At 44.9% G+C, this 54,849-nt stretch overlaps 2 long non-coding RNA genes across 4 annotated transcripts in view; one reads left to right on the top strand and one right to left on the bottom strand.

Moving 5' to 3' along the window:
- The window catches only part of LOC140251694 (uncharacterized), an 8,059-nt gene extending 5,670 nt beyond the window's left edge, over positions 1-2,389 (top strand). Inside the window, exon 3 of the long non-coding RNA XR_011903455.1 lies at positions 2,315-2,389. This is a non-coding gene — a long non-coding RNA (uncharacterized lncRNA). The remainder of the gene's footprint in view (positions 1-2,314) is intronic.
- An 11,647-nt stretch (positions 2,390-14,036) lies between these two features.
- On the bottom strand, positions 14,037-53,650 carry LOC140251693 (uncharacterized). Of its 3 annotated transcripts, XR_011903454.1 has the most exons (8): positions 53,560-53,650; positions 32,750-32,891; positions 31,959-32,068; positions 24,915-25,061; positions 23,730-23,877; positions 21,218-21,304; positions 20,251-20,377; positions 14,037-15,793 (listed from the first exon to the last, which is right to left on the bottom strand). It is a non-coding gene; the product is annotated as an uncharacterized lncRNA (long non-coding RNA). The 3 variants fall into 3 exon arrangements; XR_011903452.1 differs by lacking the exon at positions 32,750-32,891; XR_011903453.1 differs by lacking the exon at positions 32,750-32,891 and having other exon boundaries at positions 24,924-25,061.
- Positions 53,651-54,849: the final 1,199 nt, after the last annotated feature.

Here is a 54,849-nt window from a genome sequence, read left to right as displayed (position 1 = left end):
TTCAGGAAATACTCAATGGAAAACTTCTATTATGATCCTTTATGGGGCTGATCCCATCAGCATGGGCAGCCCTTTTTGCTCCCAGTTGTTCACAGTTCACAAACATACTGGGCATCTTGCAGGTATCTCTATAGGTTTCTTCTCCCTTTTTTTCCCCCCAGAGAACACTGTGGGTTACTGCTAGTAACAGCCAAGCCAGTTTGCAATTGCAACTTGTTTGGGCTGCAGAAAGGATACCCGCAGCTGCTATTTGTGTGTCTTGTTCTTGGCCCTGTATGAAGAGCCTACATCAGAACTCCTCCTGGATACTGCATGCTGAGTGCCCCTGGGGCAGCCTGTCCTCAGGTTAACTGCTGTCCCTTGCCAGCTCCCATTCCTCTGTGATACTCAGAGAGAAGATCAAGGGCACTGCTTTGTTCTCCATTAGGGCTCAGAGGGATTGCTGCTTTCCAGGGCAGAAAATCTGCCTTCGTGTTCTTCCATTTCACAGAATCCATCTTTGTGGGAGAGCTGCAAAACCATACAGCTGAGCCAAGGCAGTCACTCAAGTGTTACATACAGTGAGTCGATGTGCTGCTGCCTTCGGGGCCCTGTGGCCCTTGAGGTGTGTTCCATCAGCTCTGTATGCATTTCAGTATCACTCAATAGGGCGAAGGCTTATCATCATTAATTATGAAGGTTTATGTTGCCAACCACTTAGTTCCTATGGTTACATCTCTAAGAAATTGTGAAATAGGCACTTCAAGGCTCTGGGCAGAGAAACAAATTGACTGTTACAGAATTCATGAATGATAATAACTCATTTACTTATAATGCTAATAAATAATTGGTGTAAAATCATCCAGTGCAGCCTTAGAATGCGTAGGGTATTTAAAGGTCAGCACTGCTCTTAACTCTCCATTAAAACCTCCATATGGCAATAATGCATCCCAGATAGCAATTACAGTGCTTCAGAGTATTCACTTTGTGAATCTGTCATGTGGTGCATCCCATAGGGCTGCTCTGTGTGTGCCCTGCTTGGTACCACAGCACACTGTTCTGTACTGGAACAGCGTCAGCAAACCCCTTGTTTCTGGACACAGCTGTGCCATGGAAAAAATAGACAGCATCTTGTTGCCTCATGGGGCACTTTGGGTCAGGATCCTATAAGGAGTGATGCTCTGTGATCTCTGTAAGATCACTGCTGCTTCCGCCTGCTCCTTTCTTACCTTCTCCCTTGAGAGATGGCTTTTCAAAGCAAACTCCGAGTGTAGGAACATCATCCTTCTCTGTAAGTATGCTTTCATCTTTCCAGTATTACTGTTCTGGATCTGATACATCCTCACATTTGGCTCTTGTACATCATCAACGTGTACAAAGTAGAGGCTTTCCTCAGCTTCCTATGGCAATGCCATGTGGCTTCAAATAGTTTAGGCCTTCCCAGTATATGGAGGTAATGTTAAGTGGTTTCTCATTGGTTCCAGGCTGGATGTGGCTCGGGGCAGCCTGGTCTGGTGGTTGGTGACCCTGCACAAATTGGGGAGGTTGAAACTAGATGATTGTTCTGGTCCTTTTCAACCCAGGGCATTCTATGATTAACCATGCTGAATAGTGCCCCTGGAGGAAGTAATTCCTTCCATCAGCTGAACAATGAATCTGTTTCTATTTATCTCATAGTAAAGATGCCTTTTTGAATGTTTTACTTAGCTAATGTTCCCTTCCAAACCATACGGCTAAACAAAGCGGTTGGTTTGTTACGAGCTCGTAGACATGGCATGAATGTCAGCAATGGAGCTTTCAGAGCAAGCAAAAGGTGTTTGGAGAAAGAAGTCAGTTTGGAGGAAGAAGTCTGGCTCCAAACCAGGATGCATCTGAAAGCACCATCCTCTAGAAATCCAGGGACGAGATGTTGCTTCAGATGGGAAAACAGACCCCTCCCAACCCACATTTCTGAAGGTCTCTGTAGGCTCTGAAAGCAAGTCCAGGACTTGATTCTTGCTGTGTGTCTGACGGTAGGTGTTGCTGTCTATTTCTATTGGCAAGGCTGTATGCTAAATTAAAGGGGGGGTGTGGGGCTGAAATAAAGGCAAGGAACACTCAGAGATTGGTGTTCCTTAAAAAAGATATGGTGCTACCTGTAGTGATCTAAATTGCATTTGAAGGCTGAGTGCTGTATATTTAATGCATTAGCTATGATTCACCGTTTGTTTTGGGGGGGAAAATGGTTACTTCTTTCTGTCCTTGGGCCAAAACCTAGACACAGGCTCTCTTGAGATAAGGTTGCAAAGGCTGGAGATGCTCCGGGCAGCTTGTTGCTTGTTTTCTATCACTGCAGATTAGCAAGATGTGATATGGAGATACCAGTGACGTGGAGATGTCATGCTGTTGGCAGAGTGAGGTGATGGAGGAGAACCGTGGGCTAGGACAGGGAATGGGCTTGGAGCACTCAGCCCTGCATCTCCTATGTCTGCCCACACTTTCAGGTACTTAATGCAAAACACACATTTCTTTAAGCCTCGACCCATTAGGGAAATGCCCTCATCTTCTTCTAGGCATAAGGCTGAAATTCGCAGCACAAACTGGAGCCTGTGCCCTTTGTTCATTATGTCACTTCCTCTGTTAGCTAAATAAAGAAAACTCTTGCTTCACTTAAATTTAAAATGACACCAAATCATGATTCAAACCTGCACTGACATTTATCCAGTTAGCTGATGTTTGCTAGAGGTTGAAGGGACTCATAAATACAGTTGTCTTCATGTCTCAGGCACATTTCTCAGTGTTTCTTGACAGTTATTAAGTGCATTAATTCTTCTGATGCTAATTTCTGTGTAGGGCTGATGAAAAATGCATTTTTCCCAGGGAGCTGGCACTTGGCAAATATCTCAATGGCAATAAATTAAAGTACAAAGGAAGTTTCTGTTGCCATGGTTTTCCTTTTCACTGATACATACAGTAATGTAGCAAGGTACATGAGCAAACCCGCAGCCCAGATCACCTTGATGCCTGCAATGCATTCCTCTCCTGGATCTCTTTTGTGGTTTCCCCTGCCAGTGCTATTGCTCCTTGCTATCCCTATACAAATAACTTATTCCTATGTAGTGTCATTGCATACCCAGATCTGGGAGCGCTCTGGGCCACTGAGAAGGGAGAAGAAAATGGTTTTGCTGAGGAGTTGTCCATGCATTGGAACACTTTCTCGTTCCTTTCCCCTTGACACAACACTGCAAGGCAAATCTTGCCAAAACCACATCTCTTTTCTTCACCACCCCATGTGATGAGGCTGAAAACAGAGTGGTTGAACTGAAAATGTTAAAGGAGTAGAAGGTTCAGTGTTTGATGCTCTCGCATTATTTAAGCTCCCTGAGGCTTCCCAGTGGCTCTAGAAGGTGGGCAGAGAAAATGCAATGAGTTGACTGAGTCGTGCCCTGCGGCAGAGGTTTACCTAACAGGCCTGGTTGTGCAGAAACGCCTTGCTATTTCCCAAGAGGAGATGGTGGAGGGTGGCAAGAAAATGCTGCTGCTTCCAAAACCATGGAGATAGCAGTGATCAGGATACGTCCATGGGCTCTGTGTCAAAGTTAAAAGTTGGTTTAATGGGAAATTTTGTCGTGCCTGTGGTCCTTCAGCTGCAGCGCCCTGCCTGTCCCAGGTGTCATCAGAGCCCATCAGGCTGTTATGTGATGAGTATGTCTGTATGGAGGAAATGGAATTCCTTGGGAATGTTGCTGAAGGCTTCCATTGAGCACCAACGTTGCTATCAGCTAAACTTGGCTAGGATCAGGGACATCATGTGGAAGTGAATTTTCCCAGCATCCTAACCAGGTAAGTCTTGCCTTTTAAAGCAATGATGCCATCTGTCTTAATACAAGCTAAGCAAGACTCATCTGCTAACTAGTATAGCTGTGCAGGATCCTCTAATGCATGTTCTGCCCAGAGGAGCTGTGGGTTTCCCATTCCTGGAGGTGCCAAGGCCTGGCTGGATGGGGCCCTGGGCAACCTGATCTGCTGGGGGCAGCCAGACCATGGCAGGGGTTGGTAGTGGTTGATCACTGAGGTCCCATCTAATCCAACCAAATTATAACTTTATCATTTTCTTTCTCCTCTCAACTCTGTATTCTGCTGACCACAGCAGGTGGCCAGCACATATTCAGCGCTCTTTTCTTCACCAATATCTCATCTCAGAAGGAAAACAAACGTTGAAGTTACACATAGGGATTTGAGAACTCAGTATGTGAATATTTTTTACTGTTAATCTCATTATTAATGTAAAATCGTTCACCCAAGCAAAATGGAACAAATATAGCTTCACAGAAGCTTGTTGCTTTCAGAAAGAAATAATGGGAATTGATTGCATGGCTGACCAGGTCTGCGCCGAGTGTTCCCTTCTTTGATGGACTGGAAATTGCTCTCTGCTCTTCAGCTGGAGACAAAACCTTTTTCTCCCTTAAGAAAAAGACTGCGAATAAGTTGGTTTTCCTCTTTCTTTCAAATTATGAATGTGTTTTTCTTCTGTACAGCACAACTGCTCTTTCCATTTTTCCTTATTTTGTTGGTTTTATCAAGGAAGACTTCCAGCTATTTTCCTTTTAAATGCCATGGCTAGATAGGACTCGCTCTAGATAGGCATCACTTGTAGCCCAATTGAACATGGTTAAATATTGTCTTTGAAATGAACAAATGCCATTTTCTGAATCAAGTGCAAAAAAAGAAGTCCCTTCTTTGCACTGACTCAGAGATGTCCTCTCTCTAAAGCATACAGCAATGGCACACTTGCAAAGGTCCTGGTCTTAAGATGTATCTGTTTTACTAAATGCATTTCCATCAGGATTACAGCACGGCGCTGCTGTGTGATTGTCTTTATTTATACCCATAGGACTTGATTTAAGCACAACAGCTCAACAGCAAAACTACCACTGATTTATGGCACAGGCAAGAGGTCACCGTGAGGTACACCCTGTGACGTGTGGATTTGCAGCCTGAACAGAGAGAGAGTAGAGGCAAGGGAAGTGATGTGAGTGGTTGCAGGTATCTGGCAGCTATTACACGGCACCTGTTTGTCTCATTCCGTATAATAAATCTTTTACAAGTTTGATTGTGGGGACGTAATTTTTTTCAAAGACAACAGCGTCCCTTTAATAGGCAACGGAGTCCTTTCTTCTCTTGCATCAATTTGTTACTGTAAAAGTAATAAAGATATTCCAGCTCTTTCACTTTAAACAGTGGCACATCTATGCCTCATACATTATTGAACGTTCCTATTTTTTTTTCCCCTGTGAGCTTTTTTCCTTATTTTAATATCACCTGATCTTTGTACGGTTAATTCCCTTGACACCAAGCCATGTGAGTACTGACCTCCGATTTTCACAATAACCTTGGCCATAAAAATACACTGGCTTAATTTACATCCCCATAGCTGAAGGCTCTGAGTTTTTTCCATTATAAAAACCCAGTTTTAGCAGGCTGGACGATATGGATTGGTGAAGATGTGCGTGCAGTTTTCAGGAGGGAATTTATTCTTAGAAATTGGGTCAAAGAATTTGGTTTGGCAGGCCTGACTCAAAGCAGCTCTGGCTCAAAATAGAAGAATTGCAAGGCAGCTCATTAACAATTAGTTGTAAAATTGCTTTATTTTAAAAGTGGGAATAACTCTTCATCAGCTAAAGCGTCCACAAGTTGACCTCACAGGCTGAATGCACAAAGAGGATCTGGCCAGAACAAGAAAACAAAGCCAACCGAGGTATGGATTTTTTCATATACTTATCCTACCTTGCTTCCTTAATCCTTTGTAATTTCAGTACAATTGGCTCTTTCTCAATATTGTGTATCTTTTGTACAGTTAACTTAGACATTGAATAAAAGGAGCTATAAAGTCTGCTTTTGGCTGGTGGAGATGGGCTCTGAGCCTCCACCGACGCAGACCTTCATTGAGAGCTGCTCGGAAGACCTCATTATGAACACTCCACCTTAAAACTTGCTGTTCTTGCTGCTTCCTTCTTGCCCTGCCCACAGGGGTCTCCAGGGTGTCTATAGGAAACGTGAGTCATAGAATCATTAAGGTTGGAAAGCACCTAGTCTAGTCATTCACCTACCACCATGACCGCCCACGAGGCCCTGTCTCTTAGTGCCACATCTCCGTGGTTTCTGAACACCTCTGGGAATGGTGACTCCACCACCACCCCCATGAGCAACCTGTGCCGCTGCCTCCCCACTCCTTTGCAGAAGCTTTTCCTAATATTCAACCTGACAGTAGGGATGCCAGGGTGCTTCATTTTCCCCATAGCAACAAGAGTGATGTGACCACACACCTCCTTCTTTGCTTCTGTGCCTTCACTGCGTCAGAAGTTCTTAATGATCCCAAATCAGCTTGTTTGACAGTATATTAATTGTGCAATTCCTCTGAGATCTTCAAGTATGCAACATTTGTGAATGCTTGTCAATTAACTTTTTCCTGTCGAGGACTAATGAATCTAAATAACACCTTTAGCACTGCGCTGCATTTTTCCCATGCTGGGTCAGGCTTTGGAGCTGCAAATACACCTGAGAAGATTAGGTCTGCAATGCTAAGCGTCAGAGTTATCAATATTTATACAATGGGCAGAATTCATATCAAATCTGTCAGGCAGAATCTGTCACCATGGTGCTCCTGAAAGGTTACCAGCCTTGAGATGTCTGTTTCTCATTTTTAAACTGGTTTTTAAGATGAATCACTTTACAATTGGAGTCTTAGTCCACAGGTAAGCTGCCTGATTCATCACTGAACTCATTTCTGGTGTATACATGCTATGTGAGGAGGGAAGAACAGTATGTATGGAAATCATCCAAGAGATGCATTTTGGAGAGCAGACTCCCTCAGGCAGCTCGTGCCTTCCCCTTGCTGCTGCAGCTCCCTACATTGTGCAGGTGCTGTGCAAGTCATGCAGGCAATGCTGATGCTGCCCATTTTCTGTTTTTGCAAAGGTTCCTAAGCTGATTTTGCTCCAGAAGCAGAGTGAGGAAGTGTTCAGTGCCCAGAGGGCTCTGTGATGCCCAGGCACCAGATTTTCTCTGCCAGCAGTGGGTAGGAGGGGCACACACATAAGCCATGTCACTACTACTGCTGCTGCAAACATCAGGCTTGCTCTCTCCTTTGTTCTCTTCTGTTTGAGTGGAAAATGAAGAAAACATTGAAAAAAGCAAGCCTGGCATTAGCATTGATGCCTTACATAAGTGCTACCTCTCTTTTGTAATCTGTTTGCTCTGTTACATAAATATGTTCTGCTCTTTTATTCCCACTGACCTACAAAAAACAATGCTTTTCCCCCTAATGGGAAATTAGTTGTATAGTAAAAATACTAACTGAGACACGGAGATGCTGATCCATTTTCTGTTTGAGTCAATAGAAAGGCTGTTATTGATTTCAGTGGTGTTTTGAGTCAGGCTCTGTGTTTTGTCCATTTTTCAGCTGGTGAATTTGCTGCTTACGGGTGCTTTATCAGGGATAATAGTCACCACATCTGAGTCTTCTGGAGAGGAACAGTAGCACAACAGAGAGTAAAAGTGATCACTTCATAAGCTGAAAATGTGTCATTTTGATGGGATGAGAGGGAATGGCCTCAGGTTGCACCAGGGGAGGTTCAGGTTGGATGTAAGGAAAGATTTCTTTTCCAAAAGGATGGTGATACGATGGCACAGGATGCTCAGGTAGGGTCACCGTTCCTGAAGGTGTCCAAGCATTGTGTAGATGTGGCACTGAGAGGCACGGTTTAGTGAGCAATATTGGTGTTAGGGGAACGATGGGACTGGATGTTCTTAGAGGTCTTTTCCAACCTGAATGATTCTATGATTAGAATACAAAACTGTGGATTATGTTTGGAAGGTAACCTCACTTTATCTTGAAGGTCTACAGGTACGATGGCTGGGCGTCTCCTGGCATTTTTCATCCGTTGTGTAATAGCTGACAATTTCTTTAAAACCCGATACAACGTGACATTTATGTCACATCTGATCTGCTTACATTGTTTTACGTTGTGTCAACTGATGTGATGCAACCAGACATAGCCTAATAGCTAGTGATGTGCAAAACAGGCGGGTTTTTTTCCTTTCTGTGCTTGGACCAGTGTAAGACATCACAAAAGGCAAAATAATCTTTGACTGCATAAATGTGACACTGTCACGTTACTGGGGAAGAGTGACTGCAGGACTGTGTGACCCCATCATATTACCCATCTAAACAGGCAGTTCAGCTTCATCTTCAAGAATGACAACGAAGCACATGAAATCTCTTTAATGGTGTTGGTGATTCCCTGTTTTCAGAGGCAGCTTCAGTTGTCACCAAGGTGTTGTGGATGAGTTCAGTGAATGATTTATAGGTGGCGGTTTGCCTGAGTGAACAAATGTGGATAAAGGGAAAGTGTGCAAAGAGATCACATTGCTGGGCAATGGAGCTGCAGCAGAAATCTGCTGAGATAGAGGCAGGAAGTCCTGCTAATGCTTGTGACCCCAACAAGAGTCATGCACGCTTGGGCTCTTTAGAGCACAGTGCAATTTGGAGGTGCTATGCTTAAGATTCTCTGCGTGCAATCCACATCCGTGTGCTTGGGGGGATGAAATGCTCCCCACCTGCTGAGGGTCAGTGCTGAGTGTGGCCATGCCATGGAGGATACGTGGCATTAGAAGCCCTCACTAGGTGAGAATGCAAAGGTGATGTGTTCTGTTCAGTTGCTTTTTCAAAGTTGACTCACAACGTGTCTAAATGCCTGAACTCACAAGCACAGCATTTATTGCGTCCAGCTGCATTTCTGTGGGACTTTTCCTCCTTTAAGTGATGAGTTCAGAGCAGCCAGCTGACACAGGTTACCACAGAGGTGACAAATATTGTAAATATTCCTCTTTCTGCAAGATGAAATACAGTTGGTGGAGAAAAATCTTTAAGCAGGCTCTATACGTACAGCGCTGAGTGAAGTATTTATGGCTGTATGATAAATAAAGCTAGGAAAGGTGTTTGTCAGAAAGCAGTGGGCCAGATAAATTATACTTGGTTTGAAAAGGCACTTAGGAACACTTGAAGAAAATCAGCATAGGTGAAGAAGGAGGAGTGGCTGCTGCTTACCTGAGTTAACGCTCAGCCTGGCTGCAGGCAAACCTCACTGCTACATGTGGCTGGGACCAGGATTAGAGAAGCTGCCACCAGCTGCAGCATCCAAAGCCAAGCCAGGAGACTGGCACATCTGCTCCTCTGCTTAGCACTGTTATCCTAAATTGATAGCATCTAAGCACATCTGCAGCACTGTCACCAGCACTCTGCCGGACAGCTTCATCTGCTGAGCAGCTGGCTTTCCTTCGTAAGGCATGACAATATTTCATTAGACTAGCAAATGGTACTTGATAAAATGAGTCTTAGCAGTGCTTTAAGAAAACAAAATAAGCCAAAAGTATCAACTGTGCTGGGAATTTCGTGCACAGGCGATTCAGGGCAGTGTGCCCAAATGGGGCTGGCCTCACTTCTCTTGTGCCTCTGTGCATCTCGAATGTAGATTTCCTACAGTTGATGTCATCCCCCTCCCAAAAGCTGCCAAAAGCAGAGCAGGGGAAGATATTTTCTTCCTTCTGCCCTGGTCTGAGCTGCACACACATCTACAGGCTCAAAGTCAGTGAGAGGGAAATCAACTGCATTAGCAGTGCTGATCTGATTAGGCTGACAGCAGAGCACAAACAGAAGCCTTTCCCACCAGCCATTATTATGTCAGGAAAATCTCTGTGACACTGTAAAGGTCTTTTGTATTTTGGTTAGTTGCTTTCCCAGCACAAGCAATGATTAATTTTAATGTACTGCTCATTATTTATTTTATTTTTTTCTATTTTGAAAGTGACAGGAGTTGTGATAGCATTTAAATGGCAAGAGGCGGCTAAACTGCGCCAGCTGCAGTCTGTGAGCCCTGCTCAGCCCCTGGCATTTTGGCAGGACCCTCATTATCCACACTGCTCAGCTCTTCCCAACAAGATCACTTCTGTAGCTTTCTCCAAGGGACTTCTTTTCTTTTCCCTATCTTGTGCTTTCTGTAACTCCAGCAACCCTCGTATGCAGATGCGGTTTGCTCCATCCAGGCAAGGACTGTAGTGCACTATGAAACAAACTGGTTTGTTCTGATTTCTCCTCACTGAGAAAAGACTCACCGTTCTGAGGTGGCTGCTGAGCAGTGTGCGGGGCACAGCCAGCACAGGGCTTGGAAATCACAAACAAGTCATCAGATAGATAAGCTCAGTAAACTGCTTTTAACTCCATTTTGCCAACAATCAGAGAAGATTCCAACTGCTGTGGGTTTCAGCTTTCTTGGCCTTTTGCAGACATACAAATATCTCCCTCTACGTTTTCTCCTTGCAGTACTGATAGATGCTAAAGCGGGTAATGAAGCTATAAACCTGCATGTCCCCTTTGCCTGATATTTATGGCTAGTTACTTACGGGGATGAAGTCCACTCCTACAGAGAATGGTACAAAGACATCATTCCCAGCAAGATGACATATGGTGAGGCAGACAAAAGCTTTGAAAGCTCCCAAAAAAGAGCAGCAATTCGGTCAGGCCTCCCCACACTGCTGTTCACTGTTTCTTTACGTAACGTCTTTGACATGGGAACACTGGTAAGTGCTGGTTCTCCAGTTCCGCGTGTTACACACACAAGGGAGAAGATCTAAACAACACCTGCAGTGCCAAGAGAGCTTGCTGCTCAGTGACTGTGCTCAAAATATTGTGTTAAGCACAGAGAATAAATAGTGGATAGCAGTTGCCCCTTCCGATGGTTGTTGGAACGGCGCCTTTTCTGTGTTCAACACTCTGCCAAAATATTGCAAGAAAAAGAATTATGCTCTGCAGTCATCCATTCTCTGCGCTCTCAAGGCCTTGGCACAATAATTAAGTTATTCCTGTTAAATTTTGGTCCGCAGCTCCTTTGCATGGAGTGCAACAGCAATGAATCATAGAATCATTAAGGCTGGAAAAGGCCGCTGAGATCACAACCATCAACCCCTCTCCACCATGCCCATAACCATGTCGCTCAGTGCCACAAAGGAGCAGTGGCACATCAAACATGGCACTGAATGCTATAAAAACCCTGTGTATCTGTGGGGAGAGCCCACTGCCAGATCTTCCTCACCAAAAGGGTTTCTGGGACCAGTGACATCGTCATTCCCAACCTCTTCTTTAAATTTCATCCTTGGATCCATCCACTGAGCCCTGGGATTAATCCAAGGGCTGAATCCTTGAATGCATCACTGTTGAAAATGGGGCTGGGGCCTCCCAAGACTCAGAACAATTAAGACTCTTCAGATTTCACTCCAGATTTAGTGATATATTTTTATATGCTGTAAGATGCTGGGCATAATAGATGAGAACTCTTGGAGGGAGGTGAAAAGAAAAGAGCTGTTGGAAAAATCCTTTATTAACGTTTGGTGAGAGTTGAGTAAAAAGAGGCATATTCTACGTGGACTGGGAGGTGTCAAAGCCCAGTACACGGGGCACTGTTTGAAAAGAAAAACCAAGGTGGTAAATACCCCTTGTGCTGCACCAGAAGCCTGAAGAGTGAGTTCAAAGCAACCTCACATTCTTGCTCTCTGCTGGCTGTGGCTCATGGATGCGTTGTTGGAGGGAGTTTCTGCAGCCTCTGCTATCAGTGTGCAGCTCCAGTGCTGGGCACAGTCTGCCGTTTCAAATTACCTTCTTATTCTGAGCACCTAGCGAGCTATGAAACCAGAGCCACGTTTCAGACTCCTGAGCCTATAAATTCTTCCATTGTCAGTGTTTGTTTTTAGATTGAAGACAAGTGTAGTGTTTGGGGTAATGAAAAAGATATACCTCAGAATCTGCAGGTCCCTTATGTTGTTTTGAAATCCTTCTCGCATGCTACATGCACCTTCAAAATGCTCTTGTTGCATTTGTTCATTGTAATAAGTTGTGTAAAAATATTCCCCATTATTTTGCTCTGTGCTGAAGCTGGCAATATTAGCTATTCCACTTGAATGCTCTGGCTAGAAAACTGTGAATTTCTTTTCTTCTGTGATTTTCCCCTCTGTGTTTTTCATCTCATCACTGAGATGGAAATACTTTACTAGTTAAATGGAGAAAAGGACGGTAAAGGCAGATGTTGTTTCATCATCTGCTAACACAGAGGTCCTCAGCACGCAGAATGGTGGTTTACTGCAACAAATTAAGTGTACAAACTCTTCATGTGGAAGAAATGATTTCTGGATTCCCTCTGAAACCCCATTTCGTCTGCAGCAAGATGAGTTAATGAAGAAATTTACAATTTCATGTCTGTTAGTGCTACAGAGAAACTTACTTTGTCTCTCAAAAGTAGTTTTCTATTCTTTGTTGTTACTTTAAACTCCTTCAGCCATGATTTGGAAATGGTGGCTGTGTTCATTCCTGTAGCTGAAGCTACATAGAACCATAGAATATCCTGAGCTGGAAGGGACCCACGAGGATCACAGAGTCCAGGTCCTGGCTCCACACAGGACCATCCAAAATGACAGTGGGTAGTGGGACAATTGGTTCTCTATCCAGGTTAGAGGTGAGAAGCAACAAGAGGAATGGCCTCAAGTGCCAGCCCAGGTTCAGGCTGGATATTGGGAAAAACTTCTCAGGAAGAGCAGTGATGCACTGGCACAGGGAGCGGTGGGGTCACCGTCCTTGGAGGTGCTCCAGAGCTGTGGGGATGTGGCACTGAGGGACGTGGTGATGGGCACAGTGCTGTTGGGTTGGGGTTGGACTTGGGGATCTTGGGGGTCTTTTGTAGCTTTAATGATTCTATGACAAACACAGCGTACAACTTTCTCAGTCCATCCTGCACTGTGTCATGGTTTGATGGGGATCTTCCATTTCAGGGCAAATCATCCACATCCATCCCTTTCTATGCAGCTCAGCACTTGGTCTTTTGGGCTCTTTGGCAAAGCACTGCTGCTGGGGTTTGGTGTGCGAGAGACAGAGGGTGTCATCCCATATAATGATGAGGGTGCATTTATCTGGGGCTGCAACGCTTACAGCAAGCGACAGTGCTGAGTTGGTTTGATTTATCCTGAAAGGCTGTAGGTACATCTCAGAGCTGAGCTTTTGTGCTTTCAGCCACGGACACAGACAGGGATTTTATTGAAAGGATGAAGAGAGTTGTCATGAGAAAATGTAGATTTAGATTCATCTTAAAAATAGGAATTTAATTTTATTTCTAGAGTAGTGCTTTGGAAGTTTTCTTTTTCTCTTCAGGAGAGCATCCTGTACTGCATTTCTGCTATATCCTTTCCAGCTGGGAGACAATTAGATTGCAAAATAGAATACTTCTAAGATTTTTCTTGACCACAGTTTGATCTCCACTCTATATTTCAGGCCTTTCTCAGGGATCAGAAGCATCATAAATCTTGTTATGGTGACCCAGCACCACACCAACGTGTGCCTGGAATGGCTCTTTCCCTTTTCTTGGGCTTGTATGGCTCAGAAAAATGGCTTCAATTCTGGTGCAGATCAGGGAGTGCCTGCTCTCTTGGTGGTGAAACAAAGTCTTTAAAGTATACAGCTATGGTTGAGAGGAATAGTAACGTTCAAGAGGAAAAAAAAAAAAGAAATTTCACAATGTATTGCACTGTGAAACAGCTTCCTACTGTGTTTTATGGGAACTTCTGATGTTGGACTTTTTGTTAACCTACCTTTTTGTTTACAGGGTCTGAGTTAATCTGTCCGTGCTCCTCTCCAACAGCATGAGCACTTAGACAGTCAGTCCACTGCCAAGGGAGATCTGGGGATCACTGTCGTCAGCTTCGATGACAGTGCTATATTAAGGATGCTTTAGGAATAAGAAATCAATGAGACAGTGGTTTGAAATGACCCAAGGACTTTCCAGCCCAGTGATTTAATATCGCAGTGAATAAAAATATCTTAGTAAATAGTAGCGGTCTAGAACAGAATCTGCCTGAAGGAATTTTCCAATATTACTTTTATTTGCTTGTCATAATACATTTCAGCTGCATTTTCCTTCTTCTGTTCCATATATTATATTAAAGATGAAGGAAAGTTTCCTATTTGGTCTGAGATTTTCATGAGCCTTTTCTCCTTTTTAGCTAATCGGGAAGATATTAAGATACAAATATTTAATTTACTGACAGAACAATTTAAGCCAAGTCTGAAAGTGGTTCTTCCAGACATAGATGGGCTGCTGGAGAAGCAACAAGGAGCAAACCCCTCATTTTGAGCCATGTTTAAGTGTTTCTTTCTTCTTCTGTGCAGAAAGAAACCCTTTTGATCTCACCCTTTTGTAAAGTAAATCTTTGTCAGGTTAAATGCAAAGATCCCTATCAGAAGGCACTTGGCTTTGACAAGCCTGACAGAGACCTACCTACCCTTCAACACGGTAATGGCTGGCACTGAAATGAAAAGGGCTTGGATAATGAATAAAGAATATTTTTGTAGCATGACTCATAAGTAATACAAAGGCAGCTCTGGCAATGTCTGTACTAATTACAGACCGGTTGCTATGTTGTTACAATTGTGGATATTAAGTGTGTGGGATGCTGAAGTGTGTGGGCATCCTGCTAAGCCTGAGCTCAGCTCCCTGCCACTGAAATCCTGTCTGTCCCAGCTGGAAAGTGGGCAATGCGTGTAGGTGCCTAAATACGGGCTGAGGATGACTAAATGTGTCTTTAATTACACTTTTTGTTGTTTGTCCCTCTCGGTCATAAACTCCTTCAGCTGTCAGAAAGATGTGAAGAATGTCACGTGCTGTGGATTTAAGTGCTGACAGAGCTGTTGTTGTAGGGTGATGCTCCAGGTCCTCTCCTTGCACAGCACTGCAGGTTTTTGTATTTAAGATGTGCACAGTGAAGAAGTCGGTCCCTGTGATGAGAAAACTGTGCACAGAAGATACATCCACGGCTGTTAGCTATCCACAGCTACCGTGTTAGGAGGTTTTAAGTTCATCTGAAGCATGGCAGCAAGCTGAAAGCTTGCAGACTGAGTCAGGTAAGGAGAATACAAGATGCATGTGTGATTTTGAGAAGCAGGAGAAGAAGAGTGGTTTTGTTTTAGGACTAATTTCTACACTACCAGAGCACTGAGGACAGAAACTTCCTCTTGTACCATGACCACCTTCTGTAATCATGGCAACATGACTGTAATGGAAACATCTAGCCTGTCATTAATCTCCATGTGATGATCCCCTCAGTTTCCTGCTCTGTTGCTGACATTCAGGTGGAGAAACCAGGAGGATTCTGAATGAGTGTACTTATAGAATCACAGAGTGGCTGAGATTGGAAGGGACCTTAGAGATCATTGAGCTCCAGCCCCTGCCATGGGCCTGGAGTGCTCCCCACCAGGTCAGGCTTCCCAGAGCCCCATCCATGGCCTTGGGCACCTCCAGGTGTCAAACATTACTTAAATAAGGAAAAGCTGTAATCAGGTTGCAGTGTTTGAATTTAATTTCCTGGCAAAGTTTTAAAGGGTTATTAGTGAGAGTCATACCATCCACACCCCAAAGCAGCCCCCAAGAATTAAATTCTTGCCAATAGAATTGCTGTATGGATGCACTGTATGTCAGTTTTGTATGTGTTGAATAGCAACTGCTTGTTGTTCTCTGTAGTGTGCACACAGCATTTGACTTTCAACAAGAGATGAGAACAGACATTACCTTAAATATTCACAAGGAAATGTCAGCACAGATGAGGCAATACAGGGGGAGGGATGGAGGTGGGCTTGGCATAGATCATTTCTGGCCTTGAGGCATGAATAGCTATTCTGGTCACATTATTCTCAGCAATATTAGTCCAATAATGCGATGCAGATCTTGTCTTTAATGGTAGTCTGTAAATAAAAGACACGTTTATTGTTAAAAGCACATTAGCTTGGGAAACTTGGCTGGCAGCATGCAGTTTTAAGAACTGTCATGGGACCTGCATTAATTAACCACATGGGGAGAATTCTCCCCACTGCAATCCATAGTAAGCTTTGTTTTTAGAGGGTGAGCACCTTCACTGCCGGGGAGAGCGGGAGCCCAGGTGCTTCCCTCTGAGTACTTTGGCATCTCACAGTTTCACAGATGCCTACAGTTTCAAAGATCCCCTCCTGTGCTGCCTCCTGGGGTGCCCACATGGAGCCAGGCAGTTTTTGCATCTGAAGGCAGCTTAATGTACACACTATTTTTGCTACTTTGCATTGGATGATGGCAGACGCTTGCCTGAACCACTGCTCACTTAATGTGATGTATGTTCTTTCTTGTCTTGCCTGCAGGATTTGATATAATGATTTCTCTTGCCACAATCATTGCATATGACTTCACACACAAGGCTTGTCCCATTACCATTTGTTTTTGCCAATGTGCTAACAAGTCTCCATTTCCAGTTTATCACCCCTTCCATACTTCTGCAGATGTACATTATACTGACATGCTATAGGCTGGTATATTCAAGCTTGCTTTATTCTGCTTGGGAAATCACATCTTTGCCTGTTTCTCTGCATATGAGCATCAACTTTTCCTGAACATACAATACACTGCAGTAGTTGTGGTCTGGCTTCTCACACCGCCCTTCTCCCACCATTTGTAGGAAATCTGTTAATGACTGAGGGATAAAGACATCAAGGCGTCTGGTCTTATCTCAGCATGCTGAATTAATGGCATAACGCCATTCCCCGTCTCCTCTGTGGGAGAACATGACTGGAAAACCAAGAAGGAAAAGATGCTGCTGCTGTGCTCCGGCAGCTCCACACTGATCCATCTGCAGCACATCAAAAGGAAACTACAGCTGATGCTTAGGCTGGTGGTTGTGTGCAATGGGCAGCAGAGGGTACTGAAATTATTTGAAAGAAATCAAAGTGGAAAAGGCAAAGGAGATCCATCAGTGTTTTACACACTGTTAAAGGGAGCGGGTTGGTTTGTGGGATGAGAAATACCAGAACTGGAGCCAGAAAGTCAATGTGGGGGCACAACTGGGGAATGAGTTGTTTTCTCAGATGTCATTAGATGTCATTAGAAAAGCCACTTGTGCCTGTGAAACTTGCTGACATGGAGAATCATCACAAACTTCCTATTCCAGTTAACAACAAAAAATGTCTTGAACAGCCAGGCTTACGTCTCAACTAGTGAGACATCCCAGAAAGGCACATATCATTAAGAACAATGCTTTGAATCTTTGTAATGATACCCGAGATAATTTTATCAGAGAAGGTTGTAAGTGGTGATGCATTACATTAGCCCAGCGCTCTGCAAGACATATGGAAATTAGTGATGGATTAGATTTCAGAAAGCTTATAAGAAGTGTCTTGCAAGACCTTTAACCTAAAAATCGTTCACAGCTGAGCAATCCATTAAAATAAGCATTAAAATAATCCTCGGCTGGTACAGTAGTAAGAAATATGCTGGTGATTAATAGGTTCTGGTTATTTTCTTAACAGTTTAATACATAGCTGCAGGGTAAATAGCCCTGATAACGGCAAACACAAGACATTACTCTGTTGGGCAAAAAGTTGGATGTGGAGCTGAGAAACTTACATGTCTTGAAGTCTTGTGGAGGCATTTCACGCTCACACATGTCCCGCCTGAGTGAGGGCTGGGTTTTACCCGTGTAGTGGTTTCCTTGGTGTCAGAACAGATTATCCTGCCAACGCACCGATCTGACTGTCATGTCTATGCTGTTTTACGGAGCCTGGCTGCCTAATGTCACCCAGCATAATTTTCAGGGCTGGAAATAGCGGTTTAATGGTGGAAGTGCAAATCAGATTTTCCTGTCGGCCACTCGTCCCGCTGGCAGCACGCAGGGCTTGCTGACTCTGCAGGGAACAAGATCACTGTGAAAAGATTCATCACCAGTGACGAGTGCTGGAATATATATGTCTGCACAAAAAACATTGCCAACAGCCTGCATTTTGGGCTGCTGGTGCGTGGCTTACTGCTGCAGAATAGGAATTTCACTTCCAAGTTGTTCTTTGTGGCACCTTTTGCTGTTGTTTTTAACCAACAGTGCTGCATGTAGGCTGGGCAAACAAAGGTTGCTGGGGGTCCTGGGCTGTGTTTGGGCAATGTGAGTGTGCCTGGCATCATGGCACAGCCCTTGCTGCTATCCCACAGAGTAGCTGCCTGCAGGGACCGCAGTCATTCAATGGCAAAGATTTTTTCCTCTGCTAGAGGGGTTATAAGATGAGCTACAACTACTCCTCTCCAGTTTTGCTGGTAGAACCATCTTCCATTGTCAGTGCTGTTCTGTCACAGGTCTGTACTTTGAAAGACACACGTACACTTGATGCATACCTTAAGTTCTTTTTGAAATAAATCACCAGCTCATCCAACTCTTTGTGATGCACTACCTCAGCTTATCAGGAAAGTGCTGCTAACTCCAGACGCTGCCTACTCAGCAATACACATTTGTTGATGGTATTTTCCATCACTAATCACACAAGCTATTTGTTTTATCCTTGCAAGAACTGCATCAGCTCTGCTGACCAAGGAAGGCCATTAACCTTGGCTGCAGCAGCTCCTGGAATGAACAAGGAGACTTTTGATATACATCACACTGCAGCTTTGGGAGCCTGCATTGCCTCCCACCTTTCTCTTCCAGATATCAGGTGTTAGTGCAATGAGCCAGGGATTCAGACTAGCAATCACATCAATCTGAGCAGAGAGCAAGCTGTCATAATTCTCTGCACTAATGAAAATTATGATGACAACACAAGAATCTTTGCCAACCTCATCATCTTGCACCACAATGGCATGGAATTACTTAAAGACAGACTTTGGTTTTAGTCACACATACACCCCTAGGAACAACTTCTGAGTGTGAGTGAACACCACAGCAAAGAGGAGCTGTATGGAGAATTTAGGTGTTGTTTGGTTAGCACTGGCATGATTCCTGCTGTACAAGAGCAAACAAACTCGAAGAATGTGGCAAAAGGGAAGGCTGGAGAAGTGCCTTGAATTCAGTGTGGTTTGCAAGCTGAGGATCTACTCAAAGGTAGAAGCAAAGAAATGCAGGGTCTCCCAGTCTCTGGTGTTTACATGCAATAAATACATGTATTTACTACATCATCTGAGGTGAATGCGTAAAGGAAAGAATCCACAAAGGGAATAAAGAGCACGAATTCAAATTAGGTTTTGGCAGACATAAGAACTAGTTTGTGCAATTTGATCTCCCTCAAACTCTGTCCCCACTGGTGACTCATGAAGCAGAATGTCAAACCATAGTAAATTCAAGGAATGGATGCGGCATTATAAGACTGAAGGAAAGCCAAAACGAATGTGAAAGTGGGCAGTCAAAAGGAAAAAGAACAAACAGGAAGGCTGGTGGGTGGATGGAAGGGGAACAAAGGGAACCTGAGGCAAGGAGGTGAACTGGGAACATGACAACATTTTGGGCTCCACAGAATTCTTCTCCTATTTCATTATATATTCTATATTAGCTTATTTGAAAGCATTGTTTCTCAAAAGAAATCTGAAAAAGTATGTTGAAGGAGGAACGGGAGCCTCGGGCAAGCAAAGGAAGAAATGTGTTCAGATCAGTCCCTTCATGGCTTGTAGACAAGAGCAAGGGAATAAACACTTGAAAAGTGCAGTACATCACAACTTGCCCTTGTTAGTCAGCTGAACATCCAATTTCTGTGTTTCTGTGGAGTAAAGAAATAACCTGTCGCACATCAGAGTACGAGGTGGAGGTGGTGGTACCTCTTGTAGGGAACAGGTGGTCTGCAGCCTTACAAAGGGGCTCTGACAGCCCACAAACAGCCCTGCAAAACCCTGAGCTCTTCACAGTCAGCCTGTATGTGCCGGGGAGAATTCTAGACTGATTTCTGATGGAAATGAAGCATTTAAATCATAGAATCACAGAATCACCAAGGTTGGAAAAGACCTAAAAGATCATCCAGTCCAACCGTTCACCTATTACCAATAGCTCCTACTAAACCATGTCCTTCAACACAACAGTCATTTGCAGTCAGCCTAGCTTCTTCTCCCTATGCTTGTCCCTGGACATCCTTTAACAAAGTGTGACAGTATAGATTTCCATCAGCCATATTTCAGCATCCCACGGAAATACTTGGCTATACCCCAGGAAAACCTGCAAGCCCCAAAGGGGCAGTTAAAGCAGTTAAGAGCATAATTCTGCACATCTCCCAGCCCTGTAGAGATTTCTGCAGATCTCCCTCAGAGAGCCTCCAACCCTCACTTCCCAGTCACTTAGTGTTAGTTGTTCCCCTATTCCAAGCAACCTGAGTGCCTCCAGCATCATGAGAGGGAACCATGTGTTACCCAGAGGAATGGGAATGGCTGCTCCTACCTTTAAGTATGAGCCAGGTTCGTGCAGAGCTGGCACAGATCTCTGCTCTGGAGCATCTGGGATGCCCAGGTCCAAGGTGCTGATGGTGCATCTTCTCAGCATCATTCTCTGTCCAAAATATCTCACCCTGTAGCACAAACACACACAAGAGACAGCTTCAGACCTGCTCAGCTAGTCACATTTCAAGTAGCTTGTGAATAGTGAAGGGTTGGCTGCATACGTGTTAAGTGTCTGTTTATAAAGCATGAGGGCTCTTTTTATTGCACAACATGCACAGCACTACTAGGACAGGCCAAGAGAGCTCAGGCTCTTCAGCCTAGAGAAGAAAAGGCACTTGGGGGACCTTATAGCAGCCTTCCAGGACCTGAAGGGAGCCTACAGCAAAGCAGGGGAGGGACTTTGTATAAGGGTACTTAGCGACAGAACAAGGGGAAATAGCTTTAAAGTGGAAGAGGGTGGATTTAGACTAGATGTCAGGAAGGATTTCTTTATTGTGAGGGTGGTGAGACAGTGGGACAGGTTGCCCAGCGAGGCTGTGAATGCCCCTTCCTTGGCAGCACTCAAGGCCAGGCTGGCTGGATGGGGCTGTGAGGTTGTCCTTCTGGGCTAAAGGGAGATGTCCCTGGAACTGTATAAAGACCTCTTCCAACCCAAACCATTCTATGAACATATTAAGGCTCTTACTGAATATTTCTCTCTATTGATCTAGAATCACTGCATTTCCTTTCTTTGAATTTTCAGCCTTTCTTTCACTCAAAGTAAAAGGAATGTATACTTTTTTCCTGTGCAAGAAGGCATTGGATTGTCTGTAAAGTTGTATCACTCAGGCTAAAGGCTCCAAGAAATCACACGTGTGGGTCTGAAGCTGGAAAAGAAGCAGCGACAGCACAGAGCAGTGCTGCACATCCTGTGGGTGAACACATCCTACCTGTGATTTGAGTTCCATTAGCCGCAGGGGAAAGCTTACCAGCCTGCATGGAAGTTTTTGGAAGCAGCATCAGAGCATGCTCTGTAAACTCTCTTTTGAGCAGGGAATCATCTTTCCAGGAAAATCCTAGGATTTAATAAAGAAAGGGCAGAAGGAAGTGCTTTGATTTTGAAGAGGACAACAGGGAAATGCAAATTGGAGACATCTTTTAGAAGAGCGCTGAGATACATGATGGTGCTCTTCAATCTGTGTCTTGCATCTTAAACAGAGCTTGCAAGGTTAACACAACCCACAGACAACCACACTGGGAGTGCTGATTCAGTACATTTTACACAGTCCTTTGCACTAGGAAGCCTGGATGGTTCCCAAGAGCGAGCAGTCTGGAAATAAAAATGTGTCTGATCAATAAAACGAAACGACTTGAGGAAATCTGAGTTTAGTGTTCTTTAAGCCTTAATTGGCTTTGCACATAGCAGAGGTGACCTTGCCCTTTGCAGCTCAGCTGTTACAGTGACGTGCAGCGTTACTGCAAGATAACAGCACAGGGAGCTGCTGGCAGCACAGAAGACACTGACCACCGGTGAAAGAAGGGCCTAAAAGAGCACAGGATTTTGTGCCTGGGTCTTTCAGTGCAACTCTCTCTACATCAGGTGTTAGCTAACACCTCTCTGCAGCCCCACATGCCTGCTGGTCCCTTATTTTCAAAGGCATGAGATATAGACGTACAAATCGCCAACATGGGTGAGCTAATAAAAAGGCAAGCATAAGTATTCAAACAGTGTGATCTATTTAAATAGAGAAGTTAAACAAAATCCATCCCAACTGGCTTTCAACTCTCAGCCCCATGATCTAAAAATCAATTGATTTTTACTTACAGAATGCTAAATCCTCCCGAGCTGAGGCTTCTCTTCTCTCAGCAGTGTATGTGGGCAGAAGGAACTGCAGAGGTTTTATGAAGGTTAGCCAAGAGAGATGGGCCAGCAGAGCACAGGATCCCCTACAAATCCCCTCCAGATGCATTCATACCCTTCTGACAAAATCATCCCAACAGAAGTGAAATACGCAGTGACATTCAGAGCGAGTCCATTTGAATGGGATTTGCAGCAGTGCCCAGCAGAAACCCCAGAGATGAGTTTTCAGTCACTGCAAAGGTTGCCTCCCTCAACACACGCAGCCATGCCAGGCTTCTGCTGCATATTTCATCGCCTGTATTTTGTAACCTGGCTCTGAAAACTCACTTGGAGCTGAGATGCGACATTACTCCCTTGTAATGCAAAAATCACACCCTCGTCTGCTTGGAAATTCTGGTAATACAAAATCAAACTGTGCTCAGCATATTTAAGTGCTTTTAAATAAAACACTTTGATGTCAGTGAGAAGCGAGCGGCATTTTGGGAGGGGAACACACAGGAGAAGCTCACACATCCCATCTCACATCACACATTTAGAAGGAAGTTTTTCACTCAGAGGGTGGCGACGCACTGGAACAGGTTGCCCAGGGAGGCTGTGGATGCCCCATCCCTGAAGGCATTCAAGGCCAGGCTGGATGTGGCTCGGGGCAGCCTGGTCTGCTGGTTGGCGACCCTGCACATAGTAGGGAGTTGAAACTACATGATCACTGTGCTCGTTTTCAACCCAGGCCATTATATGATATGACCCCATGCTGCAGGAAAGGCCTATGGGATGGCAACCTTTGACCCGAGCCAGGGCTGCCCACTGCCCAACCCCACTGACAGGGGGACCTGAATGATTATTTCCCTTCTTGCGTGAGCTCTGCACAGCGGGGATGGGTTGATGGCTGGACTGCATGATCTCAGTGGTCCTTTCCAACCTTAATGATTCTATCTGAAGCCTCACAAAGACTAAAAATAATTTAAAAAATACAACCAATGAAGCCAAATAGCCACAAAATACAACTCTATTTCCTACAGCCTTGGCAACAAATTCTGCAGTGGCAAAAAAAAATGTGGTGACCAGCAACAAACAGCAGTGCCAGGGGTGATAGGTTTCTGTATGATGTCCTAATGGCTTGGTAAATAACTGGTGTCATTTCCTTATGATGCGCCTATTGCTTTATCAGGATAAGCACTGGAGAATACATCATGTTCCTTTATGTTTTTCACTTCTGATTAAACTCCTGGCTGCTTCAATGAGCCCTCTGTACACAGCTCGCCTGCAGCCTGGTGATCTGTAACTTTATGCAGTGCAATGAGACCATTTCTCAAGTCCTGCTCAACTCCAGCTGTAACTTTTCACGGGCAAAGATGGATGCCACGAGCAAAATGCAGGCACGGGCAAAATTTATCTCAATTTATCCTGCACAGAAAAAGTAACAGAGGATACCTTGCTGAAAGCAAAATATACTGCTTGAATGAATTTACAATATGTAATAAAATACAGCAAGGAGAGACCATTTATGGAAGGGGAAGAAGGTAATATATGATGTCAGTAACTCACTTTAAAACGATGCTATTAAGGAAGTATAAAGGTGATAATCGCCTTTTTTAGGAGCTGAAGTTATATTTATAAACCAGTTGATGTGTGACACCTACCAGTATAAAAGAGTCACTTTTAATTTCTTCCAGAAGAAGATCTCTGTGTTTTATGCCACCTCCAGGTCCTGCTGCAGCAGCGGATGGCCAAGGCAGGCCCAAGGCTGAGGTGATAGCAAAGCTTCCTGTCCTCGGGACCAGGTTATAACTGCAAAGAAGCAAAGTTTCTTATGCAATCCACAGAGGAGCTGCTGAGGCCAAACCAGGAATTAAATCAATTCTTCTGGCATCAGTCTCCAGGCTGACACAGAGATATCCCAGCGCTGCAGAAACCAAAGGAGGAACACCATCGGAAGCATTGTGAACCAATGTCACCCAGCCAGCAGCATCCTATTACAAAACCAAACTATTTTAGCATAGATGTAAAAGGGAGCTGCCATGATTTTGCCAAATCTCCCTCTAGCAGGTGCCATTTGTGGAGCTGCAGCAGGTGTGGCTGTAGCCATTCGCTTTGCCTCCCCAAAAGGCTCAGAAGAAAGCTTGGATATACACACCCTGAATACTCAAATCCTAGAAGGAAACACCTATATTACCTTCTAAATCTCATGGTATGTAAGTCACTATCATGACTGCACAGCAGGTTGGACTGGGGAATGAAACCCCTCAACATGGAGATCAGCTAGAATATTTTATATTAAGGAGGGCTGAGCAGCACAGGCCGTAGATCCAACCTACCAACATCAGAATCAACAATGTCACTGAATCAGGTTGGCTGGGGAAGGGTTTCTTTGGAAGAACCAAAGCTCCCCTGAATCCCTTGATGAAACGACCACTGGTTCAACAGTTCTTCATTCCCAGCCTCATCCAGAAGAGGTTGAGCCATGGCCATTCAGGGCAGAGAGGACCATCACTCTCCAGACAAAGCATTCCTGTTGATCACAGTTTTTGTAGTCCATTATAAATATTGCTTTACAGCTGAACTCACCCCATCGAAGCAGAAGCATCTCTATTAGGTTATTGAGAAAAGCCCTTAATTACCAGGGTTTAATTCATTGACAAGATGGGCAATTTAAAGACTATCTTCGAAGATAATGAAATTGTCCTGACTCCAGGAATGAAGAAGAAAATGTGAACGTCACAGAAACTGTCAGTGACAAAAGACACAGTGCCACAGAGAGGAGATTTTCCTGCCTGTTGAGAACACCCTGTGCATTCTATCTCTTAATATAGAAGCAGAAGCATTACTCAGACTACATGTGATGCTGATGGAGAATAAAGGGCCATTTCAGATAGAAGTGGTGATTTCCTTCAGGTTCTGTGCCAGCTGCATGCAGGGCACTTTGACGTCCCAAAGTGCTTGGGGAGAGGAGAGGCAGGACGCATTACCAGCACCTGAAAAAGGCAACAGAAGACATGAAGAAAGTCATGGTTTATGGTGACAAAAATCCTTCTGCCTTTTAGTTTGGGAGCAGAGATGCTGCCACGTAATTATTACCAATTCTAGCTAGCAGATTCGTGCAAAGTAGGCTTCATGCTATTAGATCCTTTAAGGACAAGGTCAGCGAACATTGCACTGAAGGATTTGGGATTTGTATGTTAAGTGGAGTGACATGTGTTAGCAGGACATGGGAATTAATGACATTATTTATAACCCATCTCACCATCTCATTATCACACCCAGCTTGATGCCTCAGACAGCTTCTAATTCTCTTAACCAGTTCCCTTGGCTGGAAATAAAACCGCTTTGCTTCATCCGCGATCCGTCAGAAGAACTCTCTTGTTGTTATTGTTTGTTTTTTAATGCAAAAAAGCTTCTTTCAAAGAACAGCTTTGTGACTGTGTGATGCAACTCCCCGCAGCCCAATTTTCCCATGCAAGAACATTCACATTGAGTCTGAGAAATGAACAATGAGCAAATTTCATGCCTGATTCCCCTGCTTCGCCTCACTTTTGATCTCTAATATTAGATTGCTATAATTGCTTTTCAGTTCCTCGTGTGCATATTAGCGCTGTGCATGTTGTTATAGAAATACGAAATTCAACACGTTGCCCTTTAGACTTTGAAAGAAATATGCCCCTCGCTTTGCTTCCATCCCATTCTTTGACCAAAAAAGTAAGAGAACAAATATTTGACAAATATTGAAACCTCAGATACGATTCCTACACCTCCCCGCCACCTTGTCATAGAATGGCCTGGGTTGAAAACGAGCACAGTGATCATGTAGTTTCAACTCCCTACTATGTGCAGGGTCGCCAACCAGCAGACCAGGCTGCCCAGAGCCACATCCAGCCTGGCCTTGAATGCCTCCAGGGATGGGGCATCCACAGCCTCCTTGGGCAACCTGTTGCATTTCAGTCCTTCAGCTGAAAGAGGAGACTGAAGTTTGACCATTCTTAAACTGAAAATGGGTAAAAGGACACTATTTGTTATTAAACTACATAGTTAATTGTCTATATATATGCATTTGTACAGGTTTTAAGAACTTAGAAACAGAAGGAAGAGTTACAAGGGGATGACACCATTATCCTAAACAGACTCCACAACAAAACCCACACTTTCTGCCTCGTGCTGCCAAGAGAAATCACTACTTGCAAGGTTTGATGCCCAAGGACAAAAGCTCTGACCTGATTTCAGCTCCCTCCTCCCAGACTGGTACACGATAACCTTTCAGGCAAAGAATAACGAGTGTCTGTGCATGTGCTGTGGGCTAATTAATGCTCACCTACAAACCAGGGGGGGATTTTTGTTCCTGCTAAATGAAACCCGTGCAGAGGTGGAGGATGAGCAGGGCTGAGGATAGAGAAAGCTGCTGTCCTGCGGTGAGTGATGCTTTCTTTCTGCTCTTGAGAAAATAAACATAAGGAATTAATTAACTCTGAATATAAGTGAAAGTAATGTGACTTCTCAAGCACCTAAATTGTTTTGGTAATGGGAATGGAAATGGATTCATTATGAGTGACAATAACGCTAATCAAGATCCACTTCCAGAGGTTTGGAGGAGTGGGAAGGGCCATAATCACAGCCATGCTCTCCAGCTTCTGCTTTCCTCCAGGATGAAAGCTGAACTGCTTACTCACAACGTTAAAACCAGCAGAAAAACCAGGACAGGGGGACACAGCCCCTAATTGCAGCCCACACTTCAGCTAGGCCATGTCAGCAGCCATGGGGTGAGGGCTCTGTGCTGTGCATGGAACAGAGCTCAACCTGAAGCACAGAGCAGGAGAGAGCTCCCAACTCCTACCTGGTGGGTGGAGAAGCCTCTTTTGGAAGATGGGTTTTTTTCTGAGGCTACTTCCCAGCAGCCTCTACGTGCAGGTGCTATGTTTAATTATATCCTCCATCAGCTGGCAGATCTCCTGCCTGGCAGCTAATCCTCCATCCCTGCTGCTGCACTGGGAATCATCTCAGCACAAAGCCCTGCCTTGAAACCAGCACTGCTCACCCACACTGTGGAAACATCATTTCCTCAACGCACACCTCTGCTGAGTTTTCGCAGGGGCTGCTCAGGAATAATCATATAACACATTGGGAGGGGGTAGGAGTTGATTCCTTCTCTTCTCTTGCCATGAGACTACCAGAAGGGAGCATGGAGGAGGAGTGTGTCATAACGTCCTTAAGCTAAAATGTCAAGGACTAAGAAGACCCCACTCATAGTTGGGCAAAGGACAGCCTTAACAGGACGTAGAGAGAGGTTAGCTCCAAGCCAGCTGCTCCAGTCAGCTTCCCCTGAGATGATCCATTGCTGTGAGCTAATCTGTCATGTTAATTCAATGCAGCAAAACATGAGTAGATTGTACTTCACCCTAGCTAAATAACAACTGATTGCTGGTGACTGCATGGATGGAAGCTTCTGTGTGCAATTATGCCCACCCACCCAGCCCAGCCAGGTGATTTCCTTGCAGATGGCTCTGTGTGCAGCTGTGCCTGTCTCCAGGTGATAAGGGATGGGATGGTACCATGGGTCTCGCTGCCTCTGATTGCAGCAGAGCCATTTTGTGCTTTACCTCAGGTCCTTATGAGGCACAGCCTAATACTGTTCATGGGGTAGGAACTAGGAGAGAAAGGGGTTCACAGCTTTAAGGGCACATAACAGCACTATGAAGCACCCTCTGCAAAGAGCTGCAATGCTATTTTTGAATTATTAATCTTCTTGAACAATCTGAGTCACTGCCTCTTTCATTCAGATGCTGCACATCTCATGGCTGCTACTGTGAAAGCTTCTTATTTCCATCTCCACTAAACCCTCCCCCAGCTTTAGGGCTGCACTCGTTGGGTTCTCCCCATGGCACAGTTTCCTGGTAACACCCACTGCAGAGATCAGATCTCTCTGTCCACTTTGAAGCCCTCCCAGTGACAGACTTCTCGGCCTTTCTAAAGCAGCAATTACCAGCAGACACTAATTAGCATGCTGCTATCTCCAGGAGAGCAGAGCAACTCCACGAGAGAGGTAATTTTACAAGACATAAAGGGCAGGTTTGTTAACAATAATTAAAACACAAGCGAGTACATAACAATAGACTTAAAGGTCTGATTTAAGAGTATTCTGTCAAGAAAGCAAAGTTATTCCTGAAGGCAAAAACTGACCCATTTCTTCTGAAATCATGACTGTCCATCCTGGCTGCCAGGCCAGCTCCCATTACACAGCAAAACCCCAATTGCTGAACTCAGGCAGTCAGTATGTGACTTTAAATGCAAAAGAAGAAGCAGAGGTCCCCCAGTCACCACTTACTGCTTCTGCTCACTGGAGCTGGCGTTTTTAAAGCAACACTTGTGTTCCGATCTGGGACCTGATTTCTTTGCACACAGCAGGTAGTCTGTCCTGAATTATTTGTACCCATGCAAACTGCTGATTTTTGGTTCTTAGAAACGTCGCTCTTTCCCCACCAGAAGGTCAAGCACAGAATTCCTTGCCAAATCCAACACTTCTTGAGTTAGGAGATCGCTATCTATAATCACAAAGTATTTCAAGGGCGTTTTAGTACTAGCAGCCTGAGCTCCCTGGATGTCAGTCAGATTGAAGTCTCTCCCGATAGCTCAGCTTTCATCCCCTCAGCTCATGGGATGAGTGAGAAGTCCATCACCCCACTCTTCCATGGGACACAGTGGCCCACAGCAGCAGTCAGTGTTTGGTTTCTGGGCAGTCTCTCAGCACACACGTCCCCAGAGCAGTCACGGTCATTTACTTCTGCACTGCCAGATGATATCTTGCCATTGCTGGCGAGACCTGCCTGCTCATCCTTGCTGTTCTCGAGATAAATAGATTATAGTAATAATAGATTATAAGAGCTTAATCACAGGCAGAAGTGACATCTTTACCTTGCTATGTGCTGTCTCAGCTTTATACACTTGCAACAGTGAGGACACCTTCAGCTAGAGTTTGGAAATATATTCAGGGTTAATTATAGCAGAAAAATTATCAGTGGAAACTATTTCTGCAGCATTATGACATGAATAAAAAGTTGTTTGCAAGACATTGGTTGTCCAGAAAGGTGGTGGTGCCCCATCCCTGCAGACACCCAGGGTCAGGCTGGATGGGATCTGAGCACTGATGGAGCTGTGGGTGTCCCTGTTCAGTGCAGGGAGTTGGACCAGATGGCCTTGATTATCAGTGAGATAATCAGTGTTTAGTTTCCACTGATAGTATCTGCTTTCTGGTAAATAAAAAATGTGCTGGAATTAGAGTAAGAGGGGTATTTGTAATGCCCTTAACACAGCATTGGCTGCTCTCTTACCCCTGCCCTGCTGCCAACCCAGCATGGGGGAACCATTACTGAAACATCAGCTGGAATAACTGCACCTGAATAGTGCTACTTATGGAGGAAAGCCAATAAACAGTGCTCAGTCTCTCCTTTCATGCCACCTAAAGATTTTCTTGCACACATATGAGGTTGATGGTGCAGCCAAGCAGACAATGACCTCTATTTCCTACTCTTCCTCTGCACTATGAGCTTATTTAAAGGGCACTTAGTGAAAGTAGTCCCAACCTAAATTAAAATGTAACGTGAAAAAATAACATGAGGTGGGCTATATGGGCACACAGTACAGTGGCATTACCCAGCAGTGAATGTGTCCTTTCCTTCCCCTGGGCTTTGGCATTTGCTTGCCCTCACAGCATCACAGCATTTCCCTGCAGCTCCCTTCCAGCTGTGCCTCCCTCAGCTCCCAGTTCAGAGCAGAAAGAAAAAGTCCGTTCCTTTCTTCCTCACCTCACCTTTCTCAGTGTATCAAAGTACTACAAGACAACCTGCATGAGGGCTGGAGATAATACAGAATCACACTCTTATGTCCCATGCAGGCACAAGCCAAAGGGCGATGCAGGAGTCACCGCATGCCTTTGAGGCTCGCTCAGCTTTGCTTTGCTTCTAAATGAAACTTATTTATCACTGCAACATCACAAAGGACTGCCTGAATGCAAACCAAAGGAGGTGCATCAGCGTGGTGGGAGCTGGCAGGTCTCTGGAAAACTGTCACCTCAATGTGTGTCGTGTCCCCAAGAAGGGCCAAAGCTAACATGAAACGCTGACATCGCGTGAATCCAGCTTTAATTATTAAGTCTGCAAAAAGTGAAGATTAAAAATTCATTCCGAGCTAAATGAAGCTATTAGAAGAACAGTTTTTTCCCCATTATACATTTATGATATACATAGCGTATACGTAGCTCTGAAAGTAACGCCTCCTATTTATTCCCATGGAAACTACAACAGATACAAAGAGCACAATGACACTCATTGATAGAGGAAACTCTCAGCTACAAAACACTTCTTCAGCATAGTCACCACCATTAGTTGTGTGTCTTTACCAACAATGAACAAGAGCTGTGTGGCACACTCAAACATCTATATAGGTAACCACTGTCACTGCTGCTGAAACATCCCACCCGTTGCCTCACTGTGCCCACATCCACTCTTTGGTCTCCATAAACTTTCAGCCAGTGTTGATGAATGTCCATGGTTACCATTTTTATTTTCTTAAGGAGAAATTCAATAACACCCCTTCAGTTCAACCCCTGCAGCCCTCCCACCACCCACTTCTTATACCATAGATCAACGTAATAAAATAGGAGGCATCACTTTCAGGGCAGGTAATGGATAATATGCCAGCACCAAAGTTTCTCATTTGAGAACACCAAAACCCTTTGCTCAGCCCCTGTGAATGCCTGGGAGCTCTTAGCAGCTCATATCTTTGCTGCCTCTCACTTGAACACTGGAGACCTCCATGCATGGAGCATCCACAGCTCCTCTGGGCTGCTTAGATTATTATTATAATTATTATTATTATTTAGCATAACCTAGGAATTACAGTTTTTAAAATAATTAATTATTATTATTATTTTAATCACATCATTAGAAGCCATTAGCCATTCCTCTTAAAGGAATCCAGAAACAAACAGATATTTGTAGGACTGAGGAGTCAATGCTGGGATATAGTAACAGTCAAGGAAAGGAGGAAGATAGAATTATTCAGGCTTTAATTATTCACACTTTAACAAAGGCAGATGCCATGTGATGCGTTGAGTTACTGTTAACAGGGCTCTATTGGTCAGCAAGAGCTGCTGGAGTTGGGGTGGAAGTCCTCCCATGGACACTCATTGCTTGGCTTCCCCACCACGCAGTGCTGCTCTCAGCAGATGCTTTTCCATCATGGCTCCCAAGGTCATTTCCCCACCCCATACACCTCAGCTCACCAAGTCTGAGGCTGATAGATACCGATGGCTCCTGGCTTTATAACACCATGGGGTAGCTCTACCAGAAGGCAAAAGTAGTTTTAAATCTAAAAATGCTTAAAAAAATAATAAGGGCAGCTTTTGTGGTATCCTTCAGTTAGTGTGTTTGCCAGTACATACAAATTCAGGACAGCCTGCTTCCCTCTATAAAAGTTTGATGGAGTTGGGCTGGAAGGCTGACAAGACATTGAATTCCAGATTCAGGAAATGTTGGGCTCTATGATGTGTTTATAATTAAATTTATTTCCCTTGAATGCAGCTGAGCATCTCCCCGGCTTATTGTGCCAGGCAGCTGCATGGTAAGGATTATGCCTGTAGAATCACAGAGACTGATGACATGATTTAGCACCTATCTGGAATGATTAATTGAATTAAATATAGCTCATACGATTTGCTTTAATCCTCTGAGGACAGCGTGGCCAAATTCACACCTTTGCTTTACTCTGGAAGCCTTATTAAAAGGGAGAGAGAAGCAGCGATTGTTTCATAAACTTAATTAGAATTTTCAGATGCTCAATAAATTGTTACTCTTTGGAGGGTAAATCTGAGGAATTCATTTTCTCACCTGTTGTCCTGCCCGACAACCCACTTTCCCTGCTTCTCTGTAACCCAGCGTGCTGGCTGCAGGCTCTGTGCTGGGACCCCCAGTTCAAAAGCTCTCAAAATCCACCCCACCTGCAGGCAAAATTCAAAAGAAATTAGCTGTGTGCTTGTGGGATTGTTGTGCTGCTCTGCATAGCAAATCACTGCCACAGATTCACCCTGGTGCTGAGAGATAAGACGTGAGCCCTACCCTGAGCACAGAGGTAAAGCGCTGTTGCCCCCAAGTTTCCCCACGGGTGCAATACATGGAGGTGCAGAAGCTCTGAAGGCGTAGCACTGACACACATCACGCTGCCATTTTGCACGTATTTCAAACTAAAAACTGCACAGACAACTAAGAACCATAACTTGAAAGAGGACAAAGATTATCTCTTCATACTAAAGGGGCTTCCAGTGAATGATATGAGTTCTTACAGAACTTTTGCCAAGGTTCTAGGAGGATATAGATGCTCCCAGCTGTGTCCTGCCTTCACGTACCAGGTTCATTTGGCTCCTGCTGACCATAAAAATGGAGTCATTTGGGGAATCTCAGGGCAGCTGTTTGCACTTAATGGGGCAGAGAGTGTGACAGAGTGGCCTTCTATCATCATGGAACAGAAAGCAAAGGTAATCATGAGATATTTAGTGTTGGAAGGGACCCTTAAAGGCAACCTGGTCCAACTCCCTGCACTGAGCAGGGATACCCACAGCTCCATCAAGTGCTCATCCAGCCTGACCTTGTGTGTCTACAGGCCCATCACCTCTCTGGACAACCTGTGCCAGAGCTGCACCAAAACATCATATTTTCAGGGTAGACCATCAAGAAGTACATCCAGCTGTAACAGCAGGGGCATGTTGATATGCAGAAACACACACTTCCACTTGGATTTGAGCCAGGAAACAATATCTAGCATCCCTACAGGGGTGGGAAATAGGATTTTAAATCTCACAGTCCTCAGCCAAAGTAATTAGATGGACAACATCATTCATCCCCCATCCCAGTAGGCAACCACAGGCTTTTCACTTGCAGATAACCTGTGTTTCACTTTGTGGTGTCTTTAATGGAAGCAGAACCAAAATGGAGCATCTCGTTGCTTAGAGTCTGAACCCACCTTTAAATTGCACAATGTTTTATCAATTATGTATCTAATTACCGTAGCCTTATAGATACACTATGGGCACACTTATAACTACTTAGGAAAGAAAAGATAAAGATGCCACACAAAAACAAGGCAGGCTCAGCACCTATTAAAACAACAGCAGGCTGCTTAGTAGTTGCAGGTCTAATGACTGAAAGTTTAGTGCTATTATCTCTGCTACCTGGCCCCTTTATCACCAGCACATCATTTGGTACCAAATTAAATGCCCCCTTTGTGCTTCCCTGTCTGTTGGGATGAACTAGCACAAAGACACCAGGTTTGTCACACAGGTTTGTCTGGCCAACAGAATTTTGCCCATCACTTCTGAAAGGCAACTAAGTTACCAATGTTGTATTTCTGTTCTCCGCCAACTAATTTGGATACAGCAGATTGAACGCAAAGGTCAGAAAGGTGAGAAAATCCACTGGCTGAAGAAGCTGTTTATTTTTTCCAAAGCTGATTTAAGAAAATGGAAACAGCTCAGTGAATCCACACAAAGCGTTTCACAAGGTCTGTTCTTCATAGGAGGCAAAAGCGAATATAGAATGTAGGTGCTAGCAACAGCCTGCCATTGGTCTTACCACAAATCAGTGATTTCAATTAAAAGCTATTCCATGTTTGGCAATGCTGGCAACCACAACCACCACCACAAACATCTGCTCCTTTAATTCACTAAAACAGACACAAGAAAAAAAGAAAAAGGACCCAAACAGCATTCAACCCCAAACCAGTTTTTGATCAACCCACATGCCTTGCCCAGGAGTCCTGCTGATGTTAACAAGGTTTCTAAGAGACAAAGGAAAGGGGCTTTCCAGCCAGACTAAAGCCACTGCATGTAGACTGGGTTAATTAGTGCTTATTGATGCTTTGCAGCATACAAAACCATACGTTTATGCCAGAGTAAATGAGCTATTCCATTCAGAAGGTAACAAGGCACTGAGAAGAGAAGCTGGCTGCTAAGCAGTCCTTCATCCTGGTGGCTGAGCAAGAGGAATGGCAGCCAGGCCATGGTCCTCCTGCAGGTCTTTGAGGTTTGTTTGTTTTCCTTCACCCCCCCAAAAACAAGCTACTGTATCAGCCCAGAAGCACACCTGGTTCACTTGTTGGGTGCTCTCTGGGTGTAAGATCAGAAGGACGGCAGGGGGAGAACACTGGAAAGCAATGTCCAAGGGCACAACACTCAAACAGGCCAGGGTTTTTTGTCATCTCAGGGATGGAGAACTGAGAGTTAATTGCTGATCACTTTGTGCATTTATATTTGTTTAACACAGAGCCGTGCAAGGCTTGCTTGCAGAGCCATTTGTTCCAGTCTAAAAATGCTGGTTTATTAGCAATGCTGGCAAGAGCCATGCAACACCATCACTGTACACCCATGTGCCAAGTGCTAGTGCCTTGCCCCTTCGCTTCATCATCCACACAAACCTCCATACCAACCCTGACTGCTGCCCATCTGCTAACCTGTTCCACAGCCCCACAGTTAATCTGCTTTGCACGAATCTCACACCAGACCACACTGGGGTTATTTCATATTGCCACATGATGAGAACTAATTGAAGATTGCTATGTATGGGTGAAAGTAGTCCTGAATGTACTTGGACACAAGAAAATCTAAAGTGGACCCTTCAGAAATGCTTTTAGGGAACCGTTTTGCAAGTAACACTCACAAGATGCAGGGAGGCTTTCATAAAGCAGAGCATGTGATGCCGAGTCAGATTCATAGAATTATTCTGGTTGGAAAACACCTCTAAGGTCACCAAATCCACCCCCAACCCACCCCACCATGCCCATCACCACATCCCCAGTGCCACATCTCCACAGTCCTTGAGCACCTCCAGGGATGGTGACTTCACCACCTCCATGAGCAGCCTTTTCCAAAACGTTACCACTCTTACTGAGAAAAAGAGAAGATTTTTTTTTCTGATATCCAACCTAGTCAAGGGGCATCAAAGTGGCTCCTTTGATGTCTATTCCCTGTACAACTATTAGCCTCTGGTGTTGACAGCATCACCAAAATGCTGCAGCGCCTCTGGGAAGGTCCCAGGTCCTGAGAAGGTTGGATTCCAACACACAGACATGGGAAGCATTATGTTACAGCCACCGTTCCCCAAACATCATCCTGGCAGCACTCAATGAATTATCCACTAAGAAACTCCACCTGCCAGCTTCCAGGTCTCAGCAGCTGATAAATGGCACCGTGGATCTGAATTCAAGGTGGGAATTTCCATCTCACCTCCATCATTAGCATCCTACAAGAACTACTTTAAGCTTTGTCCTTGGGGGCAACATGCATTATGCATGGTAAGAATTCCTCCATCCATCTTCCAGAATGCATTATCGCCCTTGATAAGGGCTTTCCAAGTCATTTGAAAGGAAGGTGAGCTCACCCATGAATATGATACGCTGCAGCTCCAAGTGCTCCTTGCAGAGCCTGAACTGCCCCACGATCATTTCTGCTGCGTGCAACAAGCAACAGAAGCAAGGCAAACAAAGGCTACAAATGGATCTCAAAGCATCTCAGCTAGAAGTGGTATCCTACTTCACTTGTATTTTAATAGCGAATTTCCTATTTCACTAATGTGATGCGCAAGCACAGCATGAAGTCTGAACTCAGACTCAAGAGGGTTATTTTTACAGCTCATGGACCGAGGCACAAATGCCTCACAGAGACACAAAGAAGGCAATCAGCCATGGCCGCAGTTGGCTGCTCCCTTAACAAGGAGCCATCACATTGCTGTTTCCAAAAAGGCCCCTCCAAGTACAGCTCTGTTCTGACTGCCTTCTAATCCCTCCACATCAAAAGCCAAAAATATTTATGCCTGCTGTCTCGCATTATAGATTAATATTTCTGAAAAGTAATGAGTTATGACATGACACCAGGCATGATCATTGAACCTGGGGCCCCAGCCCCACCAAAGCTTTTTTAAAGCTGTCTGACTTCTGGGGGCACAAGTAACCTCTGGATGGCATTGGGGATGGTAACAAAGACATCCAAACCTACAGACTGGCTTTTCACCAAGGGAGATATCTAATTATGCATCCACTTTGTTTTGCCCTGCAATGTATTGGAAGCAATCATTTTACATAGATACAGGGTGCCAGTAAGGTTCAGTTTCTCTCTCTATCAGTTGTGCAACATGGGCATGCACAGAGTGAAGTCTTACCCAGCCATGACTGGGGATGTGTCCTAAAGTTGCATTCTGACATTTACAGGTCTCATTAAATGAGCTTCCTTTATTGATCTGTGTTTATTTTTCCCCATAATTGCAGCATATGAACATTCTTAATTTTTCATTTCTGCTCCTGGCTTTTCATTTGAAGTGATCCTGAGTGTAGTGCCAAGACACGTAGCAGAAATGACCTTCAAGCTTGAGAGAAAATCATTTCAATTTAGAATCCGTCGATAAGCAATAGGCAGAAGCCTTGTACATTTAATAGCATCTATCAAACATTTTCCCTTAAGAACTTGCTGACCTTCTTGGCAGAGGCCATTCAACAACACACCACTTCCACTCAATGCCTTTATCTAAGGGACCGGATAGCTACTGAGTCATTGCTGCACTCAGAAATTAGGTCAGCTATCAACAGCGACAGATTACAGAGCTCAAATTATCCATTCTCTCTGCTTGATGAGAGGAACGCAGCTCAGTGGCCATTTGGTGTCACATAGTGAGGAAATCCTCATCTCTGTTCCTGCTTTACAAAACTCATTTTAGGAGCACAACAGTTTAAGGAAAAGACTCTTTAGCAACTTGTAAATCCACCTAATGGTGGGTTCATCCTGGTTTTGCTAACAGCAAACTGGATAGCAGCCAATGACATCTTCTGCAGTGAATATCCGGAGTAGCATCTCATGCTCTACAGCTGTGAAAGTCAGACCTGATTGGGAGCAGAACTTGCTCTAGTGAATTCCACAAGCACAACTGGCAGCAAAACCTATTTCCAAAGCACACATCATGGGAGGGGGAAGCTTTGAGCCTCTTCAGTACCACAGCTTGTTGATCGCACAGTAGAAGAATGACTAACTGAGATTTTTGGAAAGCAGCTGATAAATTAAGAGAAGTGTTCTCAGATGATCCGAAGCACTAAGAACACATCCCATGCATGAATTACCATCTCAGCAGAATGAAACCATCACATTTCCAGGATCAGTTTAGTGACAACGAGCTTCACAGAAGGCAAACAGTAACAATACGCTCCTTTCTTTCAGTTCAGTTTTAAGTCTGTGCCTGAAGCACTTTTACATTCTCACTAGCGGTCAGCCTGGAAGGCTGTGCATGCTGAGGATGCACAGCTCTCAGCCATCCTCATGCAGAGGTAATGTGCAGACATCCGCACGTCTCGAGCAGATGGTGCACCAAAGAATTTCTGAATGCTGAGGGGCCATGCAGAGCAAAAAGGGATTTTTATGAGCCCACCAAGTAGCTGTGAGTGCAATTAATTGCTGACTATCAGACAGAATAAATCAAACTACCTCTGTTGTGGTTTGGCATAGATAGAGGATAGGCTTTGAGGCGGAGAGGGATCCAATGGATCAACACCGCCAGCACAGAGTCAGGCTGGGATGGGAGCTCTGGAGCTCAAGCCCTCACTGCTGTCCAATCCAGGCTTAGAGATGGATGGATCTGACCCTGGGGTGACCCTTAGGTGAGCCACTGTGATACCTTCGCTTCTGGCTTGCAAGCCTACATGGTGAATCAATGAAGGATGCATTTTAACTAAAATTACTCTGGGAAAGGACATTTGTTAATAAAAGTACCATTATTTCCTAATTGGAATTTACTTCTGCATATTTATAAGCCGTAAGAAAGTAGAAAGTAGGAAATCTACAGCATTAATTCCTTCTACAAAGTATCCCTGTATGAACAAGAGGGATTTATGGGAACAGAAAATGTATTGAAGTAACGTTTCAAGAGGACTGAGAGCTCAAGCAATGCTAACTGTAGAACAGCTACAGATAGCATCAGTCCATTGCTCCCTTTGCGGCTTAGCATAGGAGCAACAAAACCAAGGTTGCTTCCCATTTTGTCCCTTTACTTATTAATAATTATTTTACTGCTAAAAAAGGACAGCTTTTAATACTAAAACATCATATTGATAAGCAGTAAAGTCAAACTCAACCATCGTCTTGCTCTATCCGGTTCTGACCTCTAAATCTATGTAGACATTCCTTGCACAACTTTCAGATTTAAACGACTTTTATTGTTAATAAGAGCACATCTGCATTGTGATTGCATTCAGTCCTCTCTTCTAAGGAAGAGCCCAAAAAGGATCCAGAACAAAAGGTCCACATCTCTCTCGCCTGCTCTTTATGCCCAACTAATTAATCTCAGGATGATTAAAATTCAATACAGTAAGAAAGCGGTCAATGCCATAATTAGATAAACGAGCTTGTGCACAAGTACTGAAACAACCAAATCAAACAAGCCTCACATTTCTCACAAGTGAGGGAACAAATACACTTCAATAGCTGTTTTAAATCCCTGATGGCGTTCAGATGGCCCTGTCTCATTTTCCAGAGAACAACAGCGGTGTCTCCTACTGCATGTAATGTATTATCTATACCCTTTGAAACTCGGAATATATCTAATACCTTTCTGGATCAAACACTTTTTGAAACTCTAAGCCACGAGAAATGGCTATTCCCAGACTTCATGGCATCAAAGGAGCCGAACAAACATTTCCTGTCTGCAAACCCAACCAGGAAATCTTTCCAGTAGCAAAGCGATTCGCTACATAATCATGGCAAGTTCCACATCTTTCAGCACCTTTACATTTTATATTCATGAGTTACATGGACGTTATTTGAAATAGGACATTATTCCTGTCTCGGTAATCAGGTTGTGTTTAGAGGCTGTCAGGAGACAGTATTGAAGTCCTCGTGAAACGCAGTCATGAGAGAGTAATGTGGTGGATGGCTTTGTTAGTTATATTGAATATTCCTGGGCAGCTCTGCTCCTCAGCAGAACAGTCTCCTACAGATCTCCCAGCAGTTTAATTGCAGCTTAGAAAACTAAACAAAATGCTCAGCCTTGTGCACGGCAGGCTGTGGTTCCTGCACAGAGCACAGAAGTGATCACAGAGAGGTGCTGTGATTCATGCACTGTGAGCTCACACTCTGCAATCACATGAAGTCCTCACAGGACATCAGCTGTGTTAATTTATTAATAGATGAGGAAAATCTGTATGCCTTTACTCCTTCCAGTGTTTTACCTCATCTCCTTTACCACCTTGGCCTTGCTCTGCCAATAAAGGCAGTTTACTCAGAGCTTTACCAGCAAACCTTCCCAACAGAGACGCATTTTGTTCAGGCATCAAGCAATAGAATCAGACCTCTAGAATACACTTCCAAACATCTCCAGAATGAAACAAACCACCTACTAGAAAAAAAACACTTCTTGGTGACTGTAAATTGGTTTCGTCATAGAAGTCTCTGAGTTGGAAGGGACCCTTAAAGGCCACCTGGTCCAACCCCTGCACTCAACAGGGATACCCACAGCTCCATTGGGTGCTCAGAACCCATTCAGCCTGACCTTGGGTGTCTGTAGGGATGGGGCACTACCAGCTCTCTGGGTAATTTGTACCAGTGCCTCACCACCCTTACAGTAAAAAGGTAACAAAGCATTTTCCTTATCTCCAATCTAAATCTCCCCTTTTTTGGTTTAAAACCATTTCCCCTTGTCGTTCCACATCAGACGCTGCTAAAAATCCCATCCCCTCCCTTCTTACAGCCCCTTCAGATACTGAAAGGTAGGGCACTGCGCAGTGTTCTCCCCGGAGGGTCAGCCCAGCTACCTGCCTGATGCTGCTCCCATGCAGATCATTAATATTTTTTGCCAGTTTCTTCAGCACAGATGAGATTCGGATCCCACATTTGTGTAGGGAGCTACTTTTATGAGCCCATTCATCAAAAGCCTGGGAGAATTTGTCAGCAGCACAGATGAATAAAAATGCTCAGAGTCCCCTTTTGCAATCCTCATCAGGCAGCAGAGAATTCCCTGCAGAAATCTAAAGAGCGTGTTACAATTCAAATTAAACCTAAGTATAAATTGCAAGTTTTAACTTAAAAATCTATTAAAAAGTGGCAATCGGACTGAAAGGCAGGAGGGTATTAAGGAAGGAACACACAACCTTGTCTCACTATGAGGACTATTCTGCAGCTTGAGAACCACAGCACAGAGGTCCCCAGTGCTGCTCCATGCTGTTACCTTGCAGCTGCAGTAACTGCTCACACCTTGCAACACATCTGCCTCTGGTTTGCAGAGCTTCTAGAAGGCAGTCCACCTCTATCTGTCCACTCCTACTGCTTAATCATTTGCTTTTTGTTAGATATAATTTGCAGCCTATTAGCCCCGTGTTTAAGATGTTTTCCGTATTTCCTCTCATTATTAGTTATTTTATATTACTCTAAATATTATTACCAAATATCATTCAACCTGTCTCAGCTTTGGGAAAATCAGTGAATGAGGCTGTTTCCATAAAGCCAAGGAGAACTGGAGTTGTTCTCCTTCTGGTTACACTCACCATGCGTACTTTCAGCCCTGTTTCCTCACTAAGGACTCAGAGTCAGGAAAGAGCAGGCTTGTTATCCACCTTCCCTCCCTCCTTGAGCTGCATGTCCCATCACCAAGGAATGTCCTCAGCAAAACCTACCTCTCTTAACTCACCCAATGCCAGAGCTTTCCAGCCCCCAAATGACAGAGAATCCCACAGCTTAATCCTGACCCAGTGTGAAAAGAGCTGAAAAAAACAGTGTGCCTCCAGACCAAGACCCCCATTGCTCTAGCAAGTAAATAAATCCCACGCAGTAGCCCATTAATGCCTCACATTTTGTGCTTTTCAGCATTCTCACATTAACTGCCAAATTATATTAACATTTAAAAGAGAAGGGGAACGAGCATGTCACCTTGGTTGCCAGGGAACCTTGAGAAGCAGAGCTCCTCTCTGCCTACCTGCTAACTGAGGTGTGGGGCTGCTGCCCCATAGGGATACTGCTATTTCACAGCACTCTGCAAGGCTGTACACTGAAGAAATCATGGGAGGTGGTCAACACTGCAAATCCCTGGTGCCTCCAGGGCCCCATAGATATCTCGCTTCTCCGTGGAAAGAGTTGCATAGCATTCAGAACAGCTTTGCTAGATGAGCACATTATTTGCCTGTGACCCTGCATAGGGGGTTCCAAAACAGGAGCTGGGACCGTCTGTGGAAGAACAAAAACGTTACAAATCCCACGGTGTCAGAATTTTCTTGTTCTCGTGTTTTTCCTGTCTCAAAATAGGATTTTCTAGTGGCTTAAGCTCCCAGCAACAGCCTAGGGAGTTGAATCAGATCATAGATACGTGTATATAAATGGTTCTGCGGAACTGTGTAGAAAGTCAAAATGACACAACTGCGGTGCAATCATAACATATTGGTTTAATGCAACTCCAGCCATTTGCTGAGGCAGCAGGGGCTAACTTCAATCCGAAATACATATTCAGTATTGCTGGAAGGGATTATAAATCCCCTGTGCTTGCAAGAACAGCAGCACAGCCCCCAGATTCCTCCTCATTTTCCCAGGCAGCACCAGTGCTGCAGACCAGGAGCAGCACAACTGGAGAAGTATAAATACAAAGTCAGGGCCAGGCAGACACAGAGCTGCAGAGGGTCAGGGCCAGCCCTGCTCCTACAGCCCCTGTGCACCTCTGCATTCCCACCCCTGCTCCAAAACCCCAGCAAGACAGTGCTGTCTGAATCAGCGTGCCAAAAAAATCCATGTCCTAATTATCCAGCATCTAACATGATAAATAAGACCCCCCAAAATGACATATTTTCCCTATTCTTTTCTTTTTTAATTGTCAGTGAGTCCCCCCGCCCCAGTTCCCCATTGAGGCGCTCTGGCTAACTTTGCCTGCCAATTGCATCTCATTTGTTTAATAATGACAGGGAATATTTGTGGGAGGTAATAACTTACAGTGCTTTGATGTTTGGTAGGTAACCAGAAGGAAAGGTACGCACAGCGGGAGATGGCAATGATCAGAAGAAACAGAGTTTCAGGGGATTAACATATTCCATCACGTTGTCTACCAGTTTCCAGCACCGTGTGGATTACAGCCTAAGTGCCCACTGATAAATCACCATCAGGGCACTGGAGAGCGCAGCAACACTTCTTTGGCTGCACTAGCAAAACCCTGTCAGTTTCTGAGCTGTCACTAACACCGTGTTCATCTCTGATGGATGATGCTCTGGCAAAGCTTCTTCCTCATTGTCATGACCTGAAGAAGAGAGCTTGGCTCACTGAAGAGCTTACAATTAAGATGCTTGGACAAAGAAACTGCAGCTGCTTGGAGTTTTAGAGGAGAATGTCTCAAAGAGCAGGAGCAAAAAACAAACCTGCCTTTCATCACTACAATTTCCAGAAGCTTGCCAGCTATCTCCATTTGAGAGGAAGGCTGCAATTGCCTATAAAATCATAGGCAAAAAAGCCCACACATCCTTGCAAAAGTCCCTCTGTGCCCCAGGCTGTGTGAGCTCACAGGCCCCAAGGGCCCACAGTGCTCCTGCACACCCAGCACATCCTCTTTAGTGCTGTTTGTTGGGACTGGGACCATTCGTCATTCCCAATGTTTTCCAAGCTACGTTTAGCAACATGTCTGGATGCACTGGTCCTCATGCAACTATCTCCTTAATTCATATGGCCATAGAATAAACTAGGTGGGAACATGCCTTGTGGCCTTTCTCCATGCATCTTCAAGACGCCCCTTGGTCCTTCCTCCTTATAGCCCATTTCTTCAGGTTGTTAGAGAATCATGGAATCATCAAGGCTGAAAAAGACCACTACTGTCACTAAGCCCAACCCCAACCCACCATGCCCATAGCCATGTTCCTCAGTGTCACATATCCATAGTTCTCGAACACCTCCAGGGATGGTGACCCCATCACTCCCTGGGCAGCTGTGCCATTGCATCACCATTCTGTTTGAGAAGACTTTCCTTCCTGAACCTCTGCTGGCACAGCTTGAGTCCATCACCTCTCCTTCTATCTCTGCTACCTGGGAGCAGAGGCCGACCCCCACCTCACTACAGCCTCCTTCCAGAAGGTTGCAATTTGTCCATCCTTCATCTGTCTCCAGTCTGAGCAGCTCCTTCAGCCCTCACCATGCTCCATACATAATATAAAAACACCAAACAAAGAAAAGCAAATAAACAGTAAAACACACAAACCAGCCATGCAGGAGACTCAGAATGAAAATGCCTGCTAACTCTCCTATCTTCAACTTATATCATTAAAGTTTCAGCTTCTTAAATATATTCCATACTTTCAGCCTTTCTCTGGATTGATATGCTTGGTTATAACTTGGGGGAAAAACAAAACCAAACCAAACCTTTAAGGTTTTTTTAAGGTTTTGTCAAGGCAAAATGTTAACACTGTTATTCCGGCTCAGACTTCCAGCGCTTTCAGAAATTGCAAATGTCCTCATGCTAATCCTGCTCATTCATATTAATGCACAGGAGATCAGCGTTCGTCTGATCAAAATGCATGCTCAGTGTTGTGGGCTTATTTATTTTAAATCAGGTTTATCATCAGAATGCAACATTAAGAGAACATGAATGCTGCGAAGGTGGTAAGGCTTGCTGAATTGCTTTGAGGATACTTAAACCAGACTTAGGACAACTTCATCCTGAATACATCAGGAGTTAATCAAGTGGTTTGTGGGAATTACAGAGCGGGGAATTAGGAGACACACAGGACACAGTGTCTGTGCCCATTAAAATGATAATCTTTGAGTTATTCGGTAAAGGAGCATTAATCCAGAAAGGGTAAAATTGTATGAAAAGTACCCCAAAGTGTCACAAGTTATCTCAGGATGCAGCCTAAAGTCCCTTTGCATCGCTTTGTTTTACATAGGGGAACAAAGCCAGCCAGCTCACGATACTCTTCAAAACGTGTCATAAACGACAAGGTACAAAAATTAATTGAAAGATTAAGAAGTCATGTCTGCAAAGATTCAAACCAAAATACATGGATTTCTGGAAAAATGACACCGATACATCAGCTCAGAGAAGGCATAAAAGAGAAGGGCAAAGTCAGCAGCCTTGTGCATTCCAGATGGACCTCGTTATTATTCTTACACATTACACGGGTGCTTGAGAATCATCCTCAAGAAGCTGAGAGAGATGGAAGTGGTTTGATTGGTACGACCACTCCCTCTTCCCTACAAAAGGATTTGAAGGCTTGCAAAGTTGATTACGTTCTGTCAAATGTGTTTTACACTTTGATTTTGGTATGTCAGTTATTTTCTTTCCCACTGCCAGTGGAAAGAGATCCATCCCATACAGGAGCCCAAATCCAGCTGCTTATAGAAGGAGCTGGCCACCAAGGCTGAATTGCTCAGACAGTTTCATGGGAATCACACACTCCATCTCCAGAGCATCCTTTCATGCCCTTCACCTGACCTGATTTTATTGTATTTTCCATAACTATCCTAGAAAATATTGACTTCTTTAGTATATTTCAATTTCTCTCAATGCTAAATCTGATCTCTGGACTCTCTGAGAACCTCAGCCACTATCAGAACGAAGCTCCACACTCATTATTCCATCTTGTTGCTGTAATGTTCTCAAGTAATGAAGCACAGCACATAATCTGGCTGGTCATTTAGCTCCAGAGGACAGAAAGATAGAATTAAATAATAGCAAAACTTGCACTCCTATCAGAAAGATATTTTTGAGCCATTCCAAAGAATGGATCTTTCCCCACAGTTTAATTTGCTATCCCTGAGGAATCTATACGTCCAAATCGGGACAATTGCAAGAACAAAAGCCATTGAATTTGATGAACCAAAGTTAAAGGTTTTGCTTATCTTTTAACCCCCTACAGGGGAGGTGGCACTTTACGTTCCACCTAAAGGTCACTTCAACCAGCTTGCACAGCAGCCCCAGCAAGGCTCCCTCTCCTTGTAGAGATGGGGTCCCTACTTAAATCAAGCTCATGCTTCATTAAAACTACTTAGAGCAGTCCTGCACAGCAGGGCAGTGCCCAAAGCTGAGAAGGTTTCAATGAGTTGGAAACCAGGAGCTCCTCAGAGTGCCTGGAGCAGCCCAGAGCAGACAGACATTGGGCAGTCAATGGAAAGTCCCCCACTGCTTTCACCAGGCTTGAGTCAAGGCTTCAATTATTTCAGTTAAGGGGAGGAACCCTCTGTGGGCAATGGGGTAATTAACTCGCCCATAGGAGAGCATCAGCACCAAAACAACGACCCACAACAGAGAAGCATCTTTGCTTTCATCTGCCTTGCACTAAAGCTGCTCACCTCCTTTTGTAACGATCTGGGAGTTTTAATTCCACCTCTTGGACATCTTCCCAAACTCCTGAGCCAAGCTCAGGTGCTCCAACACAGACTGCTCTACAGCAGAGCCCAGGAGAGATGTCAGGGCACATGCAACTGCATGCCATTGCCATGTAGTAGTCCTCCTGCAGAGACTAAGGGGCTGTCCTAAAGGAAGGGCCAGTTCACAAAGTATCCATTCTATGAACAGACTAACGTTCATATATATTATGTGTACTTTTTAAACTGGAAACGCTCCAAAGGAAACATGAAGGGGGAAGAGTGGTGACAACACGTTTTTGCTGTTCTCCCATTTTCCAGCTCTAAAAAGAATGGTGGAATCATCTGTGTTCAACCTAAGCCATCGTGCACACCGTCTCATCATCCCAACATGGAGGAGATGTTTGACCACAACAACCTCTGCAAGAAACCTGAGGAACCGTTTCACAGCCCTCACCATCACGAGGACAAAACAATTACCAACACCAAAAGCATTTTCATAAACACAGCCTTTAGGAAGCTGCTGGAGATGGAACTGAAATAGCAACTCGTTAGGAGCCTCATTACAGCCAACCCATGGACATTTTTATCACCTAGTTAACATTGATGGCCAACATTAGCAAACCCAGCCGTCCATGGCAGAGCACCTGGGTGAGGGCTCATCCATGCACTGCCAAGTGCACACAATACAAACCAGCTGCTGGGTTTGCTCCCAATCCAAGCTTGGCTGGGGCAGCAGCACTGAGACACCAGCCCTGGAGAGCTTGTTTTGTGCAAGGTCGTTTTGTGCAAGCTCTTGTTTTCTCCTTTTTGCCCCAGTTTTTACACCGTTCTGTCCTGTCTCTTCCCCCTCTCACATACACAGTCTTAAAGGAAATTTAGCCTTGGTGGTTTGCTGCTAATTAACAGCCCCTGGGCTGGGAAGGGGTCAGAGCACTGCAGGTCTGGCAAACAGCACCGACAGGGCACCCTGCAGAGCACTGCGTTCCTACAGGGCACACAACACTGCTCCGGGGTACTCCCTGACCTTCTAAGGGCAGCCCTGACTGCACCGATGAAGCAGCTCTGCATTTCACCTCCCAGAACGAAGGTCTTTCTGGCAGACGAAACTCCACAATGTCTGTGATTAAGAATCATCTTGTAAAGGCTTTAGAAATTAGCTGCAGCTTTAGGTATTAGCAATTGGCAACCGTGCTCAGGTGGCAACGCAGCCCTGACTGAAGCTTTGAGGTTGCAAAGACCTGGGGTTGCGTTTGCTTGTTGGTTTTTAACAGTTCCTGTTAAATAGCAGGACACTGGGACTGAACTGGCCACAAGCAGAGGGTCAAATAGCAATTTCCTCCCTCCTGTTATCAGCAGGCTTTGGGCTCTCCTTTTATTCTGCAAAGGGAGCAGAATTCATGGGTCAGTTCAGCAAAACAGAGCACTGAGCCAAAGAAAGAACCTCTGATTCTCCCGAGAGTTGTTTTTGTTTGGGTTGTTTCAAATCCAGCAGCTGAAAGCTGCATACGTGAGAGCTGCGGGGTTTACAAGGAAGTGTACAAATCTGCTGTCATTTGAAGTTAGCCACAAAGTCAGCAAATGCTCTCACTTCTCATGGGAGTGGAAGGGCATTGGGGACCTGATTCTCTTTTTTTTCTTTGTAATTTGTTTTGTATGATTGAATCATTGCCAAACAGCCTTAACTGGACTGAAGTGCAAAGAATCTCTTTTCTCATCATGGGGCATTTACTTGCCACTCTACACCATCTACCAGCACTCCTGGTTAACTAGGGAGGTGCCAGAGGATTGAAGGCTTGCTGATGTGACTCCTGTCTACAAGAAGGGCTGTAAGGAGGATCCAGGGAACTACAGGCCAGTCAGCCTGACCTCAGTACCAGGGAAAGTTATGGAGCAAATCATCTTGGGTGAGATCACAAGGCACGTGTGTGGTGCTCAGGGGATCAGGCCCAGCCAGCATGGATTCATAAAAGGCAGGTCATGCTTGACCAACCTCATCTCCTTCTACCACTGGGTGACCAGACTGGTAGATGAGGGAAAGGCAGTTGATGTAGTCTACCTGGACTTCAGCAAAGCTTTTGACATGGTCTCTCACAGTATTCTCCTGAGGAAACTGGCTGCCCATGGCCTGGACAGGTATACCCTCCTTTGGGTTAGGAACTGGCTAGAGGACCATGCCCAGCAGGCAGTGGTTAATGGAGTTAAGCCCAACTGGCAACCTGTTACAAGTGATGTCCCCCAGGGGTCAGTACTGGGGCCCATCTTGTTTAATACCTTCACTGATGACCTAGATGAGGGGACTGATGTGCCCTTAGTAAGTCTGCAGATGGCACCAAGTTGGGAGATGGTGTCGATCTGCCTGAGGGTAGGGAGGCCCTTCAGAGGGATCTGGATAGGCTGAATTGCTGGGCTGAGGTGAATGGGATGAGGTTCAACAAGGCAGCTATGAGAGATGGTTTAGTGGTTTGTGGTAGCTAATGGGAGGACGATTGGACTAGATGATCTTGTATGCCCTTTCCAACCCTGTGATTCTATGATTCTATATTTCTGTAGTGACACAAGGGACTAAGGTTAGGAAAGATTACTTTGCACCCAACAAACTTCTGATGGCGATTCCAGAATGAAAAGGAGAGGTCACGACCCACAGACCAAACCAGAACAAAAAACCCTGTGATTCAATGTCAAACTGCATAACGAGAGCAATAGATGTATTCACACACACACAGAAGCTCCCTGCTTTCAGAAGGCTGCAGGAACATTCAGGCAAATCAGCACTCACAGCAAACTGTTCAGAAATCATCTATACATTTCGTAGCATGGCAGCACATCGTAGGAGTTCAATGCAACTTTGCCTCACCTATGATGATCTCAGGAATAGAAGCAATAATGATGGAGCAGTTAATTACAGCTTTCCTATTCAACAAGAATGATACTACTCTGCTTTAATTTTAACATCAGAAAGAGGTGGTGGGGAATAAAAGGAAAACCAGGTAAGAAATGCATGATTTTGTTAGACTTAATCAGTGGCTTTGCACACCCCAGCTGACATTTGTAGAAAGGAGGACATTCCATGCTAATGATCCCAGCAATTACTGCCTTTCAGCGCTCAGCACCCAGTTTGTTCCACAGGGCCATTACCCGTCTTCCCACGTGCTGTGGAGCAAGTGCTGTGTTCCATCTCCTCCTACACACAGCCAAGTGATTGCTGTCCCCAGCCTGCTCCCTTCAGCGGTGATTTGCTCCGATCTGTGCAAGGGCACCATTAAATGAGCAGGAATTCAGCAGCCATGGGAGATAAAGATACTGCCCTAAAGAATTACATTTCTGTTTACCCTGCTGTCTGTTACAGAGGAATCCAAATAGAACGCTCATCGCCTCCTCTCCCAAACACCAGCTTGTGTATGCTGATCCCTATGAGAGCAGTGAGATGCCTGCACCCACAGCACTGGGGAGCACAGCTCAGCTCCTTCCTGCCTCCATCTCTCCTTGCTTTAACTTTCCACCTAGCCAACTCAGCACGGCATTCTGCTGTGCCCATGCTGTGACTGTCAGTGCAATTCAGAGCCCTGTAGCCTTGGGGTATAGGAGCTGTTGCCTTCAACCCTTGGAAGAGTCATGTCAGCATTTCACACCATTTTGTTTGCCTTTGCTCCATGTGGACTTCACCCTTTGGGCTTCCCCCCAGTGAGCTGAAAGCAGAAGGGAACAGCCCTGAGTTTCATATTTTGCTGCATCAGAAGTACAATGCAGGTCTGCCTCAAGCAAAAGGATGAGCTTGTCATAGCCAGCCCCAGATGGGCACAGACTTAGTGCTGCTGCAGTCCCTCATGCCTGAGGTGACCTCAGCAGCACCTGCAGCCTGGCACCCACACCTTTATTTGCTGTCACAATGGATTGCAGGGGCTCTGAGGACACAACAGCACTTAGTTGTGGTATGATTCCCCCCAGAAATTCTGCTCTCACTACTTCCTATTGACAGCACTACCCAGAAGAGTTGGGAGCAACAAGGTTCCCTGTTCCCCCAAAGATACCAGCGATGTTGCCTCAACTGAGCAGTGCAACTCTTACAGATGATCACCAAACCCAATGAAGAGGAAAGAGCTCTTGTTTTGGGGGAGGTGGGGGAGCTCTCTGAGAAGGACAGAGCTGCTGCTTGGGTCACCACCTGATGCTGTAAACCCTGCTGCTTGAAGACGTAACTGATGGTAACTAATTAACTCAATTTCAGACTTTATAATAATAAACCCTTCAGAAGCTTACTTAAAAGCTGGGTTACATTCTTAGCTTTAAGCACATGGAACTCTTTAACACAGCTGATGGCAAGACCCTCCAGAAAGGGAAGCACAGCATGTAGGAGAGGGAATAAAGGGCCCTTATAGAAGTAAAGAACCGATTTTGAACACTGCATGGCTGTTTTTTAAGCTATCCTGGTGTCCAGAGGACCTTCAGCTCAGTAGGCAAAGTAACACCACACCACATGCATGGCATGTCTCATAGCAAAACACAGGGAAATCTGGAGATACCTTCAGACCACACAACTCACATATTCTGGTACTTTTATACCTTTTTCATGCTGCTCCTGGCCAAACAGAAATCAGCTTCAGATTCAAACCTGCACCTCACCTGACTTCATGGCAGCTTCACAGCTTCACTTTATCTGAGTTGAACCCAGACCAAGTCACAGAGGGGCAGACAGGCAGCTCTGCAAAGAGGGAGAGGTTTCTAACAAACCTCCCCCAGCCGCATTACCTTCCCCTGGGGAAAACAAACAATCCGAACTGAGCCCAGAGAATGTGGAGCGATACCATCAGAAAGCACATTAAGGAGGCTTAGAAGGGTATATGCACAGCAGCAGGAGAGAATGCTGACATGAGGAGATAAGAGCTTTCAGCTCCTCCAAATTTCATCTCTCTTCTCCTGCAGATGGGGAAGGAGCCAGGCAGGACATGTGGAAGCACCTTTTTCCTGACCTAGCACTGAGCTATGCCCAGCAAGTCTGCTCAGAAAAGAAATAGAAAACAAAACATCCTGCATAAGCGGCTTAATGAGCAGCTCTCATTACTCGGTGGGTGTCAAAGCCAGTCATCTCATGACACAGTGTGGGCAATGCCCTGGGACTGTTGGCTCTTGCAGCTACTCCATTTCTAACAGTTGATTAGGGAAAGTATATAACAGAGTGTTCGTAAGCACCTAAAAATAGAAGGACTGGGAGACCTTGGATTGCAGGTCAAGGATAGGCAGAAAAAGACAGCCTGCTGGTGACAAGGTGCCCTGCAACCCTGCAACCCACTACCCATCAAAGAAACCTCTCATGGAAACTTTGTAAAACCATCTCTGTTTTTATGCCTTAAGAACAAGGGTGCCCATAAACAAGCCCAAACAAAATTCCTGCTTCAGGATGCTCATTTTGGGTGCAAGTCTCACTTTCTTTTGGGCCATTCTGGACTTAGTCAGCATCTCCTCTTACTCTCAAAAAGAAAAGCATCTCACTCTTTTTGTTGCAGCATGGGACAAAAATGGCTTTGGAGGACCTGGCTGTGCCCACCAAGCAGAGCCCTACCACCTGCCAGCCCCTGCTATCCCAGCATGGAGTCCGTCACACTGCTCTGCTCCCACTTCCCCATGCCACAGAGAGACAGATGGTGCAGAGGAATTTTAAAGCAGCTCCTAGGCAGCCTCTCTCAAGAAGGGTTTGCAATGACAGAGGAGCAGATGACAGAAAAGCATCACACAAAGATCTTGATAAATTTTGCAGAATACCCAGCAATCTTTAATACCAGGGAGCAGACTGACAGGGGATGCATAGAGCAAACATTTTGCTCCATGTGCCATCTATGCAACAGTAATTTTGAACAATTGCAAAGCTGCCCACCCTCCTGTTTAAAAGTTCAGCTATTTTCCCCATGAATCACAAGGTGACAACTTGCCTACCAGATCAGTACAGCAAACCAGCAGTGAGCTGAGCCCTGCACAAAGCCCCACTGCTGTATCAAAGCTCTCTGAACTGCCATCTCCAATAGTGGGTCATAATGCAGGACTGGGATTTTTGTGCTGTCTTGAATTTGACTTATTTCCTTCAAAAATGCTATGGCTGTGAATCCAAGAAAGATTAGCTTGTGTTTACAGGGGGAGAAGAACTGAAATAACTGAATGGATATCTCTGTCATATGCCCAGAGCTCCCAGCGTGGCAAGCACATATAGAGTCTGCAACCCAGAGCCAGAGAAAATGCCCTCTATATTACTCAGCTTCTTACCACGGAAGCATTTAACATGTGAAATATACTGCATGCATAGCAAAGCATGTCCTGATTGATCCGCTTTCAGACAGGACAGAGAGTTAACAAATGATGAGTTCCCAACCTGCAAACCTGGACAGTTCCCAGAAGCGGTAGAAAAAGAAAAGATGACTCAGACAGGTGGTCTGATAGATCATCATCCAGATGGAACTGAAAGCACTCCATGCCTTTGGAGATGGAGATGCATGGACTTCACCATACTAAATATTAAGTTATCCATAACCAGAATAAGACTGGTAACAACTGGGGGCCCCTGCTGAAACCACAACAAAGGAACGTATATCTGCAAAGCACACAAAGCAACACCCCTCAGAAGACGAGCAGAGGAAACTCAGTGTTCTACTGCACATGGAGTAGGGAAATGTTTCATGCCAACACCTCCCCAGCTCCAATGAAGGAACTGGACTCATTTCTCCCAGTTGAGTCCATCTTCCTCTTGAAAATGCACGAAGAGCCTTCTTGACAAATCATCCTCTTCCCTGTAAAACTGCTTAATCAAGATCTCCCCGTGCAGCTGGCTTATTTGCATCCTTCCTATTGCATTAATATATGCGAACGGATGGCACTGCTGATGCAGGCAAAGGAATAAAAGGTCACTGAAGCAAGTTTAATTAAAAAGAAAGTCTGAACTTGAGCAAGAGTTAGCTAAACTGAGACATATCGATTAGCAGAGCTGGTTTTAATTATTACAAGACAACCACAAGTTTACTTTGATATTGAACAGAGACAGCCCTTCAGATCACACTGTCTCATCTCTCTGACATTTCCATCCACTCGGGAGATTGGTTGAGCTAAAAACACCAGATAAATAGCTGTGAGCAAGCAGAGGTCTGCAGCTTGACACAGGCAGAGCCCCTTCTGTGCTGAGAGATCAAAGCAGATGCTGCTACACAGCATCCTTCTGTGGGCCAGCAAGTCCATGGCCACCTGTGTAGCAACTGTACAGACACCTCAAAGCAGTAGACGGTCTGGGAAGGAAAATGTAATCTATGTTTTTTTCTTTGAACCTTAGTAACCATAGAACAAACCAAGGGATTGATAGTCAGCTCTCCCGTCCTCACACAGACGGAAGGGCAGCGGGGCACCTCTGGGATGGTGGCTTCACCCAACACCTGCACAGCACATCCCTGAGCCCCAGCAAACATTTTGGGGTGATGATTTTAAATGCACCTTTCCCCAGTGTAAAGAGTCACTTCCACCAAAGCTCACATTTTCTCTATCTAACCCTCTTTAATTCCTCTTCAAAGTACCTTTTTTTTTCCTAGCAAACAAAGAGAGATTGACTGCATGTTAGCTCCATCACACGTGTGACATGACAGGGAAGCAGTTGCTAAGCGACTACCTTGGGGGTGAGGGACACCTTATAGAAATGTTTGTAATTATTCATGAGGATGCACACACTGAGGTCTGATTCTGATGTGAAAAGAGAGGCAAAGAAATGAGCCCAACCTCCGCATTGTAGGTGAGGTTTAATCGAAAAGAAGCTGCTCCCAGTAAGTTGTTTCAATATCCTGAACAATGTGAGAAACCACAAGACAGAGCAGAAATACAGAGCATAATATTTCCTGGGTAAGAGCAAAAAATGAGGGCAAATGTCTGCCTGAGCAAAATGGGGGAGATACCATCAGATGTGAAAAGCTAATTGAAATTATCCCAGTGTAGCTAAAATAATCAAGCTGACTCTTAGTTCTGATAGGAACCAATGCTCCTCCAAAGGAACTTGCCCTGCAGCACCAGCCAGACAGCATCCCTGCCACCCAGCTCTCACCACCTGACATCTGTGCTGCTATGAAAACAGACACTTCTGTTCTGAAAGGAGATCCAAATCTCTGCATTTCACTTACCTTTATATCCTCCAGTTCCCTTCTACTTGCTTCAGCTCCTGCCCAGCAGCATCAACCATCCTTTCTCTCTATGCCTCACACTCACTTTTATTGGGTCCTTCCAGTTCTTCCCTGAGTCCATTGGCTACAGCTTGTATTTTCCAGCTGATCTTTCTGAGCTGGAGGGCCAAACCCAGCTGGAGCTCATCTCCAGTGCCCTGAAGTCAGCTTTGACCACGACCTCTGAAGTGCCTGAAGTCAATCACCCACAGGCTGCAGTGATTAGCAGAGATTGCACTTAGATCAGCTGCAGCTTTGCAGAGCTCAGGAGCTTTGATTTTGCTCAACAGGAGAAAGAGATGTGAGAAATATTCCAGGCATAATCTCAGCCAGTCAGGTACATTTTAAAAGAGATACAATGGAGTGAAGTTTTTTTTTTGTTATGAGTGGAAGTTATTTACTTATTTTTCACAGGACTGAATGAAGCCCCCAGGGACATGGTAGATGGTGTGCTGACGGCACCTGAGCTAACGTTCACAACAGGAATAGGAAGAAGTTAAGCTGGAGCAGTGCACAGGGGAAAACTCCACCCAGTTGTGGAGCTTTGGCAATGAGAACTCACAGTTTAAAAGTTACTGCCATAAAGAAAAGAGGCTGGATCTCTAGATCTGAGATCTGAAAAGATCCCTAAATTCAATCCCAACCCATCGTGCCCATAGCCACATCCCTCAGTGCCACATCCCCATGGATCTGGAGCACCTCCAGGGATGGTGACCCCAGCACTCCCTAGGCAGCCTGTGCTGATACTTTACCATTCTTTCAGAGTAGAAAACGTTCCTAATATCCAACCCATTCAAGAACATCTCTAAGCGACAGCTAACAAAGCACTTTCCATACTATGGGTGAAAACACTTGGTGTCCTCAGCACAAGTGGGGGGAGCTGCTCTGGGCGTGATGGTGAGCAAGAAGTCAATCTCCCCATGGTGCCCTATCGCTCACTAGGCAGCTCCTGTGAGACCTCTTGAGCATCGCTGCATGCTTTTCAAGCTGCAGTCATTAAAATGCAGGCTGAGTCCTTGCTGGCTTCCCTTGGCTAAGTCAAGAGAGCTAAAATCCACTCGTAAGTACTGTTAAAGTTCAGTCGCTGCTGTTTGTACAGCACTGTGCTGCAGAGCCAAGAACAAAGCATCTCAGTGTCAAGAAATCAAGGAGCCTGTCCAAAATCCCCCACGGTAGCAATCAGCTTAATCTCTATCTTGAAAAGTGTATAAAAATCTGAACAGGGTTTGGTGCTTTTTTTTCCCCAGCCCT

This window comes from Excalfactoria chinensis, chromosome 4 (assembly GCF_039878825.1).
Source record: "Excalfactoria chinensis isolate bCotChi1 chromosome 4, bCotChi1.hap2, whole genome shotgun sequence".
NCBI classification, from domain to species: domain Eukaryota; kingdom Metazoa; phylum Chordata; class Aves; order Galliformes; family Phasianidae; genus Excalfactoria; species Excalfactoria chinensis.
The sequence above is the reverse complement of the archived record's forward strand: the minus strand, read 5'-3'. Positions and strand labels throughout refer to the sequence as shown.